This window comes from Hypanus sabinus, chromosome 32 (genome assembly GCF_030144855.1).
Source record: "Hypanus sabinus isolate sHypSab1 chromosome 32, sHypSab1.hap1, whole genome shotgun sequence".
Classification (NCBI taxonomy): domain Eukaryota; kingdom Metazoa; phylum Chordata; class Chondrichthyes; order Myliobatiformes; family Dasyatidae; genus Hypanus; species Hypanus sabinus.
The window spans coordinates 2017112-2089200 of NC_082737.1; the positions used below are offsets into that span (position 1 = coordinate 2017112).

A 72089-nucleotide genomic window follows, 5' to 3' on the forward strand; every position below is an offset into this window, starting at 1 on the left:
TATTAATCACTTAGTTATAGTAACCTTTATAAATTGTACTCATTTAATCGCTTATGGTGTACTGTCTGTTTTTTGGCAAGGCGGGGACATCAAACAGCATCCACACCAGCTGATTACCCAGTTTGGCGGGGCCAAAGGCTGCTCCCCCAGACGAGAATAAGCTGAGCGAGCCTGAGCCGACCCAGGGGGTACATAAGAATGGTGGATGAGCTTAGAGCATGGATTGATACCTGGAAATATCATGTAGCTATTAGTGAAGCATGGTTGCAGGTGTGATTGACAACTAAATATTCCTGGATTTCATTGCTTCAGGTGTGATAGAATTGGAGGGGCAAGAAAATTTGCATTGCTGCTCCGAGAAGATGTTACAACGGTGCTTTGGCAGGACAGATTAGAGGGCTCGGCCAGGGAGACTATTTGCATGGAATTGAAAAATGGGAAAGGTGTAGTAACTCTTATAGGGGTGTATTATAGACCACCTAATGGGGAGTGAGAATTGGAGGAACAAATTTGTAAGGAGATAGCAGATATTTGTAGTAAGCACAAGGTTGTGATTGTGGAAGATTTTCATTTTCCACACTTAGACTGGGAAGCCCATTCTGTAAAAGGCTAGATGGTTTGGAGATTCTAAAATGTGTGCAGGGTAGTTTTTTTCCAGCAATACATAGAGATACCAGCTAGAGAAGGGGCGGTGTTGGATTTCCTGTTAGGGAATGAGATAGGTCCGGTGACGGAGGTATGTGTTGGGGAGCACTTCGGGTCCAGTGATAACAATACCATTAGTTTCAATATAATTATGGAGAAGGATAGGACTGGACCCAGGGTTGAGATTTTTGATTGGAGAAAGGCTAACCTTGAGGAGATGTGAAAGGATTTAGAAGGAATGGATTGGGACAATTTGTTTTATGGGAAGGATGTAATAGAGAAATGGAGGTCATTTAAAGGTGAAATTTTGAGGGTACATAAACTTTATGTTCCTGTTAAGTTGAAAGGAAACTTTAAAAGTTTGAGAGAGTCATGGTTTTGAAGGGATATTGGAAACTTGGTTAGGAAAAAAAGAGGGATCTATAAATAGATATAGGCAGCATGGAGTAAATGAGGTGCTCGAGGAATATAAGGAATGTAAAAAGAATCTTAAGAAAGAATTTAGAAAAGCTAAAAGAAGATATGAGGTAGCTTTGGCAAGTAAGGTGAAAATAAATCCAGTGGGTTTCTACAGTTATATTAATAGCAAAAGGACAGTGAGGGATAAAATTGCTCCCTTGGAGAATCAGAGTGGACAGCTATGTGTGGAGCCAACAGAGATGGGGGAGATTTTGAACAATTTCTTTTCTTCGGTATTCAATAAGGAGAAGGATATTGAATTGTGTAAGGTAAGGGAAACAAGTAGGGTAGTTATGGAAACTGTGATGATTAAAGAAGAGGAAGTACTGGCGCTTTTAAGGAATATAAAAGTGGATAAGTCTCAGGGTCCTGATAGGATATTCCCTAGGACCTTGAGGGATGTTCGTGCAGAAATAGCAGGAGACGGGGATAGTGCCAGAGGATTGGTGTTTTGCTCATGTGGTTCCATTGTTTAAAAAGGGTTCTAAGAGTAAACCTAGCAATTATAAACCTGTAAGTTTGACGTCAGTAGTGGGTATATTAATGGAAAGTATTCTTAGAGATGGTCTATATAATTATCTGGATAGACAGGGTTTGATGAAGACCAGTCAACATGGATCTGTGCGTGGAAGGTCATGTTTGACAAATCTTATTGAATTTTTTGAAGAGGTTACTAGGAAGGTTGACGACAGTAAAGCAGTGCATGTTGATTATATGGACTTCAGTAATGCCTTTGACAAGGTTCCACAGGGAAGGTTAGTTAGGATGGTTCGATCATTAGGTATTGATATTGACGTAGTAAAATGGATTCAACAGTGGCTGGATGGGAGATGCAAGAGAGTAGTAGTGGATAACTGTTTGTCAGGTTGGTGTGCCTCAGGGATCTGTACTGGGTCCAATGTTGTTTGTCATATACATTTATGATCCGGATGATGGTGTGGTAAATTGGATTAGTAAGTATGCAAATGATACAAAGATAGGTGGCGTTGTGGATAATGAAGTAGGTTTTCAAAGCTTGCAGAGAGATTTAGGCCAGTTAGAAGAGTGGGCTGAAAGATGGCAGATGGAGTTTAATGCTGATAAATGTGAGGTGCTACATTTTGGTCAGACTAATCAAAATTGGACATACATAGTAAATAGTAGGGCTTTGAGGAATGCAGTAGAACAGAGTGATCTCGGAATAATGGTGCATAGTTCCCTGAAGCTGGAATCTCATGTGGATAGGGTGGTGAAGAAAGCTTTTGGTATGCTGGCCTTTATAAATCAGAGCATTGAGTATAGGTGTTGGGATGTAATGTTGAAATTGTACAAGGCATTTGCTTAATGATGATTCTGGGCTCCGATATAAAACCGAAGGGGACGTTTTTCAAACAGAGCAGAACCCCCGTTGCCGCCAGAACAACAGCGGAGGTTTTCCCGGTGCAATATTTCGCTTTCAACTTCCGGAAGCATAAGGCGAGAAAGCGGTGGAAGGTGAAGGCGACGGTGAACCAGACGGAGCAGTCCCTGGCCGCGCACATGAAGAAAAAGCGGCTGATGGGATAGGTGTCCAGGAAGGACCCGGGGAAGTAAAAGCTGACGCGCCTCTGCACGACGGTGGTGACGACAACCAATAGTTCCGCCGTTGCTATGGGCACCAGGTAGCGGGTGGTGCAGGTGAAGAGGCCGCACTTCCCCTGGGACAGGATCGTATTCGCCATTAAATTCACTGCGACGTATCAAACAAAATGAAGATGGCTAGCAGGAAGGTCTCCTTGCCTAATCTCAGAAAAGGAACGCCATGTTTTATCAACGGAAACATGTCTGGCCGCAGGGTAGCCTAGCACGATTACACTGACATCGACCCAGGTTCAATTCCACCGCTGTCTGTAGGTAGACTAAATGCACTCATCCCCCGAAATCCCCCGCACTTCAAAAATGCAGAGGAAGCAAAGCCGCTTGTCTGCTTGCGTTCGCATGTGTAACAACTGAACGGCCGTAGTCACTCACCAGGAACCCCGGTGATGGCGATGACGATGTAGAAGGCACAGCCTGCAGAGCCGCTGCCTCACAGTGCCGGGACACCAGGGTTCAGGCCTCGATTCGGACGCTTCCCTGTGGTGCTTCCAGATTCTCGGTATCCCGGTTTTCCAGCAGATCCTAAAGACGTGCAAGCTGGTCGGAAAATCAGCTGTAGTATATTGCCCCTGGAGTTAGGCGGAGTGGTAGAGACTGGGAATAGATAGAAGGATGTTCAAAGTGAATTCATTGTCAAAGTGCATATAGAACCCTCAGTCGCACTACCTTGCTGGCATGCGCAGTACAAGAAAGAATTACAATGGTATCAATGAAACTAGACGCAAAGTCTGACAAACTGTGCAAAGTCAAAATACCATGAATAATAATATGAAACAAGCGTGTCATGGTCCGGTCCGTGAAGTCTGAGTTCCTGTTTACAGTCCGGTCCGTGTACGACAGACTCCGGATCCTCCGGCTGGCCCTTGTTTCAGTTGGGCATAATCATAGGTACCTGATACTCATCTTGAGGCTGCGGATATAAGTGGCCCTGGGTTCGAGTGTGGTTGCTGGTTCGTCTTGTCAGTATCCCGTCCTCGCCTTTGTGGTTAAGTCAGGCCGTCTTTGCCGTTACACTGCGGTTGGATCTGCCCCTTCCTGTCCTTGTCTCTGCGTAAGCCAGGCGGTCTTGCCGTTACCCTGAGGCTGGACTGTTCCCTTCCCTTCCCCTTCTTTTCTGTAGCCCTTGGCTGGAGCCTCGCCTGCTACCTCTCGCCTACTCTCGCTGTCAAATTCTACCGCCGGAGCAAGACCAGAGCCTTCCTGTGTTCAGATAAGGAACCGCCTTTCGTTGTTTGGAACTCTCTCTCCGTGTCCACACCTTCGCTAGGTAGGAACGGCCGTTTGCCGCCACCTAGTGTTGGGAACTGTCTCGTCGTGTGCAGCTTCCTCTGTATGAGTCCTAGCCCTACGTCCTGTTCCAAGGAGGGGTCGCGGCTCTGTGTTCTGTGTTCCTGCTCCCTTCGACCAAGGTTCTGCGTTCCTGCTCTCCCTCGACCAAATTTGAGCTTCATGTCCCGCGTCCAGCCCAGGAACCCACGTCCTGCCCCCACGACCAGTCCTGCTGTCTTGCCATGTCTTGTCCTCGCCTAGATCTGGAGTCCAAGCCTGAGTCAAGACCAAGGTTCCGGGTCCCTGTCCAGTCTCTGGCTCAAAATCCTTGTCCAGATTCCAAGTTCCTAGTTCCTCGTCCAGGTCCCACTTTCCTACTCTATTCCTAGCCCATGTGTTGTCTCCTAGTCTTGTCCAGGGCCTGTGTCTTGTCCAGCGTCGTTTCTTCCCCTCTTCGCTTGCTCCTCTCCCTAGTCCTCTCCCTAGTACTTCAGTGTCTGTGTCTTGCATTTGGGTTAGTACCCAACGCCCACCCTATGACAAAACAAGCAAATAAACAATTCTGAGAGTAACATAAACAGGTACCGCAGATCCTGAAAATCTGGAGCAATTGGAACAATGCTGAGGAAACTCAGCAGGTCAGGCAGCAGCTGTGGAGGGGAATAAGCAACCGATTGTTAGGGGCCGAGACTCTTCACCAGTTCCAATTCTCCCCGAGAAACGATGAGGAGAGAATGAAAAGGGAAGTGGATGATCGAATTGGTGGCTTTTTTGCAAAGTTTGCAGACGATATGAAGATAGCTGGAGGGGCTGTTAGTTCTGAAGAAATAGGGAGGTTATGGGATTACTAAGACAGATGAGGAGAACGGACAAAAATGGCGGATGGAATACAATGTGGGAAAATGAATGTTCATACACTCTGGTAGAAGAAATGAAATGGTTGACAATTTTCTAAATGGAGGGAAAATACAAAGAATATTGAGGTGCAAATGGACCTGGGAGTCATTGTGCAGGATTCCGTAAGGGTTAATTTGCAGGTTGAGTCAGTGATGAAGAAGGCAAATGCAATGCGAGGATTCATTTCAAGAGGACTAGAATTTACAAGCAAGGATGTAATGTGGAGACTTTATAAAACACAGTTGAGGCCTCAATTGGAGTATTGTGAGCAGGCCTGGGTCCCTTAACTTAGAAAAGATGTGCTGAAACTGGAGGGAAGTTCATTGGAAGTCCCTCTATTCTGAGGCTGTGTCCTCTGGACCTGGACTCTCCCAACATAGGAACCATTCTCTGCACACCCACGCTACCTAAGCTTTCAGTCTTCGATGTGTTTCAGTAGATCTCCGCCATTCTTCCAAATTCAAGCAAGTAAAGGACCAGAGCAACAATCTCTCCCAATACGATAAGCTTTCTCTTTCCGAAATCATTCTCCTGAAACTTCTCTGAACTCTCTGCAAAGTCAACTCATCCTTTTTTAAATGAAAGCACAAGACCGGTCACAATACTCCACAGGAGACCTCAACAGTGCCCGATAAAGCCTCAGCATTACATCCTTGCTTTAATATCCTGGTCATCTCGAAATGAACGGTGACAGTGTATTTGCCTTCGTTACAAATGACTCAACCTGGATCAGCAACTTCTGCGCAGACATCGGGAGGAATAAGCGTAGAAGGTTGAGGCGGGATTTGATCGAGGTATTTAAAATTTTGAGAGGGATAGATAGAGTTGACGTGAATAGGCTGTTTCCATTGAGAGTAGGGGAGATTCAAACGAGAGGACATGATTTGAGAGTTAGGGGGCAAAAATCTAAGGGAAACACGAGCGGGTATTTCTTTACTCAGAGAGTGATAGCTGTGTGGAATGAGCTTCCTGTAGAAGTAGTAGAGGGCAGTTCAGTTGTGTCATTTAAGGTAAAATTGGATAGGTATATGGACAGGAAAGGAGTGGAGGGTTATGGACTGAGTGCGGGTAGGTGGGACTAGGTGAGATTAAGAGTTCGGCACGGACTAGGAGGGCCGAGATGGCCTGTTTCCGTGCTGTGATTGTTATATGGTTATATGGAACTTAACGCTAATGGCATGCTGGCCTGTTTAACAAGAGGAATTGAGTATAGGAGTTAAGAGATCCTTCTGCAGCTGTACAGGGCCCTGGTGAGACCCCACCTGGAGTATTGTGTGCAGTTTTGGTCTCCAAATTTGAGGAAGGACATTCTTGCTATTGAGGGAGTGCAGCGTAGGTTCACGAGGTTAATTCCCGGATTGGCGGGACTGTCATATGTTGAAAGGTTGGAGAGACTGGGCTTGTATACACTGGAACTTAGAAGGATGAGAGGGGATCTAATTGAAACATATAAGGTTATTAATGGGTTGGACACGCTGGAGGCAGGAAGCGTGTTCCCGCTGATTCGTGAGTCCGGAATCAGAGGCCACAGTTTAAGAATAAGGGGTAGGCCATTTAGAACAGAGATGCGGAAAAAATTTTCACCCAGAGAGTGGTGGATATGTGGAATGCTCTGCCCTAGAAGGCAGTGGAGGCCAAGTCTCTGGATACTTTCAAGAGAGAATTAGATAGAGCTTTGATAGATAGAGGGTTCAAGGGATATGGGGAGTGGGCAGAAACGGGGTACTGATTATGTACGATCAGCCATGATCACAGTGAATGGCGGTGCTGGCTAGAAGGGCCGAATGGCCTACTCCTGCACCTACTGTCTATTGTCTATTGTTCATCCAGGCGTTCCCTTTCTGCTTTATTCTAACATCTTGGCTGAAAATCAATCAATAGTCGAATCAGACAACATAAGGAATATCTAGATTCGGCATTTCAGATTCATAGCATGCAATTGCTAACAGCTTTAGGGTTTGGGGTAGTGGGATTGAGTTTAAAAGTGATTTCTGTGCACCTTTTTTTTGAACAAAGAGGGCAATTTACCTTGCCCGCGGTGTTGAATCAGCGGCATTTGAACGAAGGGGAAAGAGCTGAAGCAAATTGGTTAAAGACGTGTTAGGTATGACGCAGGCACAGGCATAGATTGGAGAGTATTGGACAGGCACGATTGGCTTCAACTTACATCAGGGGTTGCACAGACGCTGTAGGTCGAGCAACCCTGAGCGGGACTGTGTACGCTGCATTTGCTACAATGCCGTTGTCCATCGAATTTCCAATAATCCAGTATGATCGAGACATTGGTGGTGCCGGACAGGTGGTCTCCCAGACTAGTGGATGTTACTAATGCGGCAGAACACTTTAAAAAATAATCTTACCCAGTGCTGTGAAAAATTTGTCAATAAATTGAAACTGAGGGCGGGAAGCGGGTGATCCGTGTGTTTCAGAGAAACGAAGACGCATCACATGCGAGTCCGTGTCTGGGTTCCAAATAACAAGGATAGAGGTTGCCCCAGTTTCAGAAAAGACGCAATACCTCCCACCCTAATTGCGCGCGGGATAAGCTAACAACCATTGTGATTATTTGTGAAACTTTAAGCATCATCGAGACAAGTGCGTGGATAGGAAAAGTTTAGATGGGTCTTGGCCAATCGGAGGCCGATAGGAGTAGCTTGCTGGACAATGCCGTCGGCATGGTCGAATTTGTCCGAAGGACAACTTTCCACGCTATAAAATTCTATGACTGAATTAAATGTTTGTTGCAGCAAGGGACGCCAGGTGTCTGCAGTGGACCAACAAGCAACTAAGCATTTATAATACTTTAGCTGCTACGTTAATCTAGTAGGAGGCAGAAGTGAATACAATTTGGATTACTGGCAAGAAGGTGCCTGGGAAGCTGGAAGGTCAGAGAGTAGATGAGGCACCTGAACAAGATGGACTACATCCCAGGGTTCTGAAAGAGGTAACGCAACAGATTGTGCAGGCATTATTAATGATGTTTCATGAATCACTGGATTCTGGTTTATTCCTGGAGGACTAGAAAATTGTAAAGGTCGTTCTATTCTTTAAGAAAGAAAATAATAGGCAGATCAGCCTAATCTCAATAGTTAGGAAGATATTGGAGTCGGCTTTTAAAGATGAGATGTCAGAGTACGTGGAGGCAGATGAAAAAATGGGCCAACGTCGGCATGGTTTCCTTAAGGGGAAATCTGGCCTGAACATCTGCAAGAGTTCTTTAAAGATATAACAAGCCGGAGAGCCAAAGGAGAATTTGTAGATGTTGTGTGATTGGATTTTCAGAAGGCACTTGACAGTTGCCGCACATGAGGCTGCTTAGCAAAATAAGAGGCCATGGAATTACCGCGAAGTTACTAGCATGGGTGGAGCATTGGCTGGTCTGTAGAAAGCAGAAAGTGGGAATAAAGGGATCCTATTCAGCAGGCTGCCGGACACCAGCGAAGCTCTACAGGGGTCAGTGATGGAACCGCTGCTTTTTACCATGTATATCAATGACTTGAACTACGGTATGAATGGATTTGTGGCTAAATATGCCGATGATACAAAGACAGGTGCAGGGGCGGGTAGTGTTGAGGAAAACGGGAGAGTTAGATAACGTAGGGAAGGGAAAGTGTATTGTCATGCACTTTGGTGGAAGAAATAAACGCGTAGTCTATTATTTTGATAGGCAGATAATTCAAAATGCAGAGATGCAAAGGGTCTTGGGAGTCCTTGTGCAGGATACACTAAAAGTTAACCACCAGGTTGAGTCGGTGGTGAAAAGGCGAATGCAATGTTGGCATTCATTTCTAGAGGTATAGAATATAAAAACAAGGATGTGATGTTGAGGGTCTATCAGGCACTCGTGAGACCACACAGAGTTCTGGGCTCTTTAGAGAGAATAGACAATGGGTGCAGAAGTAGACAATTCGAGCCTGCACCGCCATTCTGAGATCATGGCTGATCATCTACTATCAATGCCCGGTTCCTGCTTTGTCCCCATATCCCTTGATTCCCCTATCCATAAGATCCCTATCTAGCTCCTTCTTGAAAGCATGCAGAGAATTGGCCTCCACTGCTTTCCGAGGCAGTGCATTCCAGAACCCGACAACTCTTGGGAGAAGTTTTTCCTTAACTCTGTCCTAAATGACCTACCCCTTATTCTCAAACCATGCCCTCTGGTACTGGACGCTCCCAGCATCTGGAACATATTTCCTGCCTCTATCTTGTCCAATCCCTTAATAATCTTATATGTTGCAATCTGATCCCCTCTCAATCTCCTTAATTCCAGCGTGTACAAGCCCAGTCTCTCTAACCTCTCTGCGTAAGACAGTTCAGACATCCCAGGAATTAACCTTGTGAATCTACGCTGCACCTCCTCTATAGCCAGGAAGTCCTTCCTTAACCCTGGAGACCAAAACTGTACACAATACTCCAGGTGTTGTCCCACCAGGGCCCTGTACAAATGCAAAAGGATTTCCTTGCTCTAATACTCAATTCCCTTTGTAACAAAGGGCAACATTCCATTAGCCTTCTTCACTGCCTGCTGCACTTGCTCATTCACCTTCAGTGGCTGATGAACAAGGAGTGCTAGATCTCTTTGTATTTCTTCCTTACTTAACTCTACACCGTTCACATAATAATCTGCCTTCCTGTTCTTACTCCCAAAGTGGATAACCTCACACTTATTCACATTAAACGCCATCTGCCAAGTATCTGCCCACTCACTCAGCCTATCCAAGTCACCCTGAATTCTCCGAGCATCCTCATCACATGTCACACTGCCACCCAGCTTAGTATCATCAGCAAACTTGCTGATGTTATTCTCAATGCCTTCATCTAAATCGTTGATGTAAATCGTAAACAACTGTGGTCCCAATACCGAGCACTGTGGTACCCCACTAGTCACCATCTGCCATTCTGAGAAACACCCATTCACCCTTACCCTTTGCTTTCTATCTGCCAACCAGTTTTCTATCCATGTCAATAGCTTCCCTCCAATGCCATGAGCTCTGATTTTACCCACCAATCTCCTACGTGGGACCTTATCAAATGCCTTCTGAGAATCGAGGTACACTACATCCACTGGATCTCGCCTTTCTAACTTCCTGGTTACATCCTCGAAAAACTCCAATAGATTAGTCAAACATGATTTACCCTTGGTAAATCCATGCTGGCTCGGCCCAATCCTATCACTGTTTTCTAGATATGCCATTATTTCATCTTTAAAAGTGGACTCTAGCATCTTCCCCACTACTGATGTTAGGCTGACAGGTCGATAGTTCTCTGTTTTCTCCCTCCCTTCTTTTTTAAAAAGTGGGATAACATTAGCCATTCTCCAATTCTCAGAAACTGATCGTGAATCTAAGGAACATTGGAAAATGATTACCAATGCATCCGCAATTTCCAGAGCCACCTCCCTTAGTACTCTAGGATGCAGACCATCTGGACCTGGGCATTTGTCAGCCTTCACTCCCATCAGTCTACTCATCACCGTTTCCTTCTTAATGTCAATTTGTTTAATTTCGTCTGTTACCCTATGTCCTTGTCCCATCCATACATCTGGGAGATTGCCTGTGTGTTCCCTAGTGAAGACAGATCTAAAGTAATTATTAAATTCTTCTGCCATTTCTCTGTTTCCCATAACAATTTCACCCAATTCATTCTTCAAGGGCCCAACGTTGTTCTTAACTATCTTCTTTCTATTCACATACCTAAAAAAGCTTTTGCTATCCTCCTTTATATTCCTGGCTAGCTTGCGTTCGTACCTCATTTTTTCTCCCCGTATTGCCTTTTTAGTTAAGTTCTGTAGTTCCTTAAAAATTTCCCAATCATCTGTCCTCCAACTCACCTTAGCTCTGTCATACTTCCTTTTTTTTAATGCTATGCAATCTGTGACTTCCTTTGTCAACCACTGTGGCCCCTTTCTCCCCTTTGAATCCTTCCTTCTCCGGGGGATGAACTGATTTTGCACCTTGTGCATTATTCCCAAGAATACCTGCCATTGCTGTTCCACCGTCTTTTCTTATGTTAGAAAGGATATACTGACATTGGAGAGGGTTCAGAGAAGATTCACAAAGATGATTCCAGGAATCAAAGGGTCACCGTATGAGGATTGTCTGGCATCTCTTGAGCTGAATTCCCTGGAGTTCAGGAGAATGAGGGGTGAACTCATAGAAACATTCTGAATGTTAAAAAGGCGTGAACAGATTAGATATGACAAAGTTATTTCCCATGGTAGGGGAGTCTAGGACAAGACAGCACGACTTCAGGATTGAAGGACGTCCATTTAGAGCTGAGTTGCGGAGAAACTACTTAGTCAGCGGGCGGTAAAGCTGTGGAATTTTTTTGCCAGGAGCGGCTGTGCATTTAAGCTAAGGCAAGGATAGGTTCTTGATTAGTCAGGGCATCAAAGGGTATCGGGAGAAGACAGGGGAGTGGGGATGACTGGAAAAATTAGTTCAGTCCATGATTGAATTGCAGAGCAGACTCGATGGGTTGAATGGCCTACTTCTGCTCCTCTATCTTATGGGGTTATGGGATTCGAAGTTTAAGATTCCCTAAAGGATAACGTGCAGGTTGAATCGGCGTTGAGCACGGCAAATGCAATGTAGCATTTATTTTGAGAGGACCAGAATATAAAAGTGAGGAATTAATGCTGAGGCTTTATATGCACAGGCGGGGCCTCATTATATTGTCAGACGCTTTGGGTTCCTTATGTCAGCACGGTGGTGCTGATATTGGTCAGGGTGCAGATGACGGTCACCAGAATGACTCCAGGAATGAAAGCGTTGTCCTATGAAGAGTTTTTGCTGGACCTGAGCCTGTAGCCCTGAAATTTAAACGGATGAGAGGGGATCTCTCTGAAATGTTAAAAGGCCTAGATGGAGCGGATATGGAGAGAGTTTCTTCTAGTGGTGGTGGGGTCTCGGAGCGGAGGGAACGGCCTCAGTATAGAGGGATGTCCATTTAGAACGGAGGTGAAGAGGAATTTCTTCAGCCAGAGGGTGATCAATCTGGAATTCGTTACCACGTGCGGCCGTGGAAGACAAGTCATTAGGTGCATTCAATACGCAGGCGGATAGATTTTTATTAGTCAGGGCGTGTTAGATTCCGGGAGAATTTAGGAGAATGGGGTTGAGAGGGGAACTAGATTTACCTTGAATAAACGGTGGAACAGACTCGACGGGCCGAATTACATTAGGCTGCTCCTATCACTCATGGTAACACGGTCTTATGAAATAAATATGAGGGTGGGGTGAATGGACGGCTGTAGTGCTTCTGGCGCTTGCAGAGTTAAGAACCAGGGTGGAGATTCGTGGGGAGGGACAGATGGACAAGGTAGTCACGGGGAGAGTGATCCCGTGTGGGGGGGGGGGGGGTGTGGAGGGAAGATGAGGGTGGAAGTTGCGGTGTATGGTGTGCTGGATACGGGGGCTCATGGAGTGGGAGGGGTGGAGAGGAGGAGCTTTGTCCTTGTTAAAGCGGCGGAAATGCGGCTGTGTGGGGGGGGGGGCGGGTGTGTGAAAGTGCCCTTTTCACAAATTTCAGCGGACATTTTCCAGCCGAAAGCTACATTTTGCGATATGGTGAATTGCACGGGATGATCTCAGTGATAATGGTCAATAGATCTGCCGTTGCCATGGCCATCGAGTAAGGAGTGATGCAGGAGGGTGGGGAGGGAACACATTTCCCTTGGGTTAGGATCACGGCTTCACTGGAAAACAAAGTAAAAATTATTAAACATATCTGAGATCGCTCTGATGAGGCAGGGAATTGGATTGGACATCAGCTTCAGGGGAAATGCCCGAGTGTGGTAGTGGATGGTGGCTTTTCTTCCGGGAAGCCTGAGACCAGTGTTGTAGCGCAGGGATCGGTGATGGCCCCGTTGTTATTGTCATCTTTATCAACAAACCTGATGATAATATCTTAAGATTTTTTTTATTACTCTGAGGATTTTTTTATCTGACAGTCACAATTATGTTAATAACGGAGCAAGATAGTTTGCGTTCGAGTTTATGACAAGAATAGTTTTGGCGCATTTATTTTTATTCAGTTAATTCAATAACCGTCTCCCCACCCCCACTCCCCCAATACGGACAGCACTGCGAGATATTATTTCTTAATAATTCGGAGGACGGAGTTAACCGGATACTTCACGGCGTTGACAAACTCCTGCCTGAACTTCGATTGAGTCACCCCATAAATGAAAGTGTTGGTGCACAGACTGAAGTTCTGCAGGATGTAGCCAACTTGGCCAAAGATATACTCGGAATTGTTGTACCGGCTGGGAGTTGTTCCGGCGATGTTGTAATATAAGAAGTCAAGGACAGTTGTTAACCACAGAAGGATAACGCTGCCAGATATAGTAAACAGTAAGATCATCGACCTCCTCCTGCTCTCCATCTCCGGGTCACTTTGATTCTGCCCTTTGCTCTGACCCCTCAGGGCCTTCCGCACACGACTGGCCAGTAAAATGTGTCTGACCGTCAGAACATTGAACAGCAAAATAAAAGCGAAAGGCAGCAGGGGGGTCACAACCTTATCAAACATCCTGAACCCCACCCACAGCGGGTCGGTGTAATAAACCCGCTTCCGTTCACAGAACCACGGTACTTTATCAATGATAAATCTGGGTTCGGAAGAGAAATAGAAGGGGACGTTTTTCAGACACAGCAGGACGCCGGTTATCGCCAGAACCGCAGCCGCAGTTTTCAAGGTGCAGTATTTTGTTTTCAGCTTCTGGCAACAAATGAGGACAAAGCGGTCGAAACTGAATGCGACGGTGAACCAGACGGAACAGTCCCTGGCCGCGCACATCAGGAAAAAGATCACGCTGCAGACGGGATAGATATCCAGAACGGATCCGGAGAAGTAAAAGCTGATCCGCCTCAGGATGACGGCGGTGACGACAGCCAGCAGGTCCGCCGCTGCCATGACAACCAGGTAGCGGGTGGTGCAGCTGGAGAGGCCGCACTTTCCCCGGGAGAGGATCGCGATCGCCACCAAATTCACTGTGAAGAATAAAAGAGAATGAACATTTTAATAAACTTCGTCGATTCTCTATTCGACTGTTCGGAGCACCGGGTGATTTCGAGGGTGATACCCTGCTCACCAGGTCCTGATTACCGCTATCTGTTTAAATCGACTGATTATTTGCTCTGCCTCTTTACAACAAACTTCGTTCTGTTTCTCAAGCCCTGCTTACACATAACCGGGTCCTATAATTCTTGTCCGTGTAAAACACTGTTTTCACTGGAACAATTATGTTACTGTGTAAGCAGGAGATACGAATAGAGACCGCTTCAGAGATGGATGACCGGCACCGACAGACGGTCCTGATACAGGCAACAACATGTCTGCTACCCGACCGAGAGTCCGATCGAGAACGTGGAAACTGTCATTTTTTACGATTATAATTTCATAGCTAGTCTCAATTGAAAGACCGGAATGAACAGTAAATATTATTCACAATATCTTAACAAAACACTGTTGCTGATCCTACGACGGGACGCAAAGATGCAAATTCAGAAATCAAAGGGGCAAAGCGCCTTCGTGTAGGGGCCGGTCAAAGTGAACTTATCGAGAGGAGCAGAATATAACCAGAAGAATATACTGCTGAGGTTTATAAGGCGTTAGTCAGACCCCGTTCAGAGCGGGTTTCTGCCCCATATTGACGAAAGAATGCGATGGCATTGGAGAGTGTCCGGAGGCGTTTCACGGGAATGATCCGGGAGTGAAAAGGTTAACGTATCAGGATCGGGTGATCGATGCGGGGCTTTACTCGCTGGAATTTAGAATAATAGGGTAATGGGGATCTTACCGAAAACTGTCAAATATTAAATATTCAGATAGAGTGGAGGTGTAGAGGGTGTTGCCTGTAGTGGGGGAGCCTGGGACCAGAGTGCTCAGCCTCAGAATAGAAGTCACGTTAGAATGAAGACGATGGGAGATTTGTTTCCCAGAAGGTGGTGAATCTGTGGAATTTTCTGCCACATACGGCTGTGGAGACCAGGTTATTGGGGAAATTGGGGATATTTAAAGTGTTAGGTAAAGGCGTGAAATGTTACGGGGAGAAGTCTGGAGAATGGGGTTGAGAGGGATAATAAGTTAGTCATGATTGAACAGCTGAACAGACTCAATGGACCGAGAGGCGCATTTTTGAATGGATGTCTTACGGTCTTCAGGTCTTATCTGTTTGCCACTCGTCATTGAATTAGATATTGAGCGTGGAGTTTGTCACTTTACACAATAGAATTCAGGTTTATTCTCAGTTGAAAGAATGGAATAAACAGCAAATGCTGTTCAGAATATCTTACAGAATATCACTGCTAATACAATGATGGGACATGGGATTAACCGCTGGATCAACGGGCAATAATTCCAGGTACAAAACGGAGCAAATTACTGGCCGACAACGCATCATTTCCAGTCACTTACCGGGTAAGCCAATGATGGCAATAATCAAATAGCAGATCCTTCGGACGCTGTTAAATGTTTCCAACATTTTCGGTCCGCACGCTGTTGACGGCCTTTCTGATTGAAGCTCCGGATCCGCATTCCGTCCGGGAGCATCACAGTTATAAACCCTGAGATCTCCTCCGGGAATCTTTGATTGCATCATCGTTCAATAAATTTAGCATTGAGAAATAAAGATGACGTGGCATCTTCATTGTGTTGAAATTTAATTATTTCACTGATACAAATGAGACACCAACAAACATGCGGCCGTTAACAATGAAACATAATTTAGTAGGCAGAATTGTAATTCAACAATGGGAGAATTTGTGGCCCGTCCAGAAATTGTCGCAGTGCATCAGGGAGAAATGGAGAGGGAGAGATGTTAAACCAAAGTATAATTAGAGATGTTTGGTATTTGTTACAAATGAGAGATTCCAGGCGGATTTTATGACATTTAATCCGGATTGTGGTTGGCTTCAAAGCTAAGAACGCGGATTGTGAGAGAAGTGAATCTTGATTCTGTAAAAACTGAATTTGCTTTGGATAAAGATGGAGCTACAGTGAGCACACTACTAAACTACAACTTGAAGTGGTATTCCCGGAGGACATGGGCATCAAACTCGGCTAGCCCCTATTGCCGAGCTCACGTTATTTTGGGTTTTCTGCGATGAGTTATGCCAACCCAGTCATCGGATTTAGAGTATGATATAGCTTGATCAGGTCCTATTGGTTTCGAGTGATAGTGGTTTTGATCATCGAGACTTACAGCAGAGAAACAGAACCTGTGCCCACCGAGTCAGCTCCTGCGATCATCCGCCCATTTACAACATCCCATCGTCGACCCGTTATATTTCCCCCTGCTTCTCATCAACGAGTTCCGCAGAACATTTAGCCATTTGCCTGCATGCCACCTGCAATTTCGAAGCTCAAAGTACATTTGTTATACAGCATGTCTGCAGTATTCAACCTAGGATTAAAGTTCCAAGTACGTTTATTATGAAAGTATATCTGTAGCATACAACCCTGAGGTTTGTCTTCCCGCTGTCAGTCACGAAACAAAGAAACACCATGGAACCCGGTCCAAAAAGCATCAGAAACACAACGCGCAATAATTAGCTAAAATGGCTAAATAGAATCGAATGAAAGAACACACAGAGTATAAAATATCAAACCACCGAGTCCTTGACTAGAACTCTTGAGTTCAGTTCAAGTCGTTGGCGTTGTGTCGTTAGATGACCTCAGGCCGTAGATCCCGTCCGGCCCGATCATCATCGCACAGAAATACAACAAATAAAGGCGCAACCAGAAACGAGAAACACTTTGATGTAGTGGGGAAGGGTGATTGATCTTAGGGTAGGATAAAGGGTAGGCAGAGCATTGTGGGCTGATGGGTCCCTGCCCTGCTGTAATGTTCTATGTTCTCACTAAATGCCCTTGACATAGATGTATCAATATTGAGGCACCTTTCAGGGTTACACGGCAAATAAAAATCCTTCTGTATCAGGACTTTGCAGGACATTTGAAGATGTTGAACCTCAGCGACCACACAGAAGCATACTATTTCTGAACAATGTCTATTTCATAATTACCGTCAATACCGAGGCGTCCTTTACGTTATTACGTCGTGGTGCCCAGCTGAAGTGAAAAGCCAGTTTTACCCAATCTGTGGGTGTGAAACCCAGACCTTTTCGCAGAGATGCCCCACTCTCATTTGATGTGAGGTACTGTAGACTGAGCCTAGCTATAGTCGATTTAGCTGTTTTTAAGGGTATTTTTATAGGTTGCTGCAGATGGTTTTACGTACAGAGAGGGACAATGGGGATCAAAACCACAGGGGATTTCTTGATCAGTTGGTGAATGGACCGAAGCACCACAAGTGACGTTAAGTTAAGATAAGGGTTAGCTGTTTCATTTTGGGAAAAGACATGTGTGGTGCATAACAAGTAAGAGTTACAGAGCGGAGGTAACCAAAAGCACAAGGATATAGTTGGCCTACAGTAGCTTAAAAATCAACAGAACGGTGATGAAGGCGTTCCATCAGTCAGAGTATTAAATATTAAAGTTAGGATGTTATACTGCAATTACACAAGATTTGGTGAGATCCCCATGGAACAATGTGAATGGTTGTCACTACCTCATTTTCTACACTGAGCGCTGTCACAGGAAACGAACGTGAATCATCAAGAACCCACACCACCCAGACCATGTACTCTTCCCGTTACCGCCATTGTGACTCCCACCACCCAGGCCATCTGCTTTTCCCGTTACCCCATCAGGACCCCCACCACCCAGACCATGTACTTTTCCCGTTACCTCATCAGGACACCACCACCCAGACCACGTACAGTATATTTCAAAAATCTTGTTATTATTTATTATAGAAGATTGACAGAAAATAACCGATTAACAAAGCTAAGCAATATATCAATAATAAGAGAAAATAAAGTGTTAAGAATATTTTCTTTGAAAGAAAAAAAAGAACACCTACTAACTAAAAAAAACAAAGCAAAAAAAGAATTGTGAGCACAACCCCGGAGCTATATATCATACAAGCTTCCATAAAAAAATCAATCCCCCAGCTCAAATCTACTTACAGAAAAATCGGAAGGAAACCATATTATTAAACACAAATCAGATGATAGTAGCGGGCGAATGAACCCCACCTTTTCTCAAAATCGAATCGAGGGTCAAAAGTTCGACTTCTAATTTTCACCAAACTAAGACATAATATCACCTGATAAAGCCATTATATCAAAGTAGGGCCAGAAGTATCTTTCCATTTCAACAAAATAGCCCTTCTGGCCAATAATGTAAAGAACGCAATTACATGTTGGTCTGATGGAAAAGTACCATGAATATATTGACGGATTATACCAAATAAAACCGTCAATTTATTAGGTTGTAAATTAATTTTTAAAGCTTCAGAAATTGTAGAGAAAATAGACTTCAAAAAATGTTTCAATGCGGAACACGAGCAAAACATATGTGTCAGTGTGGCTGTCTCAGTTTTACATCTGTCACACTGTCTATCAACATTAGGGAACATTGTGGACAGTCCCTCCTTTGTCAACTAGTAACGATGTACAATTTTAAATTGAATTAAAGAGTAATTGGCAAAAATCGAAGAAGAATTGACCAACTTCAAAATCCGCAACCAATCTTCTGCTATCAAGGTCAGGTTAAGCTTTCTCTCTCAATCTTGCTTAATCTGAAGTGAAGGGTAATTGAGTTGCTGTAACAATAAATTAGGAAATTTCCCAATAAAACCCTTCACGAAAGGATTCATTTTAAAAATAACATCTAACAGGCCAGAATCTTGTACATATGGAAAATTACTTAAGTATTTTTGTAAAAAGTGTCTGACCTGAAGATATTGCAAGAAATATGAATATGAGATAGAGTATAGAGTTACTAATTTCTCAAAAGACATCAGTCGGCCATCTTGGAACAAATCCGTGAAGGATTTATCCAATTATTCCTTTATTCCTCCAAAAAAGAAGAGTAGGATCACTTAATAAAGGTTTAAATAAATCATTTTGATAAATTAAACTAAAAAGTTTAAATTATTTAAGATTAAAAATTATGAAACTGGAACTAAATTTGTAATGACTGCTTAATCACAGGATATAAATTTAAATTATTAATTTTGGCAGTTGTACAGGCAAAGAAGCTCCTAATAATGAGGTTAAATGAAACTGTTTCACAGCATTCTGTTCTAAATCAGCCCAAGATGGTCGTTCGTCTCTGTCTGTCTAATATAATCAAAAATACATATAACGTATATTAACAGTATATAACAGTATATAACATTTAACTCTATCAAATGCCTTTTCAGCATCAAGAGAAACGACACATTGGCGAGCCTTAGAGAAGGATGAATATATAGCATTTAACAATCTCGGAATATTGGAAAAGGAATAAAGGCCCTTTAACAAAACTTGTTTGATCTTGAGAAATCATTTTAGCTAATTTTTTTCCAGCCTATTAGCCATTATTTTTGAGAGAATTTTAGCATCCACATTTAATAATGAAATAGGTGTACATGAAGTACAGTCAGTAGAATCTTTATCTTAATAATTAAAGAAATAGAGGCTTCATAAAATGTAGGAGCTAACTCTCTTATCAAAAAAAAAATAAGAATCTGTAAGCGTTTCCAACATATATGAAGAGAGCAATTTTTCAATTTTTAAAATAAAATCTTACAGGATAACCATCGTCTAGGAGCTTTACGAGATTGCATTGAAAAAAAGCTTTCTGAATTTCGCTTTCAGCGATAGGAGCATCAAGAGTTTGTTGATCTTCAGCAGAAACTTGAGGAAAATCAATCTTCTGTAAAAAGGCATTCCGTTTAGAAAAATCAACTGGAAACTGAAATTTATAAAGTTCAATATAAAAGTCTTGAAAAATTTTGTCAATATCTTCATAATTGCATTCTTAACTACCATCTCCCTTACGAATTTCTAAAAATTGTCTTTTAGCTCTAGCTGCTTTTAATTGAGATGCTAATAGCTTATTATTTTTATCTCAAAACACATAAGATTGACTTTTCAATTTAAGTAAATTTCTTTCAATAGGATAAGTTAATAATAAATTATACTGTGATTGGAGTTCAACTCTTTGTTTGCATAAAACAATGTTAGGAAAGACTGCATAAATATTATCCAACTCTTTAACTTGTTTAGAAATTTTAGCTAACTCTGTTTTTGTCTGTTTCTTAAGCTTAGATGAATAGGCAATTATCTGATCGCGCAAATATGATTTAAACGTGTCCCATATAATTAATTTCGATACATCTCCCGTGTTGTTCAAAAGAAGAAAATCTTTTTATCTGAGTCTCAATAAATTTGACAAAGTCCGGACTTTGTGATAAAATTTTGGAAAACGCTACAGCAAATTTGCAATAACGACATCATTCATTTCAAAAGCTAAACTTCAAGGCGCATGATCCGAAGGAACTATAGCATCATATTCACATTTCTGGACTTTGGACAAAAATCGGGGATCAACTATAAAGTAATCGATTCTCGAATAGTTTTGTGAACGTGTGAAAAAAGAATAATCTCTATCATTAGGATGTAAATGTCTCCAAATTTCAATCAGGCCAAAATCAATTAGAAAGGAGTTAATAAGTGATGCAGAACAACTCGGCAGCCGCTGGTTGGTTGAACTCTTGTCAATCAAACGGTTTAAACAACAGTTAAAATCAACCATTAACAACATATATTCATTTAAGTCCGTCAATAAAGCAATTACATTTTTTCAAAAGTTGAAGGATCTTTAGGTCCATATAGGTAACCAGAACAATTTTTCTATTACAAATGGTTCCTTTAACAATTAAAAATCTACCATTAATAACCATATAACCATATAACAATCACAGCACGGAAACAGGCCATCTCGGCCCTCCTAGTCCGTGCCGAACTCTTAATCTCACCTAGTCCCACCTACCCGCACTCAGCCCATAACCCTCCACTCCTTTCCTGTCCATATACCTATCCAATTTTACCTTAAATGACACAACTGAACTGGCCTCTACTACTTCTACAGCAAGCTCATTCCACACAGCTATCACTCTCTGAGTAAAGAAATACCCCCCCCCCCGTGTTTCCCTTAAACTTTTGCCCCCTAACTCTCAAATCATGTCCTCTCGTTTGAATCTCCCCTACCCTCAATGGAAACAGCCTATTCACATCAACTCTATCTATCCCTCTCAAAATTTTAAATACTTCGATCAAATCCCCCCTCAATCTACTACGCTCCAATGAATAGAGACCTAACTTGTTCAACCTTTCTCTGTAATTTAAGTGCTGAAACCCAGGTAACATCCTAGTAAATCGTCTCTGCACTCTCTCTAACTTATTGATATCTTTCCTATAATTCGGTGACCAGAACTGTACACAATATTCCAAATTCGGCCTTACCAATGCCTTATACAATTTTAACATTACATCTCAACTTCTGTACTCAATGTTTTGAGTTATAAAGGCCAGCGTTCCAAAAGCCTTCTTCACCACCCTATCTACATGAGACTCCACCTTCAGGGAACTATCCACTGTTATTCCTAGATCTCTCTGTTCCACTGCATTCCTCAATGCCCTACCATTTACCCTGTATGTTCTATTTGGATTATTCCTGCCAAAATGTAGAACCTCACACTTCTCAGCTTTAAACTCCATTTGCCAACGTTCAGCCCATTCTTCTAACTGGCATAAATCTCCCTGCAAGCTTTGAAAACCCACCTCATTATCCACAACACCTCCTACCTTAGTATCATCGGCATACTTACTAATCCAATTTACCACCCCATTACAAACAACATTGGGCCCAAAACAGATCCCTGAGGCACCCTTCTAGTCACTGGCCTCCATTCCGATAAACAATTATCCACCACTACTCTCTGGCATCTCCCATCTAGACACTGTTGAATCCATTTTATTACTCTAACATTAAAACCTAACGACTGAACCTTCTTAACTAACCTTCCATGTGGAACTTTGTCAAAGGGCTTGCTGAAGTCCATATAGACTACATCCACTGCCTTACCCTCGTCAACATTCCTCGTAACTTCTTCAAAAAATTCAATAAGGTTTGTCAAACCTGACCTTCCACGCACAAATCCATGCTGGCTACTCCTAATCAGATCCTGTCTATCAAGATAATTATTAATACTATCTCTAAGAATAGTTTCCATTAATTTACCCACCACTGATGTCAAACTGACAGGTCTATAATTGCTAGGCTTACTTCTGGAACCCTTTTTAAACAATGGAACCACATGAGCAATACGCCAATCCTCCGGCACAATCCCCGTTTCTAATGACATCTTAAAGATCTCCGTCAGAGCTCCTGCTATTTCTACACAAACTTCCCTCAAGGTCCTGGGGAATATTCTGTCAGGACCCGGGGATTTATCCACTTATAAATTTCTTAAAAGCGCCAGTACTTCCACCTCTTTAATTGTCATAGTTTCCATAACTTCCTTACTTGTTTCCCACACCTTACACAATTCAATATCCTTCTCCTTAGTGAATACCGAAGAGAAGAAATCGATATCAATATCTGATGCAATATCTTGTTGGATAAATAAAATATTAGATTGAATAGAAATAGATACTCCTTTTGTTTTATTTTGACAAGTAGCGTGAAATTCAAGGCCCTTCCGCATTTAAGAAATCTATTTTGATCGCCCGTTTTGATATGCATTTCTTGAACAAAAATTGTAACGGGTTGGAATCGATTAATGATTTTAAAAGTCTTCTTTCGCTTAATAGGATGATTCCAACCACGTGCATTCCAACTTATAACGTTTATCTGTTAAATTACCATAAAAATATTTTATTTAACACATAAATGAACGCATACCAGCGCAGGCTAATCAACACTGGCAGTGACAAATACAAGCATACACAAAATGGGATCTCCATAATGGGAAAAAAATACCAAAAAGAAAACTAAAATTAATCTTACAATTAATCCTGTAAATCAAAACTAACCCCAATACTCACACCACCCCAAAAACCTGAAATTTGGAAAAAAAAGCCGAAATGGCTCCCCATAGAGGGGAGGGAGAGAGGGAGAGAGAGAGAGAGAGAGAGAGAGAGAGAGAGAGAGAGAGAGAGAGAGAGAGAGAGAGAGAGAGAGAGAGAGAGAGAGAGAGAGAGAGAGAGAGAGAGAGAGAGAGAGAGAGAGAGAGAGAGAGAGAGAGAGAGAGAGAGAGAGAGAGAGAGACTGCGAGCTGCCCATTTTATAATAGTGGTTTTAAAAAGCTGTCCTTAACTCCTCCCCCAGTTACAAAAAAGACAAGATACAGCCCTAAAATATAAAAGCCCTGCAAAGGGAAAATATTTTGATAAATATAAAAAGCCTAACACAACACCATATCAAGTCATGTTAACTGGGTCTTCTGCCCATTTACAGGCCTTACGTCTAACAGATATATATATACACACAATTTAAATATCAATTTACTTTAATGCCTTCCATTATTTTACATAGTACTATTATACTGAAACAATGGCCACTAGTAAGGCTAGGTAATCATTAATCAGCTTCAGGACTATTTTAGAGAGAACTCGCGGAGTGGGGGACATTTCTGGTGTCTACTCGTTTTCCGATGAGAATCCGAGTATCCTTGCACTTTACAAAAAGCTCTGGGTGTGTGGATAAACAGGTAACTATAAAGTATTGTACAAATGTGTGGCAGAGATGTTCGAGTGGAGTATAGTTGATTTGAGTGCAGAGCATGATTGCTACGAAGCCCGCCATTAATGTGATGAGCAGTATTATTTAATGTAATGACTGAGGACAGTACCGTTTCAAATATCTACATCGCCATGTATTAAAATGGTTGATGTGATTTAAGGCATTGTATTAATAGGTGTTTTATTATTTTAACTAAGCAAACCACTTTGAAGATTACATTCTTAGAAGTGTCTTTCAGAACTAAGTTGACGTGTTGTATTATTGTGCGGCTTTAAAATAAATTTTATTTGAAGTTTATATCGGAAGTTAGATACTGGAATAAATTAATGACAATTTTTTTAAACAATTGAAACATTATTAACCGTGTAACTCCAGTAAAATTGACGACATCTATTAATATTTCAAGCTATGGCCAATATAGTTTCATGTTGGCGATCAAATTACGTTTTTAATTGGAAATCTTTCAGTTAAAGAGGGTCAATCGTCACATTCGGTATAAGAGATGACTGTACCAAATAGTATTAAATATCGGCTGCAACTCAGCAAAAGCCCGCAGTGAAATAATATGGTCTCTGTTGATTAGCAGCAGCCTGCCTTAATGAAGAGCCTCATTCTTGATTGAAAGCAATTCGCCTTTTCATTTAGCATTGTCGGTACTCTGGGGCATTCATCACTAAGTACATGCAAGCAGTTTCGAACATTATTGACGCACAATTTAATTAAAACAATTCTGAATGTGAATGATGTTGTAACCTGACTGTCCCTGTGGGGATGTGGAGGGGTTTATACTAAAGACAGCAGGAACAAATATATCAGCGTAGTTACTTGTAAGTAGACGGATCGAATCCTTCACACAGAAAATGCTGGAGACGTTCCACAGTATCAGGAAAATATATTATATCATAATTGCAATTATTGGTGTCCCTGGCAAGCAACTATAATTTTATTTTGTTAATTTTGTAACTTTACGCTCGAGATTGTCTCCCGGTTTGATCTATAGTTGAAAATGTTTGCCTGCTGATCCAATGGTTTTGCTTGAACCAAGAGTGTAACAGTAGTATCGTTTCTATGATCCAGCATCCTCAATGTATGGCACTAGTAATTATGATTATACTAGTTCCAATGGTAATAGTAATAAATACTAATAGGAAATAATAATATTATTCATAATGACAATTATTATTATAATATTGATAATAACAACAGCAATATTATCATAAGGACTATTTGTCTTTCCGAGCGTTTAAAGTTCAATGAAAGGTCAGATTGTGCAACCACAGAGAGGTATTCAGCGAAGAAGTTGAGAAGCAGCCTGGTTATTCCCTGATAATAAATAGTGTAAGTCCGAGGTAAAATCGGTGTTGTTGAATTTCTGGCCACCCTATTGAAGGGAAGAAACAAATACTTTAAAATCGTTGCGTTATAAGAATGGTCTAAGTAATCCCTATTTTATTTGAATTTTTCTGGTGTTACTTCTTCCTGTTCCACCACTTGATGTTGGTTAAATAACCCTTTTTAACTGGTGAAGCCCTCTTCTCTTTGAAATCCACAGAATCGATCGCTCTGGAATTTCTGAAAGCGATCGGTTGCTCATGTTCACAACAGGGCAATTGTTTTTTATTCTGCCAAAAGTTAATTTAATTGCCCCAGCAACTTTTACTCACAGTCATGCCATTGAGACTATGAGTGGAGAAATTCTCATGAACACATGCATATAAATTTTACCTTACCCATTCAGGCCAAGGAGATATTTGAGGATAGACATCTACACTTACATAACTGAGGTGGGCTAAAAAGTCCGAGTTTTCTGCATTTCGATATTCCGATTGTAGGAATAGAATGGAAATCTCATGCTGTCCCATCCGTTCCACCCAGACCAGAATAACTTATTTCCCTCTTGTCACTTCCTACTGCCCAAGCAGTACCACCCGGACCAGAATAACTTATTCCACCTTGTCACCTCCTACTGTCCCAGCAGTCCCAACAAGGCCAAAATAGCTTATGACACAATTGTCACTTCCTACTGTACCAGCAGTCCCATCCACCCCTCCCGAATAACTTATTTCCCTCCTGTCACTTCCTACTGTCTCAGCAATCCCACCCACCCCAGAATAACTTATTTCGCTCTTGTGACTTCCTACCGTCCCAGCAGTCCCATCCAGACCAGAATAATTTGTTTCCCTCTTTTCACATCAGCTTTGCTTTGCCGGTCCTGTCTGTATTCTGGGTCTTGGTTCGTGACGTTCCTGCCATTGGTAAATTTCCCTTGTGTATATTTTTTTCGGTCAATGGATCCCTTCAAACCAACTCTATTGTGCGGGTCCCTCCACGGCTTTCCAGGGTCTCAGCACAACCCATCACCTTCTCGGGGATCATTCCATTCGAGTTCTTTCGTACATTTCTGAGATTTTGTGGCGACCCATTTCCTGGCACATCCGAACCCGCTCACAATTAGATAGCCTACGGGGTTTTGAGAGCACAGAGCTTTGGAGCCTCTGCGCCACGGGGGGCAGGTTGAGGGAGGCTTAAAAGTGAGGCTGAGGATTTCGAATAAAATTGTTTCCTTCGACTGCAGTTACCGACTCCGTGTCGTAATTTTAGCGCTGCGTGTAGCACACCGCTACAATTGGTGACCCCGACGGTCCAAACGATTTTTGGACCAGAAATGACCGACGCCGCCTCTGTTCATGCGGTTTCGTTGAAACTGCCGGGTTTCTGGACACAGCGCCCGAACCTATGGTTCCAGCAAGCCGAAGCCCAATTCCACGTTCGCCAGATCACCTCAGAAGACACCCGCTACTACTACGTGGTGAGCTCCCTCGACCAGGACACAGCGGCCCAGGTCGCGGAGTTCGTACAGTCGCCCCCGGCAGATGGCAAGTACACGGAATTCAAAGCCCTGCTTCTCAGGACTTTCGGACTCTCACGGCGCGAGCGAGCTGCCCGTTTACTGCACCTGGATGGCTTGGGCGACAGACCTCCATCGGCTTTAATGAATGAGATGTTGTCTTTGGCCGACGGACACTCACCCTGCCTCATGTTTGAGCAGGCATTCCTGGAGCAGCTGCCCGAGGACATACGCCTGCTGCTGTCCGACGCGGATTTCAGTGACCCCCGGAAGGTGGCAGCCCGGGCGGACTTGCTGTGGAACGCCAAAAAGGTGAGCGGGGCGTCCATCGCACAGATCTCCCAGCCACGCTCCCAGCAGCAAACCAGTCCAGGCCCGGCCGCAGAGCCCGCCAACCCCCGGCCAATGAACACTGGTGCTTCTACCACCAGCGGTGGGGCGCAGAAGCCCGCCGTTGTCGCCCGCCCTGCAAGTTCCCGGGAAACGCCAGGGCCAGCCGCCGCTGATGGCTACGGCGGCTGGCCATCGGGATAGCCTCCTGTATGTGTGGGATAGAAGGTCGGGACGCCGGTTTTTGGTCGATACTGGTGCCGAGATCAGCGTTTTACCTCCGACGAGTTACGACACCCGCAGCAGGGCACCTGGTCCCCCCCGAGGGCCGTGAACGGCAGCACAGTTAGGACCTATAGCACCCGTCAGGTGCAGCTATAGTTCGGCTCCAGCCAGTTCACGTGGGACTTTACACTGGCCGCTGTAGCCCAACCGCTTCTGGGTGCGGAATTTTTTGCGGGCTCACAGCCTACTGGTCGACCAGCCTAGGAAGAGACTGGTCCACGCCGAGACCTTTCAGACGTTCTCCCTGGGTGCAGCCCAGTTGCCAACCCCTCCCTCGGCTCCATCACGCTGTCCGACAACGACTTCACCAGGGTCCTGGCGGATTTCCCATCGGTTCTGGCACCGAAGTTCACAGCGGCCATGCCCCGACACGGCGTACAGCACCACATCCCGACCCAGGGACCACCCCTCCACGCCCGCTCTCGGCGGCTTCCCCCGGACAAGCTCCGACTGGCGAAGGAGGAGTTCAAGAGGATGGAGGAATTGGGGATAATCCGGCGGTCCGACAGCCCGTGGGCCTCCCCCCTGCACATGGTGCCCAAAGCGACGGGAGGCTGGAGACCGTGCGGCGACTACCGCAGGCTGAACGAGGCCACCACACCGGACCGCTACCCTGTGCCGCACATTCAGGACTTTGCAGCAAACCTGCACGGCGCACGGATCTTCTCCAAGGTAGACCTCGTCCGAGGGTAACATCAAATCCCGATGCATCCTGACGACGTCCCCAAAACGGCTCTCATCACCCCGTTTGGCCTTTTCGAGTTCCTCCGCATGCCGTTCGGCCTGAAGAATGCCGCACAGACGTTCCAGCGGTTAATGGACGCGGTGGGACGGGACCTGGACTTCGCGTTCATCTATTTGGACGACATCCTCATAGCCAGCAGCAGTCGTCAGGAGCATCTGTCCCACCTCCTTCAACTCTGCGCCCGACTGAGTGAGTACGGTCTTACAATCAACCCCGCCAAATGCCAGTTCGGGCTCGATACCATTGACTTCATGGGTCACAGGATTACTAAAGACGGGGCAACCCCTCAGCCCGCTAAGCTAGATGCGGTCCGCCACTTTCCCCGGCCCATCACGATCAAAGGGCTTCAGGAATTCGTAGGTATGGTCAATTTCTACCACCGCTTCCTCCCTTCAGCTGCCCGGATCATGCGCCCCCTGTTCGCCCTGATGTCGGGTCCGAGCAAGGACATTACCTGGGACGAGGGGCCGCTTTCGTTCAAACGAAGGAAGCTTTGGCGGACGCCGCAATGCTAGTACATCCCAGAATGGACGTCCCTACCGCCCTCACAGTGGACGCATCTAACACGGCAGTCGGTGGGGTACTGGAGCAACTCATCGCAGGTCGCTGGCAACCCCTGGCGGTTTTCAGCAAACACCTGCGGCCACCCGAGCTCAAGTACAGTGCTTTCGACTGGGAACTGTTGGCGCTCTACCTGGCAATCCGGCATTTCAGGTACTTCCTAGAAGGTCGGCCCTTCACCGCGTTCACGGACCACGAACCGCTTACCTTTGCGTTTACGAAAGCGTCCGACCCCTGGTCGTCCAGCCAGCAACGCCACCTGTCCTACATCTCGGAATACACGACGGATGTCCGGCACGTCTCGGGTAAGGACAATGTCGTGGCGGACGCGCTCTCTCGCCCTACCGTTCATGCCCTTTCCCAAGGGGTAGACTTTGAGGCACTGGCAGAGGCACAGCAGGCAGATGAGGAGATTCCGAGTTACAGAACCGCAGTCTCCGGTTTGCAGCTCCAGGACCTCCCCGTAGGCCCGGGTGAGAGGACCCTATTCTGTGACATCGCCACCGGCCAACCCCGCCCCTTCGTCCCGACAGCCTGGCGGCGCCGTGTGTTCGACTCCATTCATAACTTGGCGCATCCCTCCATCCGGACGACTGGTCCAGCAGGTTCGTTCGGCACGGACTCCGCAAACAGGTCAGTGAATGGGCCAAAACGTGCATGCACTGCCAGACGGCCAAGGTGCAGCGGCACACCAAAGCCCCACCGCAGCAGTTCCATCCCGCCCACCGGCGTTTCGATCACATTCATGTGGATATCGTGGGCCCCCTGCCAGTGTTGCGCGGAGCGCGGCACCTCCTGACTATCGTGGACCGGTTCACAAGATGGCCAGAGGCGGTCCCGCTCACCGACACCACCTCCGACTCTTGCGCCCGAGCCCTGATCACCACCTGGATATCTCGCTTTGGTGTACCACATTACCTCCGACAGAGGCGCCCAGTTCACCTCCAGCCTGTGGTCAGCTATGGCCAGCCTTTTGGGGACTCAGCTGCACCACACAACTGCCTACCACCCACAGTCGAACGGGCTAGTGGAGCGTTTCCACCGTCACCTGAAGTCGGTCCTCATGGCCCGCCTGCGAGGAGCCAAGTGGGCGGACGAGCTTCCCTGGGACCTACTCGGCATCCGCACAGCGCCCAAGGACGACCTGCACGCCTCGTCGGCCGAGTTGGTATACGGCGCGCCCCTGGTCGTCCCCGGGGAGTTCCTACCAGTCCTGGGCAGACTACGCGAGAAGCTCGGTAACCTGGCCCCCATACCCACTTCACAGCACGGGCGGAACCCGACCTGCGTACCCAAAGACCTGCAGAACTGTAAGCTTGTGTTTGTACGAAGGGGCGGGCATCGGCCACCGCTGCTGCGGCCATACGAGGGGCCGTTTATGGTGCTCCGGAACAACGGGTCCACGTTCGTGCTGGACGTTGGGGGGAGAGAGGAGGTTTTCACGGTGGACCGCCTCAAACCGGCCCATGGGGACCTGGCGCAACCGGCCGAGTTTCCGGCACCTCGGCGCAGAGGCCGACCTCCCAAGCAGGTTTCGGCCCAGACTGTGGACATTGGGGGGTGTATCGCCGGTTCTGGGTTGGGGGGGGGGGGTTATGTGGCGACCCATTTCCTGGCACATCCGAACCGGCTCACAATTAGATAGCCTACGTGGGTTTGCGAGCACAGAGCTTTGGAGCCTCTGCGCCACGGGGGGCAGGTTGAGGGAGGCTTAAAAGTTAGGCTGAGGATTTCGAATAAAGTTTTTTCCTTCGACTGCAGTTACCGACTCGGTGTCGTAATTTTAGCGCTGCGTGTAGCACACCGCTACAATATCCTCGTTTTTGTTTTTGGAGAGTGGAGCTTGAAACCTGACATTAGATATTGCAGATCGATAAATGAAATTTTCGCCATCACTTCCTCATAACTCAGCCACTGAGTTACCGAGATTTGTGGCACGGAAGGAAGCACTTCAGACTACCGAGTCCCCAGCGACTATCAGACTCCCATTTATACTAACAAAGTTTCACTTTCTGATACTCTCCACATTTATTGAGTCCCGTGCAAATTCGACCACTCACATGCACAATAAAATCAGTTTGCAGCGGCTTATTGACCAACCAGCACAAATGACTTTATGATGTGGGATCAAACCGGGGACCCAGGATGTCCCCGTGCGGCCTGTGTTAGAATGCGCAAACTCCACACAGACCCCGAGGTTAGTATTGAATCTTGTTCGCTGTCAGGCAAACGTACTAAAATCAGTGCTAAAATTTCCCAATCACTTACAGTGAATTTGTGATTTAGATAATGTTGAGATGGCTCTTTAACAGTTTTCTCCATCATTCCTGACAATTATCTGTGTTTATAGTGTTACGAACCCGAGGGGATCTTGTAACTGTCACGTGACTGTGATGTAATTGAAACTCTGCTGGATATGAGGTAATGGTCTTGTGATGTGGAAGTGACGTCATTTTCCCCGACAGTGAGAGGTCACGTGATTGTTTTTTCAACGGGTTATAAAAGGAGAACCCCACCCTGTGACGTGGGCAGTTCGTGGCTGAATTCACCTCTAATTCAATGTCGCTGCGTATTCCGATATTAGGACGCAGTTTCGTTTAATAGTGGAATTTTACTTTCTGTTTTCATTCTCAAAGGTTATTACCGGCAGCTTCGCTATAATACTGCCAGTTTAGTCTGTGGAGCATGAAGATTTTAAAGGGGTTCGGAAAACCCAAAGGATTGGGAAAGTTAATGTCGACGGTGAAACAGATTCGACCTTTGTTTAATCTTCGCACAGGGGATTAATAACCCGTTTCCATGTTAACTTCTGCTTTGGCAGAAGAGTAGAGTGTTGGATACAAAGTTTTGTCAAGGAAAGGTCAATACCTTTAAGTCGTTTAATTTCCGTCAATCATAAATCCTCCGGGGAATAACATACTTTGGCTGGGATCAGCAGTAACTCCACGAAAGAGAATTTGAATCATTTTCAAGAAGTCTCTCCTTTAATGCACTATGTAAACATTTGGACTTTTGCATTACTACTTCTAACAACATTATCGCTTTATCGCTTCAAGAACTGTTTTTGCATTCTCGTTTTAGGAACTGTTCGAGCTGCCGTATCGCAGCTGACTTCCGGTTAAGTTAATTGTTTGTCCACTTTGGGTTTTTTAGCTGTGTTTAATATATGTTTCATCTGTTATAAAAAACCTGTCTCAAATATATATTCATTGTTGCTGATTTGTAACAAATTGGGGCTTCTGCGATCTGAATCCATTTTTGAGTTTAAACGCTTGTTTCATTTTTGGTCGGTGTTTTGGAAAAGGGAAATACTCGATTCTTTTGCTTGATTGACATGTGAGTGGTATTCGGCATCAATGAATATTGATGACTTTCTGGCTTCGCCAAATGCAGAGTTATTAGCGATGGCGAAAAAAAAATGTTGTATTTGAGATACCTAGTAGGTTGGAACTTAAAGGTATTTCGAAGTCTACATCAAAGGCTCTAATTTAGAGAAAAGTCGCGTCACACTAGGTAGATTTGGGCGATTTTGATGAATCGGTTTTAGATTCATTTCCAATAAGTACTCTAGAGAAGCAGTTACAAATTTAACAAATGAAGTTGGAACAAAGTAAAGCAGACTCGGAGCATTGTAGGTTAGAAGCTGAAAATAAAAAGAGGGATTTTGAATTTGCAATGGCGGTATTAGGTTCTGAGAATTAGTCTCCTGGTTCTAGAAAAACTTTTTTGTTAGTCTGGAAATTAAATTAGCCCCTCCATTTAAATGAAACAGAAGTAGAAAAATATTTTCAACATTTTGAAACTATTGCTTTGATTTCAGAGTGGCCGAAAGAGAAATGTTCAGTGTTGTTGCAGAGTGTAATTAAAGGCAAAGCACAACAGGTTTATACAGCTTTAACTGCTGAGGAAGCACTTGATTATCATATTGTGAAAATGCACATATTGAAGGCCTATCAGTTGGGCCCAGAAGCTTATAGAGAAAGATACAGAAATTTGAAGAAATCTGTGGAGAAAACGGATGTGGAATTTGCCTACGATAAAGCTGTCTGTTTCCTCTGAAAATTGCAAATGGGGACTATTATAAATTGAAAGAGCTGATTTTAATGGAGGAAATTAAAAGAAGCATTCCGGTTGAAGTAAGGACAGACTTAAATGAAAGGGACACAGCTACATTGCAGGACTCCGCTAAATTAGCTGATGAGTATGCTTTAATTCATAAGAGTAAATTTTCTCAGGGTAGGACTTATAAAAGGCAAAATAACACATAGAATCAAAGTAAACCAGAAATTAAATCAGAAGTTAATGAGAAAGGTAAATAGGAATGAAAACCTGTGAAGGAAAAAGACAGTTTGGTCCCATTTGTAATTATTGTAAGAAACCTGATCACGTAATAGCTAACTATTTCTAATTGAAAAAGAAAGAGAAGGAAGCAGTCCTAGATGCTTGTGTGCAACACATTGAAACACCTGTAAATCCACAGGGTTTGATAAGCACAAATGAAGTTTTGTTAGGGTCTGACCGTTAAAAGGGAATATTGTAGCGGTGTGCTGCACGCAGCGCTGAAATAATGACTCGTAGTCGATGAGCTGCAGTTGCAAAAGAGATTTATTTGAACTTCGCTGCCTCGCTTTAAAGTGTTCCTGATCCCGCCCTCCCCGGGCGGGAATGCTATGGGGGGCGCTTATTCACAGTCCCGTCCCGCGCGCGGGCTTTTCCCCTTGCTGGTGAAGCAGACTTAGCGCCCTTTTGGGGACTGGCCTCAATGCCAGCGCGCGCCAGTTCGCGTGCTTTGGGAGGTGGGTCGCCACAATATGATCATTTTACAACTGAAGGGTTTGTATCCTTGAAAGAAGGATCTTCTCCGTTGCCAATAAAAATCCTTAGGGATAATGGAGCTTCTCAATCACTGATGTTAGACAGTGTGTTAAAGTTTAATGAAGAGTCTGATACTGGTCAGTAAATTATATACAAGGTGTTGGGAGTGCCCTTATGCCTGTACATCTGCATAAAGAGTATTTAAAGTCGGGGTTAGTTACACGACTTGTTAAAGTAGGATTACAGCCTAGCTTACCTGTGAATGATATTTCTTTATTGTTAGGTAGTGATTTGGCAGGTGGACAAGTTTTTCCTGAAGAGTATTTGACAATAAAGTTAGAGGAACCACAGATGGATTCTAACAGATTCTTCCTGTGAGATAACGCGAGCTATGGATAAAAGGATTGATGTGGAGAATGAGGTTGTTACCCATGGCTTCAACTCAGGATTCGAGTTTTGAGGATGTGTCAGAAACTTTCTTACCTTCATTGTTTGAACAAGATTCTTGAAGTTAGTCTGACCATGAAGATTTGTCTCTATCTAGGAAGGAGATGACAACAGAGCAGAGTACAGACCCTGAGATTATAAAATTAAAATAACAAGCTCTACCATCTATTGAAATTGAGAAGGTGCCAGTAGGATATTATTTTGAAAAAGGAGTCTTGATGAGGAAGTGGAGATCGTCTACAATTCCTGCAAATGATGAATGGAATATTGTTTAACAAGTAGTTGTTACTAATGTTAATCTAAATGAGATTTTGACTTTAGCTCATACTGTGCCCTTTAGTGGACATCAAGGGGTAAGGAAAGCTGTGGACAAGATTTTAAAACATTTTTACTGGCCTGGTTTAAGAAAAGATGTGGTGATGTTTTGTAAAACGTGCCATACTTGTCAAATTGTGGGTAAACCAAATCAGGTTACACCAGTGGTAAACCAAATCAGGTACACCAGTTACAATCTATTCCAGCATTTGGTGAACAGTTTTCTAAAATTATTAGAGATTGTGTAGGTCCTTTACCAAAAACCAAAACTGGTTATCAGCACTTGTTGACTATCATGTGCACTGCATCTAGGTTTCCAGAGGCAGTACCACTTAGGAATATAACAGCTAAAACTGTGACAAAGGCTCTTATGAAATTCTTTACATATTTTGTGTTGCCTAAGGAAATAAAATCTGATCAAGGCAGTAATTTTATGACTGGATTGTTTCAACAGATATCTTATAAATTGGGAGCTATGCAAATCACTTCGTCTGCATACCATCTGGAATCGCAAGGTGCCTTGGAGAGGTTTCATTCTACCTTCAAGACTATGATTAGGACGTATTGTGTGGAAAATTAAAGTGTTTGGGATGAGGGTATATAATTGCTTCTATTAGCAGTAAGGGAATCGGTACAAGAATCCTTAGGTTTCAGTCGATTTGAACTTATATTTGGACATAAAGTTAGAGGACATTTAGCCTTATTGAAAGAACAATGGACTAATAAAGAGGTACACACTAATTTGTTGGACTCTGTTTTGAAATTTAAGGACGGATTACATAAAGCTTGTAGCTTAGCTCGGGAAAATTTAAAATTTGCTCAGGAGAAAATGAAAACTTGGTATGATAAAGAAGCTAGGATGAGGACGTTTAAACTTGGAGATAAGGTGCTGATTCTTTACCCAGTGCAAACGAATACTTTACAAGCTAGATTTCATGGTCCTTATGAAATTGTGTCTAAAATCAATTATGTGGATTATGTGATAAAAACTCCAGATCGTAGAAGGCCAACACAACTTTGCCATATATATATGATAAAGCCATATTATGAAAACCAGTCTGCTACTATGACTGTTGTGGTCAATGATAATGAGTCTGATCTCACTAGGGACATAATGGCTGATACATCTGAAACTCATTCTAAACCCAACATTGTTTCTGTCAGGTTACCAAACTGAACCATCCTGGGAAATATTGATGAGAAATGAGCACATTCAGAGCCAGAGTAGAAACAGCAATTATGGCGATTGATCTCTTGCGCTGCTATCGACACTGCCAGTTTATTGGCCTTTCCAAATAAATTGTGACTTCTTGCCCAATTCCCTCATAACCCTGTCATTTTGACACATAAAATGCTGGTGGAACACAGCAGGCCAGGCAGCATCTGTAGGAAGAAGCTCTGTCGAAGCACTGTTGCTTGAATTTCCAGCATCTGCACATTTCCTCGTGTTTCCTGTTATTTTGATCCTGAGTTCCCTGCATATTCCTTGTTACCAGTGCAAAGCGTGGACCGTATCAAGGTTCTCACATAACAAGCTGTGTTTCACTTTCAGTCGATGTAAACGCACAAAACCCTGCCAACCTTGTAGATTCAAGGAATTTTCCTAATTGTCACCATGATTTCTTCTTTATAGACATTTCTCTGACATAATTCTCTTTCCTCCCACAACAGGAAGCAATGCTTGGTAATGCCCTGTAGTTTTCACATTGAAATAAATTGCCTACTTTTCCAGCTTTGAACTCCCGATTCGCCTGTCTACCAGCGTTTGATACTGGAAATTAGGTGGACCTCTTCTGCAGATTCACCCGTTTCTAATCCAACGTGATTGTTGGTCACAGAACAGAGAGCATTAGAGCACAGACACGTCCTTCCATCCACGATATTGTGCCGACGGATTAACCTATTCTATGGTCAATATAATCCTGCCTTCCCTCATCCATGTACTGTTACAAACTGTAACGTTTTAGAAACAAATCAGCAGCTTTCGATGTATTTTATGGATTTTGAGCTGCTGACATTGGAAATCACCAGAGAAGTTTCCTATTACACACCATTTAAAACGCTCACCCGTTTTGTGATTTTAATGCAGAATTAAACTCAAATCAACTGATGCCAAGATTAAGGAAAGCATTTATGCTGTCTTACAAATCAAACAGGTTATCAATGACAGGCAATTCGAACAACTGAAAGTTAGACTGGAGAGAATCGCGTGGAAAGCTTTCAGGGTTGTTGCTGAAAAGTTTCTTGTCAACTACAGAAAACAAAACTATGTGAAGCTGGTAGATTTCATGCTATAAAGATACAAATCCATAAAAAATAAATGTCAGTGACATTTATTTTCTGCGGTCCCATGTGGACAACATCCCTGAAAATTTTGCGCTGTCAGTGTCGAGCATCTTGAAAGGTTTCACAGTGGACTGCGGTCATGGATAAAAGTTATCAGGGAAACGCCGGCAGGTTACCGTGGAATACTTAAGCGAGATGCCGCAGACACTGAGTACAAAAGAAATTCGACAATAAACATGTTCAGCTTATTTGAAATATACATTTAAACGACCTTGGTTCAATAAAAGTCAATGTCTTATTTTTGAATTATATTTGTGTTCAGTTCAGAGTGGCCGATCATAACCCCAAAAAATCTCATATGGATGAAATGCCTTAACTGGCCGCGCTGAACGGAAACATTTCAGAGATACTTTGACAGCGAAGTTCGGAAGAGCCGCCCAGATGAACAAAGCAACAGCAGCTGTAGTTAGATGGAGATACAGTAGGTGCAAGGTACTACGTTTGAAGAGGTGAAACTATGACATGACATAAAGAGAAAATGGCATATTTCTTCAGAGAACTGATGGTCAGCGAGTTGATGTTAAGAGGGTGCTGACGACGAATTTGGAACGTTAGCTGAAAGTGGATACCAAGATCATTAAGGCCGCGAACGAGGCACTGTGTGTACTTGACGTCGTATGCAGAGGGTATAAAAGGAAGATTTGGGAACCTATGTATAATCTGAACAAAATATAGCCTTGAAATGCATTTATACTTAGTGCACCCTTCAAGCCATACAGTGTGGTTCACATATCGCTATTATGGCACAATTACCGTTCAGTTTCTGCTACTGTCTGCAAACAGTCTGTACGTACTCTCTGTGCTGCGTGGGTTTCCTCCGCATGCTATGATTTCCTCCCACATTTCAAAGGTTAGTTGGTTAATTGGACACAATTGTTTAATTGGGTGGCGCGTGCTATTTAGGACCGCACTGCACGTTAATATGCTGCACTTCGTCAAGTATAAATAAACAAGTCATTTAATTAATTAATGCATAAATAAAAACACTTTAAACACAGAAATAGATCTGGACTGTGGTGCATATTTCTCGTCATGACATTTTAGACTTTGAGACTCCTTTGAGACTGACAAGCAGGCCTCCCGTTACCGTCTAGACGGGGGGGGGTTGTCTTTTTAGCTGCAGATTTCAGTTATTCCTGGTCTTATCTAGTACAACTTGTGGCTGGTTTTAAAAGGGTGTCGCGTGCCCTGCGGAGCTTGGACAATGAATTTCGCTGAGGTGGCGCCTGCTACACCTCCTTCAACGGGGGACGATATTGGCCTGCTACTCTACGCTCCAGGCCGCTGAAGACCAGATAACCTCTGAGCCAGCGGGTGAAGTCATTCCACAAGCTTCGCAGAGCTGCAGTCAGAAGTATATTTACATTAAATCAATCAAATTTCTGTAGAATTTTTGATGAAGTATGTTTAATTTCAAGTGTCCTATTGCTTAAGACCGACGCCGAGGCGTTTCGTGAGAGTACCCAAACAAAGCAAACCGATATCACTGAAGAAAATGATTAAGTAAATTGCTGCGCTCATTCACCCGGAACTTAACTGAGGTCAGTGATCAGTTAGAATAATTTCTTTTTCTGGACGTAATTTTGGTTTCCTGAAAGGAAAATCCTGTCTGACTAACCTCCGGCAATTTTTGGAGGAAATTACAAGCAGGGTAGACAAAGCAGATGCAGTAGATGTTGTGTACTTGGATTTTCAGAAGACCATTGACAAGACATGCGGCTGCTTAGCAAGACATGGAATTACAACGATGTTACTGGCACGGTTGGAGCACTGGCAATCGGCATAAACACAGAGACTGGGAAAAAAGGGACCCTATTCTGGCTGGCTGCCGAAGAGCAGTGGAGCTCCACAGGGCTCGGTGCACGTTAAGATACGTTTAGATTTGAAGCAGTTCGGTTTAGGGAAGTAAGAGTGAGGAGTCCAGGGATAACCACTGCGCCGTGGGTGACACAATAACAAAACATCTGTAACACGCTGTTCACTGCTAATGCAATGGTTTCTCTGACGCAGTAGTGTATGACTAGCCCTAATGAGGCCTTAGTACAGCAATGAGCGCCATCCAATGAGAGGCGTGTTGTTTCTTTCTTGTGTGTCTGAGAGAAGGTACTCGCGGTCTTTTGTTGGGAAGAGATCAAGAGAGAAGACACATTGGAGAGAGTTGGTATACCGCAGGAAGGATGGGACGTGGAGTAAGGGTCCAGGGGTCGACAGCGCTCGGGAGAGGTCGATAGGGAACAATTGGATGGAAAATCGTGGGCTATAACGTACACTTTTGACTGTTTCATTAACATTTGTCCTTTGTTTTGCTTTCTTTACTCACCCTATTGTCAAATTAAGAATTATAAAGCCGATTAGTTTATTTACACATGGTTTACTGTCTGATATTTTGCGGAACGGATTTATAACCGGGCAACACACCACACAAACGAGATCTCTCAAGTATGGTCGGGGCGGAGTCTGTCTACAGGAATCAAACTACCGCCGGGCAGATTCCGGATTAATCCATAATACAGGAGAGGTTTTGGGCCCACTTGAAATGTTGAAATGACAAATCACACTCCCGTACTACTCGTGACCTGCTTCTCTTAACGCCACATATCCCTCCTTCCACTGCTGACTATTTTCGCCAGTATGCAATAGGTTGGACGTTGGCGTTACGCCTTCACTAATTGCAATGACTTGCGTGTTCAGTGTATATATTCATCCCTCTGATCCTGTATTGGCACTCAGATTATACTCAGATCGTTTCGCTTTCTCCAGTAAATTTCCTTGCAGTGGGAAATCTACCTCGCAGAAAGTGCGGCCTGTCCACCTGCACCAATCGCTAACCTGGTGGCCATGGCATTGGCGGATCTGTACGTTATTATTACTGACGGCATTTTGCTCCAGGTCAATTATCATCATTTTCCATTGAGTCCCGCCGGAACAGGTCCCAGCTTCCCTGGAAATCTGCTCAATTATCTTTAAATTTGAAGCCCTCCCTCTTGCACCATGTTTTCAGCCACGTGTTGATCTGCGGTATCTTACTATTTCTAAACACGCCTGCACGTTGCACTGGTAGCAATCCTGAGATTGCTATGCTGGAGGTCCCGTCCTTTATCTTGGCGCCGAACTCCCTAAGCTCAACTTTCAGGACATTCTCACTGTTCCTACCCACATCATTGGTCCCTACATGGACCACGACATCCGGTTGCTCACCCTCCCTCTTGAAAATTCTGAGAACTCTATCCGAGATATCGCGGACCCTGGCACCAGGGAGGCAACATACTATCCGGGATTCTCGACTCTTCCACAGAACCTTATATCTGTCCCCCTAACTATCGAATCCCCTATCACTACTGCTCTCCTCTTTTCCCTCCTTCCTTTCTGAGCTGAGGGTCCAGTCTCGGTGCCAGAGACGCAACCACTACAACTTGTCCCTGGTAGTTCGTCCCCACCAACAGTATCCAAAATGATGTACTCATTATTGGGGGGAACGGTCCTCTGTTCATTCTGTCTATTTCCCTTCCCTCTCCTGACAGTCACCCAACTACCTGTCTCCTGACTCTTAGGGGTGACTATCTCCCTGTAACTCCTGTTTATTTCTGCCTCTGTCTCCCAAATGATCCGAAATCATCCAACTCCGGCTCCAGTTCCCTAACTCCGTTTGTCAGGAGCTGCAGCTGGATGCACCCTTTACGGGTGTAGTCATCAGGGACAATTGTGCTCGCCCTGACTTCCCACATACTGCAAATGGAGCACTCAACTTCCCCTAACTGCTGCCTCCATTACCTGCTCTTAAAGTAATTAAATTAATTAAAGTAACCTACCCGGCCTTACCTCAATGGGAGCAAGCTCGTCCTCAGCCGTTGCTCGCCGAAGCCTCTGGATCCAAAGCCTTCCTACTCTGTCACCCACTACCCTGTCTCTCGCTACTACATAACCTGCTCCGTTAATCAGCTCGCTTTTTAAATCTCCCTCTGCCTGACGGTCCGACTTTCACGCGTTTGCGCAGTCGTGCCCTATTCAACTGCCGAAGAAATGAGTAGAAAACTATTTTTAAAAACTTCCCTATCGTCCGACTACTTTTTGCTTTGTTGATTGTCCTCGGTTCTGTTTTTACATTGGCTTTGACTTCGTTTATCAGCCATGGCTGGGCTACTTTGATATTTCAGTGTTTCTTCAGATTTGGAATATACATGCCCTGACCCTTCCTCGTTTATTTCCAAGAAACCCATTCTATTGCTGCTCTGCTGACCTTCCTGCTAGCAGATCCTTCCAATCTAATTTGGCCATTTCATCTCTCGTACCAATGAAATTTCCCTTACTCCGCTGAAATACTGTTACTTCAGACTTCACTTTCTTTCTATCAAATTTCAAGTTGAACTCAATCATATAGTGATCGCAGGTTCCAAAGGGTTCTCTCACTTTAAGCTCCTTAATCGCTTCCGGTTCATTACATAACACCCAATCCAGTATAGCTGATTCCCTAGTAGGCCCAACGACAAACTGCTCAGAAAAGCCATCTTTGATGGATTCAACAAACTCACTGTCTTGTGATCCATTACCAACCTCATTTTTCCAATGTTAAAATCTCCCATGACCGTCATAACATTGCCCTTTTGACAAGCCTTTTCTATTTCCTGCTGTAATCTTGGATCCACATCCCAGGCACTGTTGGGAGGCACTTGCAGATTTCAGCAGGTACATCATTGGAGGAATTACGTGAATCTGAAAAGATATATCCTTGTCCATTGTCGTAGGCGCAGCACTTTGAAAATCTGACGTTTTGAGCAAGATTGTTATATTTATGCACATTATCTGCAGAACGTAAATGTGTTTGAGTTACGTTTGTTTTTGTTATCAACCTCTGAAAGATTTTTCTTTAACTTTGAGGAGAACATCAGGTTTTGACTGCGGTTCTCCGGCTCACTGGGACAATGTTGGCACATTTTTCTCACGGAGCCCATAAAACAGGATTATATTTTATCGAACTTTGAGTTGGGTATTTTGACTCTGATTGTGTTTTATAAAGTGCAGCATAATTTTACCGATCTTCATCCATAAGACGACAAGGCCATAAGATATAGGAGTAGAAGGAGGCTACTCGGCCCATCGAGTCTGCTCCACTATTTAATCAAGGCTGATCCAATTCTTCCAGTCATCCCCAGTCTCCTGCCTTCAACCCATACCCATTGATGTCCTGACTAATCAAGAACATATCTATCTTCTCCTTAAATGCACCAGTGACTTGGACTCCACAGCCGCTCGTGGCAGCAAATTCCATAGATTTACCACTCTCTGACTAAAGTAATTTCTCCGCATCTCTGCGGAGATTGACGTCCTCTGCGGAGATTGAAATCTTGAAGTAGTGCCCTCTTGTCCCGCACTCTCCTCCATGGGAAATGAGTTTGCCATATCCAATCTGTTCTGGCCTATTAACATTCGGAACATTTCTATGAGATTCGCCCTGATTCTTCTGACCTCCAGGGAATGCAGCCCAAAAGCTGCCAGACGTTCCTATAACGGTAACCATTTCATTCCTAGACTCATTCTCGTGAATCTTTTCTGAAGCCTCTCCAACGTCAGTATATTCTTTCTAAAATATGGAGCCCATAACTGCAAACAATAGTCCAAGTGTTCTCAGGAGTGCCTCATAGACCCTCAGCATCACATCCCTGCTCTTATATTCCATACCTCCGGAAATGAGTCGCCTTCTTCATCACCGAGTCAACCTGGAGGTTAACCTTCAGGATATCCCGCACAAGGACTCCCACGTCCTTTTGCATTTCGCATTTTGAATTCTCTCCCCATCTAAATAATGTCTGCTTGTTGATTTCTTCCACCAAAGTGCATGACCATACACTTTCCAACATTGTATTTCATTTGCAACTTCTTTGCCCATTCTTTTAAACTGTGCAAGTCTCGCTGCAGGCTTTCTGTTTTCTAAACACTGCACGTTCCTCCACCTATCTTTGTAGCATCAGGAAATTTAGCCACAAATCCATTAATATTATAGTCCAAATCATTGACATACATCGTAAAAAGCAGCTGGTCCAACACCGAACCCTGCGGAACTCCACTTGTATCAGGCAGCCAGCCAGAATAGAGTCCCTTTATTCCCACTCTCTTTTTCTGCCGATCAGTCAATGCATCACGTATGCTAGTAACTCCCCTCTTATTCAAAGTGATCTTATCTTGCTAAGCACCCTCATGATCGGCACCTTGTCAAAGACCTTCGGAAAATCCATGCACACCACATCTACTGCATCTACTTTCTTTACCCTACTTGTAATTTCCTCAAAAATTTTGAAGTAGGTTAGTCAGGCAGGATTTTTCTTTCAGGAAACCATGCTCGGTTTGGCCTATCTTGTCCTGTGCCTCCAGCTATTCCATAATCTCATTCCTAGCAATCGACTCTATCAGCTTCCGAACCACTGATGTGAGTGTAACAGTTCTATAGCTTGCTTTCTGTTGCCCACCACCCTTCTTAAATAGCGGAAAAACATTTTCAGTTTTCCAGTCATCCGCAAGAATGCCAGAATCTATCGATCCTTGAAAGATCATTGTTAAAACCCCCACAATCTGTCCAGCTACTTCCTTCAGAACCAGAGGGTGTGTTCCATCAGCCCCGGGAGATTTATCCACACTCTTACCACTAGGCTTCCTAAGCACATTCTCAGTCGTAATTTTCACGGCACATACTTAAATTCCCTGACACTCTTGTATGTCCGGTATACTGCAGATATCGTCTGCTGTGAAGGCTGATGCAAAATATGCCGTCATCTGTGCGTCATTTTCTGTAGGTCTTATATCTGCTCTCAACTCCTTTTACCTTTTCAACAGTTAAACAATCTTTTACTATCTTTTTTGACATTAGTCGACAGCTTCATTTCATAATTCATCTTTTCCTACCTAATGTCCTTTTCAATTTCGTTCTGCAAGTTTTTCAGAGCTTCCCAATCCTCCATCTTCTCACTACCTTTGGCTTCCTTGTATGCCCTCTCTCTTGCTTTTATTTTGGCTCTGATTTCACTTGTCAGCCACGGTAGAGTCCTTCTTCCATCCTATTTTTTTTGTCTTATTTGGAATATATCTGTCTTGCACTTCCCTCATTTTTCGCAGAAGCGCCAGCCATTGCTACAATGCTGCCCGTCCTGCAAGTGTCCCTTTCCAGTCGACCTTGGCCAGTTCCCCTCTCATGTCATTGTAATTTCCTTTATTCTACTGAAGTACCGACACGTTGGAATTTATTTTCTCCTTCTCAAATTTCAAAGTGAACTCGATCATATAGTGATCACTGAGGGTTCCTTAACCTTAAGCTCTCTTTCCGCCTCCGGATCATTGCACAACACCCGGTCCAGCAGAGCTGATCCACTAGTGGGCTTGAGAAGAAGCTGTTTTAAAGAGCCATCTGCAAATTCTCACACTTGCGGTCCAGAACTGGCCTGGTTTTCCAAATCCACTTTCATGTTAAAATCCCCAACGATTATCTGGACATTGTCCTTCTGACAGGCTTTTACTCTCTCCTGCTGTAATTTGTAAACCGCATCCTGGATGCTGTTTGGAGGCCTGTATACAACTGCCATTAGGGTCCTTTTACTCTTGCCATTTCGTAACTCAACTCATAGAGAGTCAAAAACCTTCCGATGCTATGCCATCCCTTTCTAATGATTTGATATTATTTCTTATACATCAGGCCACGTCACCTCCTCTACCTGCTAATCTATCTTTTTGATACACCGTATATCCTTCCACATTCAACTCCCAATGACAGTCATTCTTTAGTCAAGTTTCAGAGATGGCCACAACGTCATACTTGCCCATCTGCAGCTGAATTTCAACAGAGTCATTTTAATTCCTTATGCTGCATGCATTCAAATACAGTACAACATTCCCAGTCCAGTATTTGTTGCTTTCTGTTTTAACTGAACCACGCCTGTATTGCCCTGAAACTCATCCCACTGGCTGTGATTAAGCTTCATCTTCCGCCTGTCCTTTCTATCATCTCTGTTGCACGCTATCTTTGAGTCATTTCTTTTTTCCACTTCCTCAGCCCTATCACTCCGGTTCCCATCCCACTGCCATATTAGTTTAAACCCTCCCTAACTTAACAAGAAGTGGGGTGGGAACTGAAGTGATAGGGCTGAGGGAGGTGAGAACAGAAATAAATCAAATATATTTTCTGATGAAGCTTTAAATCTCCTTGGGACACCTTCCGTTGAATCTTTGGAAAGGTCAATCCAGATTGAGAGATTTTCCAGGATTATATGGGAGTTGAGGTTAAAGTGGTTCCGTGTTCTTGATCAGTGTGACAATTCAGCAATAATCTGAAGTTTCCAAACTCACTGTCACCTAAATAGCTCTGTTCTGTTAGTCCGACATCCGGCCCTTTCCGAGGACGTCACCAGTCCGCATCGCTGTCCTTACAACACAAAACGCAGTGAGACACCGATCTCTCCTCTAGTTCACAGACATCTCTGTTTTTAAACCCCTAACGACCCATAACTCCCCTCGTTAGGCTGACGACCATCTACATGAACCTCCCAAAACTTATTAAATAAACACAAAAAGTTCCAGAAAAATAAAAACAAAACAAATAACTTCACTCCCATGCCATGTGGCCAGCTTTGCAAAAATGGAAAGAAATAAAAAGAAGCTCCAGGATGAGTAATGAGATGGAAGGGTAGTTCTGATGCATAAATACTCCCATTGCTGAAGGGACTCTGTTTCTAATTCCCATTGATCAATGTGGTGACGTTATTATTTTCCAAATATGCCTGCGCGGTGAACATAATTATCTGTAAGTAAGATTCAACTAGGTTGTGTTTTATTTTCTTCTACACGTGGCATTTGTGAATGTGTTGCAATATTAATGTCCCCGTGGAGATCAAAACAGTACAAAAGCTCTGCGATTGTGTCAGATATGTAATAACAATTCATGAAACTGAAGAGTTTGCATAAGGCGTAAAGTAGCGAATTTCTGCACGGATGGAAAATGCTGCACACCTATTTCGAAGTGGAGAGAGTTTTGTACGAATTCATTGCCATCATTGGAATTCCTGGTAAGTTAGGGCAGCAATTTAACAAGTGATAATTCAGTTGTTCTATGAGAGAATCTCTGTCGCTTTGATCATGAATCAGTATGCCTCGGTGAAGGCTTGATCAACGGGACGCCTTCAGAAAGTAAATAATCTTCAGCAAATTGACATTTACATTCCATTCAGTGAAAAGAATTACACTGTATCTCCCGGGAACTTAGGAAACATCGTCATGGTGGTGGAAAGTTCCGACAATTTACTTGGTTGAAATATACCAACATGGAGGCTTACAGCCGATATTTGGTTTTAATTAATACACTGTCCTGAATCCTTTGTTTACGTTTCACACGAATAACCTTCACGTGGATTATTTTCCGAAATTTCCTCTCTGTCAACAACGGAGAGGAGGCCATGATTACTGGCCCTGTTGTTCCAGGCATTTCCAGTTGGATTCTACAGCCAGGCAGATTCTCTGATGAATCTCTCTCGAGATCACTTTAGTTCCTAAACTTCCAGATATGGCTGACCCGGGTTAATCCATAATACCGATAACAGGACATAGTTGAAATGTTCAGAAGGTAAATTATTCTCTAGTGTTGCTCGTTCCATCCTACGGTTTATTGGACGTTGTCGTTACCTGCAATTTATTTATAACATTTGCATGTTTGATGTATTCACTCATCACCCTGGCTTGCACTAGTATTGAGATTGCAGCTGCAGTGTGTGTCTAATATTTGTCCGTTTCACTTTCTCCAGTGAATTTATTGGCGATGGTAATCCTCTCTCGAGGGAAGTGCGGCCTCTCCACCTGCACCACGCGCTACCTTGTGGCCATGGCAGCGGCTGATCTGTTGGTACTTATTACACAACTCGTTTTGTTTCAAATCATTACTCACTATTTTCCATTGTGTTTTCTGAATATTACCACTGTGTGCCGTGTGATCAACGTGCTCACTCGTGCATCCGTAGAATGTTCGGTTTGGTTCACCGTCACCTTCACTTTCGATCGATATGTTGCCATTTGTTGTCAAAATTTCCGGGCAAGTTACTGTACCGGGAAAACTGCCGTGACGGTTCTAACCACGACCGGTATTCTTCTCTGCCTGAAAGATGTAGCCCTCTATTTTGCATATGAACCTGGAAAACTTATTGACGGTGTAGAGTGGTTCTGCTACACTAAAGATAGCTTCTATACAGATCCATTGTGGGTGGCATTTGATTGGTTCGATTCCATTTTAACTCCACTACTTCCGTTTGTGGTAATTTTGCTGCTAAACGGTCTGACAGTCAGACACATTTTAGGAGCAAGTCGTGTTCGAAAGCGACTGAGGGGTGAAAGAAATGCGGAGAATCGCAGTGATCCTGAGATGGAGAGTAGGAGGAGGTCAGTGATTTTACTTTTCATCATCTCCGGTAGCTTTATCCTCCTCTGGCTGACGTACGTTTCAGACTTTTTCTATTACAACTTTAGTGGATACATTCGAAATTATTCGGAATATATATTTCAGCAAGTCGGGTATTTACTGCAGAATTTCAGTTGCTGCACGAATGCATTTATTTACGGTGTGACGCAATCCAAGTTCCGGGAGCAGCTCAAGAATGCTGCGAAGTATCCTGCCACATCAATAATTAAAACTTTTAAATCTGGAATTCTGCGAGCGCGGTGTTGCTTGTTATTCTCCCGTTCTTGAACAACGGCATCTTCCTCGCCTTCTAAGCTTCCCAACACTATATCTGTTTGCTGTCCTTATCGACGGAATGTATATATGCATTATTTTACCTTTCCTGGTGGAATCTTTGTTGCTGTCCAATTCAGTGTTGTAGGGAAACCGCAAAAAAATCGATTACTATATATAATGACATCGACACTCCAGGCATTGCTTCCCTAAATTACACTAATCCACGCAAGCTTTGAACAGTGCCGACAGTTGCTGGAGACTGTTTCTACATCCTCCTTCCAGTGGAAATCTGATTCCTATCACGCTCAGGCTCAGCAACACTGAAATTGAGACTGGTGTTTTAACGACTCTATGTCAGTATCTTCTGCATCCACACAAGCAACGCATAGGTCCGATATCAACTTCCGCCAACACGATCGATGCAGAAACAGAGTTCCGATGTTTGCTTCTGTCATCCTATGTTTATTGTAAATTTATTTGCTTTTGTATCCTCATTAACAGCAACCCTCTCACTGTATCCCTCTTCCTGCGTCCACAATGTCATAGTCATAGAACCTGTAATTCACGGTAACAGTGGAAGTTTAGAGTTTATGTTTGCAATACTGAGGGCATGGAATCATGCAATCACCATCTCAAGGTTGAATAAAAAATACCTGGCGCAATTGATGCGGTAGTAATTTTCAAGGATCCGCACTCACGTTGCCCGTAATTCTGCGATCTTGTACGTTGAACGTTCATGGATATGCTCAGCCTTCCTCATTAGTTAATCCAAAAGAAATTGGTACTGGTGACTATTTATGCACATAACTTAGTTTTGATTATATTTAAAGCGCTACAGAGTTATTGGTATATAGATTGTTGTTAACTTGCGTTTATGCTTTCATATCGCGACCTGCAGTGGTGATATGTGCGGGCCCCTATGAGACTGGTTATCAATTAACCAAATATCCCGGAAAACAGTCACGGCATTCAGCTGCAATAAACTGCTATTCACATATCCCGACACCGGTGATAGAGCATCACTAACATAAGACCATATCATCATGAGACATAGTAGCAGAATAAGGCCACTCAGCCGAAAAACTCTGCTCTTCCATTCCGTCATGGATCATCTCGGTTCCCACTCAAACCATACACCTGCCTTCTCGACATATCCATTGATGCCATCACCGATGAAGAAAAGATCGTTTTCACCTTAAATATACCCACTGAGCCAGTCTGTAGCAGAGCATTCCACAGATTCACTGCACACTGGGAAAAATAATTAAATAAATAAATATATTTATAAATACATTATTCCTCTTTACATCTGTTCTAAAAGTTTACCCCTCACTTTTGACTGTGCCCTCTAGTTCTGGATACCCACACCATAGAAAACATTCTCGACACATCCACCTGATTCAGTCATTTCCACATTCGGTAGGTTATAATGAGCTGCGCCCGCGCCCCCCTCCGCATCATTTCTTCAAAATTCCACTGAGTACAGGCACAAAAGTGCCAAACGCTCCTCATTTGTGAACCATTTCAGTTCCGGAATCATATTCGTGAACCTTCTCTGTACTCTCCAATGACAACACATCCTCTCTGAGATATGTGTCCCAAAGCTTTTGACAATTGCCCGTGTGTAACGGGTCAGCATTACCTCCTTCCTTTAATGTTCCTTCCCCCTTGAAATAAATGCCGGCACAATCTGTAATTAACTCTCTGGGTGTCTTGTCCGAATCCCTCTGCACCTCTGATCTCTGAACCTTCTCCCCATTTAGATAATAGTCCGCACGATTATTCATTTCAGCAGAATGAATTATCATCAATTTCCATCTACCACTTTTTTGCCCATTCTTGCAATTTGTCTCACTCTCGCTGCAATCACGCTGCGTTCTCTGCACTACTTACCCCTCCAACTATCTCGTATCATATGAAAACCTTGCTTCAAAGGCATCCATTCCATTATCAAAATTATTAACAAACAACGGTGAAATGTAGGAATCTTGATACTGACCCCTGAGGAACATTGCTTGTCACTGGCAGCCAACCAGAAAACGCCGCTTTCATTCGCACTCGCTGCTTCCTGCCTGTCAGCCATGTCCTTATCTATGACAGTATCTATCCTGTTACCCCATAGGATTTTATCGTGTTAACCCTCACATACAGTTCATATTCTATACCTTCACAGTATGGTCCGGGTCAATTTTGACGTGGGCCAAGAATCCCCTCATAACAAGTGTCGAAACCACATTTTGAACCACAGAATGCATCAATAGCCCATCTGACATAACCAAATGGTGATTAATCCTTAACTAATGTTGCGGGGATGTAAAATCCATTTCAATAAATACTAGTCAAATTTGACATTTAACATTTAAAATTTATCATTTGAAATATTTTCATTTTTGTGCATTTTGGGTCAGTTTAGGAAAGGTCATCAAATTACGGCTAAAATGCCGGTTTGGGTGTTTATACTGCTGTTAGATGTCAAAACGGATCAAATTTGACCAGAACGGTATGCAAGGGGTTAAGCAGCCTTATCTGTGGCCCATTATCAATTGCCGTCTGATAATCCAAGTAAATTACATCCACTGCCTCTCCTTTGTCTATCATGCTTGTTATTTCTTCGAAGAACTCTAACATATTTGTCAGGAAAGATTTCCTATCACATAAATCATGTTGACTTTGACTTATTTTATCAATAGTCTCCAAGTATTCCGAAGTCTCACCTTAATTATAGAGTCCAACATCTTCCCAACACTGAGGTTAGGGTAACTGGCCTATAATTTCTTTCGTTTTACCCTCCTCCCTTCTTAAGGAGTGGGATGACTTTTGCTATCTTCCGCTCCTCCGGTCTCTTGCCGGAATCAAGTGAGTCTTGAAACATCATGACCAATGCATTCGTTTTCTCGTCAGTGATCTTTCTCAGGAATCTGGGATGTAGTCCATCTGGTACAGGTGACTTATCCACTTTAACGCCTTTCAGTTTTCCTGTCAGCTTTTTTTCCTCCTTTGTAATAGCAACGACAATCATCCCTGCTCCCTAACACTCACGGACCTCAGTCACACCACCAGTGTGACTGAGGTGAAATCTGATGCACAGTGAAACCTGATGCAAATTACACATTGAGTTGACCTGCCATTTCTTTGTCCCCCATTACTACCGCAGCAGCATCATGTTCCAGTAGTCCAATATTAACTCTCACCACCCTTTAACACTTCTACACTTTATATAACTGATAAATAATAGCTTGTAGTAGCATGCTTTATTTTATTAGTTAGTTTGCCTTCATATTTCGTTTTTTCCCCTTCTTATAGTTTCTGTTGTTGTCTTTTGTTGGATTTTATAAGCTTCTCAAACATCCAACTTCCCAGTAATTTATGCTACCTGATATGCCAGTTCCTTGCCTATTATGCAGACCTTAATTCCCCTTGACAGCTACGGTTGCCGACCCATGCCATCTGAGAACTCTTTCGTCTGTGGTACATATCTATCCTACGCTCTGTGACACATTGCCAGACAGTTCAGCCATATCGGCTCTGCCGTCATCACCTTCAGGATCCTCAATCAATCCACCTGGCAAAGCTCCTCTCACGTGCATCTATAATCCGCTTTATTCCATTGCGGTGCTAATACTGCTGACGTACGCACCTCCATCCTGCCTCTCAAATTGAAGAATGAATTCAAGCATGTCATGATCATTGTATCCAAAGTGTTCTTTACAGTACGCTCCCTCAGAAGATATGGGTGATTACTCAACACCAAATCTAAGAAAGCCTTTCCCCGAGTAGGCGCAACCACACGCTGCTCTAAAAAGCCATCTCGTCGGCATTCAACAGATTCCCTCTCTTGCGATCCGACACCTCCCTGACTTCCCCAATTTCAATTAAAATTGCATCATTAACCTCAGTGCCTGTCTTTTCCAGCTCCTTTTGTAATCTCAACCCCACATATTGGCTTCTGTTTGGAGATCTACATATGATTCCCAGAATGGTCTTATCTCCGGCAAATGAAGGCAAATTCGTACCATGCTTCATCAGCAAACAAACCACATCTGATTCTTGTTATCGTGCATGTAGAATCTGCGTAGGAAGTAAGAGAATATCCACATTAACAATAGCAAAACTTTTTGCAATAAAGTCTGGCATTCTATATAATTGCATTGTCTGTTTGGTTTTATTAGTTTTTGCCCTAACCTTTTCAAGTATGTTATCGCTTCATTTAACCAATAGCGATTTGTTTTTCCTATCGCCTTTTAGACCGCTTGTTGATATCGATTACTTTGATATTCATTCGGCATCATCTGCCTTGATAGAGGCAAACGCGTGGATGTCAGCCAGGTAGAAACGCCGGAAGTGTTTAAAAGCGAGAAAGCTTTACACAGCGGGCGCCAGAGTAGCGGGCGACAGGACAGAGGTAAACTGAGCAACCCGGCTTTGACTCAATGGGGGTTCAGGCGATAACGGGTCGAGGTGAGGTAGATTGCCTGTGTAAAATAGAGACGGGAAGAGTCTGTGTGAGGCTGTTGGTTAGAGCTGGGTGTCAGATGAGGGACGGCTCCTGAGGGAGCGCATCAGGGAACTGGAGATGCAGCTCGATGACCTTCGCCTCTTCAGGCAGAGCGAAGAGTTGATAGATAGGATAGATTGGCAGGTAGTCACAGTGGGTCTCGCGAGAGAATTATGTGGGTAATAAGTACTGATTATGTGGGTATTAACAATAAGTGCTTACGCTTGACTACTGGTGGTGGTGACGAACGACCTGGAGAAAGCAACAGTGACTGCGTCTCTGGCACAGAGTCAGGCCCTGTGGCTCAGAAAGGTAGAGAAGGGAAAAGGTTGGCAGCAAAGATAGGGGACTAAATAGTTAGGGTTTCAGACAGAAGATTCTGTGGACGCAGGAAATAAACATGGTTGGCAGTTTGCCTCCCAGGTGCCAGGGTCCGGGATGTTTCTGATCGCGTCCACGATATCCTGAAATGGGAAAGAGAACAGCCAGATATTGGTAAATATTTGTACCAACGACACAGGTAGGACAGGGGAGGAGGTCCTGAAAAGAGACTATACGGATTTAGGAAGCAAGTTGAGAAGCAGGATCTCATATAGTAATCTCTGGATTACTGCCTGTGGCAGGTGACAGTGAGACTAGGAATAGCATTAGGTGGAGGATAAATGCGTGGCAGAAGGATTGGAACAGAGGCCAGGGGATCAGATATCTGCACCATTAGTGCCTCTTTTGGGGCAGGTGTGACTTGTACAAAAAGAACGAGTTGCACTTGAATCCCAGGGGAATCAATATCCCTGCGGGGAGTTTTGCTAAGGCTATTGGGGAGGGATTGAACTAGAATTGCTGCGGGTGGGAACCGACTGAAGACTGAGGAAGAGGCGGTTGATTCACAAAAAGAAAAAGCATGTAGACAGTGCGAGAAGGAGGATAGGCAGGTGATAGAGAAGGGACGCGCGCAGACCGATGGTTGTAGATGTGTCTATTCTAATCCAAGGAGTATTATGGACAAGGCGGATGAGCTTGGAGCGTGGATCAGTACTTGGGTCTGTGATGTTGTGGTCATTGTAGAGAATTGGATGGCTTAGGGGCAGGAATGGTTACCTCGAGTGCCAGGCTTTAGATGTTTCAGAAGAGTCAGTGAGGGTGGCAAACGAGATGCGGCGTGGTACGGCTGCAGAAAAGGAGGACGGCATGGAGGGATTGTCTACGGAGTCTCTGCGGCTGGAAGTTACGAGCAGGTAGGGGTCACTAACTCTATATGTGTTTTTTTACACCACCAAATAATAACATTGACATCTAGTAGCAAATGGGAGACAGACTGAAGAGGTGTAATAATAACGGAGTTGTCGTGATGGGAGATTGCAATTTCCCTAATACAGATGGTCAACTCCCTAGAGTAAGGCGTTTAGATGGAGTGGAGTTTTATTAGGGGTGTTCAGGAAGGTTTCTTGACACAATATGCAGATAGGCCTACAAGAGGAGAGGCTGTAATAGATCTCGTATTGGGAAATGAACCTGGTCAGGTGTCAGATCTCTCAGAGAGAGAACATTTTGGCAATAGTGATCACAATTCTATCTCCTTTACCATAGCATAGGAGAGAGGTAGGAGCAGATAAGTTACGAAAGGGTTTAATTGGAGTGAGGGGAAAGATGAGGCAATCAGGCAGGAACTTGGAAGCATAAAATGGGAAGAGATGTTCCCAGGGAAATGTACGGCAGAAATGTGGCAAATGTACAGGGAATATTTGCATGGAGTTCTGCAAAGGTACGTTCCAATGAGACAGGGAAAGGGTCGTAGGGTACAGGAATCGTGGTGTACAAAGGCTGCTATAAATCTAGTCAAGAAGAAAAGAAAATCTTACCAAAAGTTCAAAATACTAGGTAATGTTAGAGATCTAGAAAATTATAAGGCTAGCAGAAAGGAGCTTAAGAAGGAATTTGTAGAGTGCTTACGGAATGCATTCTTAGAACAGCTTGTACGAGAGCCGACCAGGGACAAGACTATTCTGGATTTAGTCTTGTATAATGAACAGGATTTGAAAAGCGATCTTGAAGTAAAGGAGCCATTAAGAGGTAGTGACCATAATATGATAAGCTTTTATCTGTACTTTGAGAAGGATAAGGGCAGATCGCAGGTGTCAGTGTTGCTGTTGAACAGGGGGAACTATGGAGCCATGAGGGAGGAGCTGGCCAAAGATAACTGGACGGATATCCTAGCAGAAAAGACAGTGGAACAGCAATGGCAGATATTCTTGGGAATAATGCAAAAGGTGCAAAATCAGTTCATCCCTCGGAGAAGGAAGGATTCAAAGGGGGGAAAAGGGGTCACAGTGGTTGACAAAGGGAGTCAGAGATTGCATAGCATTAAAAAAAAGGAAATATGATAGAGCTAAGGTGAGTGGGAGGACAGATGATTGGGAAATTTTTAAGGAACAACAGAACTTAACTAAAAAGGCTATACGGGGAGAAAAAGCGAGGTACGAACGCAAGCTAGCCAGGAAAATAAAGGAGGATAGCAAAAGCTTTTTTAGGTATGTGAAGAGAAAGAAGATAGTTAAGAACAATGTTGTGCCCTTGAAGAATGAATTGGGTGAAAGTGTTATGGGAAACTGAGAATTGGCAGAAGAATTTAATAAGTACTTTAGATCTGTCTTCACTGGGGAAGACACAAGCAATCTCACAGATGTATGGATGGGCCAAGGACATAGGGTAACAGAGGAAATGAAACAGATTGACATTAGGAAGGAAACGTCCTAATGTTTCCTTAGGACGTAGACTGATGGGACTGAAGGCTGACAAATCCCCAGGTCCAGATGGTCTGCATCTTAGGGAACTAAAGAGGGTGGCCCCTGAAATTGCGGATGCATTGGTAATTATTTTTCAATGTTCCTGAGATTCAGGATCAGTTCCTGAGGATTGGAGAATGGCTAATGTTATCCCACTTTTTAAGAAAGGAGGGAGGGAGAAAACAGAGAACTATCGTCCTGTCAGCCTAACATCAGTAGTAGGGAAGATGCTAGAGTCCATTATTAAAGATGAAATAGTGGCATTTCTAGACAACAGTGATAGAATTGGGCCGAGCCAGCGTGGAGTCACCAAGGGCAAATCATGCTTGACTAATCTATTGGAGTTTTTCGAGTATGTAATCAAGAAGTTAGACAAGGGAGATCCAATGGATGTAGTGTACCTCGATTTTCAGAAGGCATTTGATAAGGTTCCACATAGGAGATTGGTGGGTAAAATCAGAGCTCATGGCATTGCGGGGAAGATATTGACATGGATAGAAAACTGGTTGGCAGATAGAAAGCAAAGGGTAACTGTGAATGGGTGTTTCTCAGAATGGCAGATGGTGACTAGTGGGGTGCCACAGGGCTCGGTATTGGGACCACAGCTGTTTACGATTTACATCAACGATTTAGATGAAAGCATTGAGAATAACATCAGCAAGTTTGTGACATGGTAGTAGTGTGACATGTGATGAGGATGTTAGGAGAATTCAGGGTGACTTGGATAGGCTGAGTGAGTGGGCAGATACTTGGCAGATGGTGTTAAATGTGAATAAGTGTGAGGTTATCCACTTTGGGAGTAAGAACAGGAAGGCAGATTATTATCTGAATGGTGTAGAGTTGGGTAAGGGAGAAATACAAAGAGATCTCGGAGTCCTTGTACATCAGTCACTGGAGGTGAATGAGCAAGTGCAGCAGACAGTGAAGAAGGCTAATGGAATGTTGGCCTTTATTACAAAGGGAATTGAGTACAAGAGCAAGGAAATCCTCTTGCATTTGTACAGAGCCCTGGTGAGACCACACCTGGAGTATTGTGTACAGTTTTGGTCTCCAGGGTTAAGGAAGGACATCCTGGCTGTAGAGGCAGTGCAGCGTAGATTCACGAGGTTAATTCCTGGGATGTCCGTATTGTGAAACGCAGAGACGTTAGAGGGACTGGGCTTGTACACGCTGAAATTAAGGAGATTGAGAGGGGATCAGATTGCAACATATAAGATTATTAAGGGATTGGACAAGATATAGGCAGGAAATATGTTCCAGATGCTGGGAGAATCCAGTACCAGGGGGCATGGTTTGAGAATAAGGGGTAGGTCATTTAGGACAGAGTTAAGGAAAATCTTCTTCTCCCAGCAAGTTGTGGGGATCTGGAATGCACTGCCTAGGAAGGCAGTGCAGGCCAATTCTCTGATTGCTTTCAATAAGGAGCTAGATGAGTATCTTATGGATAGTGGAATCAAGGGATATGGGGACAATGTAGGAACCGGGTATTGATAGTAGATGATCAGCCATGATCTCAGAATGGCGGTGCAGCCTCGAAGGGCCGAATGGTCTACTTCTGCACCTATTGTCTATTGTCTATTTAAATTAGAAGAGCCAGAAGGGGCCATGAGAAGGCCTTGGCGGACAGGATTAAGGAACACCCCAAGGCTTTCTACTAGTATGTGAAGTGTACCAGGATAAGGCGTGAGAGAACAGGAGCAATCATTTGTGACAGTGGAAAAAGTGTGTATGGAACCGGAGGAGATAGCAGAGTACTTAATGAATACTTTGCTTCAGTATTCGCTACGGAGAAGGATCTTGCCGATTGCATGCATGACTTGCAACTGACTGAAAAGCTTGAACATATAAATATAAGAAACAGGCTGTGCTGGAGATTTTGAAAGCATCAAGCTGGATAAGTCACCGGGACCCGACGTGATGTACCCCAGGCTATTGTGGGAGGCGAGGGAAGAGATTGCTGAGCCTCTGGCCATGATCAATGGGGACGGGAGAGATTCCGGAGGATTTTAGGGTTGCGGATGTTGTTCACTTCTTCAATAAAGGGAGTGGAGATACCTCAGCATGGCTTTGTCAACGATAGATCGCGCCTTACGAGCCTGTTTGAATTTTTTGAGGGTATGATTAAACACATTGATGAAGATAGAGCAGTAGATGTATGTATATGGATTTCAGCAAGGCACTTGATAAGGAACCCAATGCAAGGCTTATGGAGAAGGTAAGGAGGCATGGAATCCAGGAGAACATTGTTTTCTGTATCCAGAATTGGCTTGCCCACAGAAGGCAAAGAGTGGCTGTAGACGATTGCCTGGAGGTCAGTGACCAGTGCTGTGTCTCATCGTGATATTTATATATGACCTGGATGAGGAAGTGGAGGGATGAGTTAGTACATTCGCGGATGACACGAAGGTTGGGGGATTTGTGGATAGTGTGTAAGGCTGCCAGAGGTTACAGCGGGACATTGATTGGATGCAAAACTGGGCTGAGAATTGGCAGATGGAGTTCAACCCAGATAAGGGTGAGGTGGATCTTTGTGGCAGATATAAATTTGATGGCAGAATATAGTATTAATGGTAAGGCTCTCGGCAGTGTGGAGGATCAGAGTGATCTTCGGCTCCGGGTCCACAGTACACTCAAAGCTTCTGCGCAGGATGACTGTGTGGTTCTGAGGTCATACGGTGCATTGGCCTTTATCAATCGTGGGACTGAGTTTAGGAGCCGAGAGGCAATGTTGCTGCTATATAGGACCCTGGTCAGACACCACTTGGAGTACCGTGCTCAGTTCTGGTCGCCTCACTACAGGAAGAATGTCGAAACCATAGAAATGGTGCAGAGGAGATTTACAATGATGTGCCTGGATTGTAAAGCATGCCTTATGAAAATAGGTTGAGTGAACTGCGCCCCCAGCCTGATGAATTCTTCTAAATTCCACTGAGTACAGGCACAAAAGTGCCAAGCGCCTCTTATGTTAACTATTTCATTTCCGGAATCATCTTCATGAACCTTCTCTGGACTCTCCAATGACAAGACATCCTTTCTGAGATATGTGGCCCAAAGCTTTTGACAACACCCCATGTGCGGACTGTCTGGTCAACATTCTTTAATATTCCTCCTTTAATATCCTTTAACCAACCTCCTTCCTTTAATATTCCATTCCCCTTGAAATAAATGCCGGCATTGAATTTGCCTCCGTTACCAAAGACTCAACCTGTAATTAACTCTCTGGGTGTCTTGTCCGAAGACTCCTAGATCCCTCTGCACCTCTGATCTCTGAACCTTCTCCCCATTTAGATAATAGACCGCACGATTATTCATTTCAGCAGAATGAATTATCATCAATTTCCATCTACCACTTTTTTGCCCATTCTTGCAATTTGTCTCACTCTCGCTGCAATCACGCTGCTTTCTCTGCACTACTTACCCCTCCAACTATCTCTTATCGTGTGAAAACTTTGCTTCAAAGGCATCCATTCTATTATCAAAATTCGCAACAAACAACGGTGAGAAGTAGCAATCTTGATACTGACCCCTGAGGAACATTGCTTGTCACTGGCAGCCAACCAGAAAAAGCCGTTTTTATTCCCACTCGCTGCCTCCCGCCTGTCAGCAATGCCTCTATCTATGACAGTATCTATCCTGATACGCCATAGGATTCTATCTTGTTAACCCTCACATACAGTTCATATTCTATACCTTCACACTATGGTCCGGCTCAATTTTGACGTGCAATTTTGACGTGGGCCACGTTCCCCTCATAATAAGTGTCTATACCACATTTGAAGCACAGATCTATTTACAATGCATCAATAGCCTATTTGACATAACCAAATGGTGATTAATCCTTAACTAACGTTGCGGGGATGTAAAATCCATTTCAATATATGCAGGACAAATTTGACCTGGAGTAGTCTCAATGTAGAAAAAAATGTAGCACCTGTTCAAAAGTATAAATTTTTATTTTATTTTTTTTCATTTTTGTGCATTTGAGTCAGTTTAGGACAGGTCATAAAAGTTCGGCTAAAATGGCGTTTAGGATGTTTGTACTGCTTTTAAATGTCAAAACGGGTCAAATTTGACCCCAACCGTATGTAAGGGTTAAGCAGCCTTATGTGTGGCACATTATCAATTGCCTTCTTATAATCTAAGTGAACTACATCCACTGCCTCTCCTTTGCTCATCCTGCTTGATATTTCCCCGAAGAACTCTAATATATTTATCAGGAAAGATTTCCTCTGACATAAATCATGTTGACTTTGACTTACTTTATCAATGGTCTCCAAGTATTCCGAAGCCTCACCTTAATTATAGAGTCCGACATTTTCGCAACCACTGAGGTTAGGGGAAGTGGCCTGTAATTTCTTTCGTTTTACCCTCCTCCCTTCTTAAGGAGTGGGATGACATTTGCAATCTTCCACTCTACCGGACTCTTGCCAGAATCAAGTGAGTCTTGAAAGATCATGACCAATGCATTTGTTATTACGGCAGTGATCTTCCTCAGGAATCTAGGATGTAGTCCATCTGGTTCTGGTAACTTATCCACCTCAACACCTTTCAGTTTTCCTGGAAGTGTTTTTTTTCTCCTTTGTAATAGCAACGCCAATCATCCCTGCTCCCTAACACTCACGGACCTCAGTCACACTACTAATGTGTTGCACAGTGAAACCTGATGCAAATCATCCATTGAGTTGATCTCCCATTTCTTTGGTCCCCATTACTACCGCAGCAGCATAATTCTCCAGTAATCCAATATTAACTCTCACCACTCTTGAACACTTTTACACTTTATATAACTAAAAAATAGATTTTAGTATCATGCTTTATATTACTAGCTAGTTTGCCTTCATATTTCATTTTTTCCCTTCTTATAGTTTTTGTAGTTGTCTTTTGTCGGATTTTATAAGCTTCTCAAGCATCCAATTTCCCACTAATTTGTGCTACCTTATATGCCATGTCCTTGGATTGTATGCAGTCCTTAATTCCCCTTGACAGCTATGGTTGCCGACCCATGCCATCTGAGAACTTCTTCCTCACATATCTATCCTACCCTCTGTGACACATTGCCAGACAGTTCAGCCATATCTGCTCTGCCGTCATCACCTTCAGGATCCTCAACCAATCCACCTGGGAAAGCTCCTCTCACGTGCATCTTTAATTCCCTTTATTCCATTGCGGCATTAATACATTTGACGTATGCACGTCGCTCCTCCCTCTCAAATTGCAGTATGAATTAAAGCATGTTATGATCATTGTATCCAAAGTGTTCTTTGTATTATGCCCCCTAAGAAGATTTGGGTGATTACACAACACCCAATCTAAGATAGCCTTTCCCCGAGTAGGCGCAACCACACGCTGCTCTAAAATGTAATCTCTTCGGCATTTAACAGATTCCCTCTCTTGCGATCCGGCACGACCCTGACTTCCCCAATTTCCATTTCAATTGCATTTTTGCCCTTAGTGCCTGTCTTTTCCAGCTCCCTTTGCAATCTGAACTCCACATATTGTCGTCTGTTTGGAGGCCTATATATAAATATTTCTAGAATGGTTTTATATCCTGGAAATGAAAGCAAATTCGTATCATGCAAGATCAGCGAACAAACCACACTTGATTCTTGTTATCTTGCATCTTGCATCTACGTGGGACGTTAGAGAATATCCATATTAACAAGTTATCCATAATAGCAACACATTTTGTAATAAAGTCCGGCATTCTATATCATTGTATTGTCTGTTTGGTTTTATTAACGTTTGCCCTGACCTTTCTATGTATGTTATCACTTCATCTAACCAACAGCGATTAGTCTTTCCTATCGCCTTTCAGTCCGCTTTCTGATATCGACTACTTCAGTGTTCACTCGGCTCCAACTGCCTTGATCGAGGCACGATTGCGCAAACGCGTGGATGTCAGCCAGGTAGAACAGCCAGAAGAGTTTAAAAGCGAGAAAGCTTCACAGAGCGGGAGTCAGAGGAGCGGGCGACAGAGAAGTGGTAGACAGAGTAGCAGGACTGACTCAACGGGGTTCAGGCGATAACGTGTCGAGGCGAGCTGCGCTGACTGTGTGAAAAAAAAGACAAGATTTATGTGTGTGAGGCTGTTGGCCCGAACTGGGTGTCACAGCTCATTCGGCACACAATGTTGTCCACCTAAAATTCCTCCACATACATGTAGTCTCTCAAATTTCACTCGTGTATCTGCTTCCATCTCTGACTCGGGCAGTGCATCCCACGCGCCAACGACTCTCTGAGTACAAAACCTTCCTCTAATATCCCCCTTGAATTTTCCACTCCTTACCTTAAAGCTATATCCTCTTGTATTGAGCAGTGGTGCCTTGCGAAGAGGCAATGACTGTCCACTTTGTCTATTTCTCTTAATATCTTGTATACCTCTATAATGTCTCTTCTCATCCTCCTTCTCTTCAGAGAGTAAGACACCAGCTCCCTTAATCTCTGATCATAATTCTAAACCAGGCAGCATCCTGGTACGTCCCCACTGTACCCTTTCCAATGCTTCCACATCCTTCTTATTGTGAGGCGACTAGAACTGGACACAGTGCTCCAAGTGTGGCCTAACCAGAGATTTATGGAGCTGCATCATTACCCCACGACTCTTAAACTGCATTCCTCGACTTATGAAAGCTAAGACTCCATAAGCTTTCTTAACTAAACTATCTACATGTGAGGCAACCATCAGAGATCTGTACCCCCAAATCCCTCTGCTCCTCCACACTACCAAGTATCCTGTCATTTACTTTGTACTCTGCCTTGGAGTTGGTCCTAGAGTCACCCAGCCCTCCCGGACGGCCACATCTGCGCCAGGTTCCTTGAGCTGTAGCTCGTTAGGGAGCGCGTCAGGGAACTGGAGATGCAGCTCGATGGCCTTCGCCTGGTCAGGGGGAGAGAGGAGCTGCCTGATAGGAGCTATCGGCGGGTAGTCACACTGGGTTCTCGGGAGAAAGATATACCGGTAACAGTCAGAAGAGAGAAAGGCAAGAGTCAGTGACTGGAGAGTACTCCACTGGCAGTCCCCCTTAAGAATATGCACTTCTGTTTGAGTACCGTTGAAGAGGACGAACATTCTGGGAGAAGGAACAAGTGTTCGCGCCTCTGGCACAGAGTCTTGCCCTGTGGTTCAGAAGGGTAGGGAAAAGAAGAGGATGTGATTAGTGAAGGGCGTCTCAATAGTTAGGGGGTCACACAGGCGATTCTGTGGACGCATGAAAGAAAGTCGGAAGGTAGTTTGCCTTCCAGATGCCAGGGTCCGGGATGTTTCTGATCACGTCCACGATATCCCGAAGTAGGAAAGAGAACAGCCAGAATCGTGGTACGTATTTCTACCAACGAAAATGGAGGAGGTCATGAAAACAGACCGCAAGGAGGTTGAGAAGAAGGACCTCGAAGATAGTAATCTCGGGATTAACAGCCTGTGCCAAGCGACAGTGAGAATAGGAATACAATGAGGTGGAGGATAAATGCGAGGCTGAGTGACAGGGCACTGGGAAGAGATTCAGATTTCTGGATCATTGCGACCACATTTGGGGCAAGTGTGACCCATAGAAAAAGGATTGGTTGCACTTGAATCCCAGGGGGACCAATATCCTGGCGGGAGTATTGCTAAGGGTAAACCGAACTGAAGAGACTGAGGAAGAGGTGAGCTCTGTTTTGGCTCACAAATAGAGAGCGCTTGTAGACTGTGCGAGAGGGAGCACAGGCAGGTGATAGAGACGGAACACGCTCAGACCGAAGGATTGAGACGTGTCTATTTCAATGCAAGGAGTATTATGAACGAAGCGGATGGGCTTGGAGGGTGGACCGGTACTTGGGGCTATGATGTTGTGGCCAATAGAGAGAATGTGATGGCTCAAGGGCAGGAATGGTTACTTCGAGTGCCTGGCTTTAGATGTTTCTGGAAGATCAGGGAGGGTGGCAAAAGTGGTAGGGTGGCACTGTTCATTAGAGATATTGTCATGTCTGCAGAAATGGAGGAAGTCACGGAGGTATTGTCTACGGAGTCTCTGCACTGTAATTTAAGAACAGGAAGGGGTCAGTAACTCTACCTGGTTTTCCAGACCACCCAATAATAATAATAGGGACATCGAGGTGCAGATAGAGAGACAGATACTGAAAAGTTCTAATAATAACGGTTGTCGTGATGGGAGATTTCAATTTCCCAAATACTGATTGGCATTTACTAGAGCAAGGGGTTTATATGGGGTGGAGTTTGTTAGGTGTCTTCAGGAAGGTTTCTTGACACAATATCTAGATAAGCCTAAAAGAGGAGAAGCTGTACTTGATCTCGTATTGGGAAATGAACCTGGTCAGGTGTTAGATCTCTCAGAGGGAGAGCAGTCTGGTGATAGTGATCACAAATCTATCTCCTTTACTAATGAATTGGAGAAGGATGGGAACAGAGAAGTTAGGAAAGCGTTTATTTGGAGTAAGGGGAAATACGAGGCTATCAGGCATGACCTTGGAGGCACAAACTGAGAAAACAAGTTCTCAGGAAAACGTGCGGCAGAAATGTGGCGAATAATCAGCGGAAATTTGCGTGGAGTTCTGCACAGGTATGTTTCAATAAGACAGGGAAAGGATGTTAGGCTACTGGAACCGCGGTGTACAAAGGCTGTTGTAAATCTAGTCAAGAGGAAAGGAGAAGGTTACCAAAGTTTCAAAATACTAGGCAATATTAGAGATCTAGAAGATTATTAGGCTCGAAGGAAGGAGCTTAAGAAGGAAATGAGAACAGCCAGAAGGGGCCACGAGAAGGCCTTAGCGGACAGGATTAAGGAAAAGCTCAAGGCATTGTACTAGCATGTGAAGAGCAACAGGATAAGACGTGAGAGAATAGGACGAATCAAGTGTGACAGTGCAAAAGTGTCTGTGGAACCGAAGGAGATAGCAGAGAACTTAATGAATACTTTGCTTCAGTATTCGCTACGGAGAAGGATCTTGGCCTTTGTATGGATGACTTGTAGCTGACTGAAAATCATGTGCATGCAAATATTAAAAAAAAACAGGATGTGCTGGTGCTTCTGGAAAGCATCAAGTTGGATAAGTCACCGGGACCCGATGGGATGTATCCCAGGCTACTGTGGGAGGCAAGGGAAGAGATTACTGAGCCTCTGGCAATGATCTCTACATCATCAGTGGGGACGGGAGAGGTTCCGGAGGATTGGAGGGTTGCAGACGTTGTTCTTTTATTCAAGAAAAGAAGTAGAGATAGCCCAGGAAATTATAGACCAGTGAGTCTTACCTCAGTGGTTGGTAGCTGATGGAAGAGATCCTGAGAGGTAGGATTTATGAAAATTTGGAGAGACATAATATGCTTAAGAACAGTCTGCATGGCTTTTTCAGAGGCAGGTTGTGCCCTACGAGCCCGACTGAATTTCTTGAGGGTCTGACTAAACACATTGCTGAAGATAGAACAGTAGATGTAGTGTATATGGATTTCAGCAAGGCATTTGATAAGGTATCTGCTGCAAGGCTTATTGAGAAAGGAAGGACGCATGGATTCCAGTGGGACATTGCTTTGTGGATTCAGAATTGGTTGCTGACAGAAGGCAAAGTGTAGATGCAGACTGAGGTCAGTGACAAGTGCCGTGCCTCTTCGTGGCTTTTATAAATGACCTGAATGTGGAAGTAGAGGGACGGGTTAGTAAATTTGTTGCAGCCTTGACGACACATTGGTTAGGGCTGTTGTGGTTAGTCTGGAGGGCCGTCACAGGTTACAGCGGGACATTGATAGGATTTAAAACTGGCCTGAGAAGTGGCAGATGGAGTTCAACCATCTGCCATATGAGGTGGTTCAATTTGGCAGATCAAATATGATGGGAGAATTTCAAGGGTAAGACACTTGGCAGTGTGGAGGATTGGATGGTCTTGGGGTCGGAGTCCATAGTACATTCAAAGCTGCTGCGCAGGATGACTATGTGATTCAGAAGGCACACGGTGCATTGGCTTTCATTAATACTGAGATTGAGTTTAGGAGCCGAGAGGAAATGTTGCAGATATATAGGATCCTGGTGAGACCCCACGGAATACCGTGCTCAGTTCAGGTCGCCTCGCTACAGGAAGGATATCGATACCATGGAATGGGTACAAAGGAGAATTACAATGATGATGCCTGGATTGGGAGCATGCCTTATGAAAATAGGTTGAGTGAACTTGGCATTTTCTCCTAGGAGCGACGGAAAGTGAGAGGTGGCTTTTACCCTCGGGTGAAATGGCTAACACGAGCGAGGACAATTTTAAGGTGCTTGGAAGTAGGTACAGAAGAGACGTCAGGGTTAAGATTTTTTTCTCCAGAATGGTGAGGGTTCGAATGCCAGCTACGGTGGTAGAGGCGAACACTTTTAAGAGACTCCTGGACTGGTGCATGAAGCTTAGAAAAATAGAGGGCTATGGTAAGCCAAGGTAAGTTCCAAGGTAAAGACATGTTCGACACAGCTTCGTGGGCACAGTTTATAGGTAAATGGACATTCGACGCTTTGAGAGACATGGACTTGGCACTGAAAACATGAACAGAGGCATTAACAGTTTCGGTGCAAAGACTTCATTTGCGCTGTATTTCCCCGGAACTCTGTCGTAGTACTTTTTGGAAAAGAACTCCCCATTGCAGAGAATTATTATACAGATGTTTCGTTGCATAAAAGTCTAAAACCATTTTTTAACTGAACTTGCCGGCTGTTGAGATCAGTACCCTGAATAATAAATGTCACTGGTCTGCACTTTTTGGGATCCTATCAACCCGGACAGCAGAGATCCATCAATTCTTTAACGCGGTGAAGTATCTTTAACAATGCTTATTCATTTCTATGTTTCATAATATAATTACATGCAATAGATGTTCTAATTGCGGCATAGCGTTTGCAAAGGATCTCCATCCTCAGTAAGAACGGTGCAACACTGCCCTTTATCTTCCATGGGCAGATAGATTTTGGATCCAGTCGGCCTGGTGCTCGTCGATCCCATGCATTCTACTTTGTTGTATGAGGCTGCCAAACGGGAGTCGAAGAGTGATTTAGGTAACAACCACTCGCTCGTCTGCTTTCATCCAAAACCTTTATCAACTTGAGAAAAAGTCAAACAGATTAATTAACTGAGACCTGTCGCGCACCATGTCTCATTAGACATTGCAATCCTAAATGCTTATAACTCATATCTCAAATAATCTCCTCCGTTATTTCACTGAAACGGACCAGACTTTCGCCAGAACTACCTGCATTTCTCCACTTGAAGAAGAGACCAACTTTAGGCTCCGGCTAACCGCTTGAAAGAGAGGAAATACGAAGTTATTTGTCAAGGCTGCAACAACAACCTCTTTTCCCGCATTTCTCAGTAAACGCATAATACGCTCTGAACATATTCAGCTTATTGCTTAAGAGGCAACCTCTCTCCGAATCTCGGAAATCGCTGAGATCTTTGCATGATCCATTCTGAATAAAACCGCCCACTACGTCCTCCTGCACGGTACCTAACAACGCATAGTGCTAGTTTCGGATGCTCCACACATCCTTCGCCTCTGCTGAACTGTAGACAATGCTGCTCATCGACTATAGCTCAGCAATAAACACCATCATTTCCACAATCCTGATTGATAAGTTACCTGTACTTCCCTCTGCAATTGGATCCTCGACTTCCTAACCGGAAAACCACAATCTGTGCATGTTGGTGACAACTCATCCTCGCTGACGATCATCACTGGTGCACCTCAGGGGTGTGTACCTAAGACCACTGCTCTACTCTCTCTATATCCATGATTGTGTGGCTAGGCATAGCTCAAATACCATCTTTAATTTTTCTGACGATACAACCATTATTGGTAGAATCAATGTTAGTGACGAGAGGGGGTACAGGAGCGACATATGTCATCTAGTGGAGTGGTGTCGCAAAACAACCTGATGCTCAACATCAGTAAGACAAAAGAGCTAATTGTGGCCTTCAGGAAAGTTAAGACCAATGAACACTTACCAATCCTCATAGAGAGATCAGAAATGGGAAGAGTGATTAGTTTCAAGTTCCTGGGTCTCAAGACCCCTGAGAAATTAACCTGATCCCAACGTATCGATGCAGTTATGAAGAAGGCAAGACAGCGACTATACTTCATTAGGAGTTTGAAAGTTCAGGTATGCCAACAAATACATTCAAAACAGCTATAGATGTACCGCGCAGAGCATTTTCACAGGGTTCATCACTGACGATATGGTGGGGGGTGGGGGGGGGGAGGGGAATGGAGGGGCGCTACTGCACCGGACCGAAAGCACCTGCAGAGAGTTGCAAATGTAGTCGGCTCTATCTTGGGTACTACCTTGGAAACTACCCAGGGATTCTTCAAGGTGACTCAAAAAGGCAGCGTCCATTATTAAGGACCTTCAGCACTCAGGGCACGCCGTTTTTTCACTGTTACCATCGGGAAGGAGGCACGGAAGCCTGAAGGCACAAACTCAGCGATTCTGGAATATCTATTTTCCCTCTGCCCTCCGATTCCTTAATAGACATTAACATCTTGACACTACCTCACTTTATTAATGCATATAATTTCTGTTTTTGCACGATTTTTAATCTAATTAATACACGTATAATGTAATCTATTAATTAATTCATTTTTATTATTTTATTTTGTTTTTCGATATTACGTATTGCATTGAACTGCTGCTGCTAAATTTACAAATTTCACAGCACATGCCAGTGATAATAAACCTGATTCTAATTCTAATTCTGAAAGGTATATAACTAACTTTCTTCATGCAGAGTCCAACTTTCTCCTTGGTTTTCCTCTTTCTCCTTCATTGTCAGCAGGTTACATTGTGATTCTTTATTTAAATCCTTCTCGCCAGGTTCAGTAGATTCAATGATAATTATTGCTTTCCTAGTTTCCTTGTTTATTTCGGACCGATTATAGTTGTCAGAGCCAATCTATCCCAACCTTTAAACATTAACAAATGTTTCCTTCCTTTTAAATATGTTAATAATCACTCCAGTTCAATGCCGGTGTCCACTGATTTCAAAAGTGCCCCTGGACGTTTCCTAAGTAAGAGAAACTCTGCAGATGCCGGAATTCCAAGCAACACACAGAAAATGCTGGAGGAACTCAGCAGGCCTGGAGCAGCGACTTGTTCCGAAACGTTGACATTACTTTTTCCATAGACGCTGCCTGGCTTGTTCAGTTCCTCCAGCAGTTTTTGTCTGTTGCCTGTTGCCTGGACTTTCCTACTGTTTTTGCTAGAATACAGACGAACGTGCGTTAGAGCACAGATTGGTTCCTTTTATCCACAATGTCCGTGCAGACCATGATAACAAAGCAATTAATACCGACTGTTTGCAAATGATCCATAACGCCACAGCCCCGTCACCCACATTCTCTGTCGATTATTGTTGCTCTCGTACGTCGATCCAACACCATCCCGGCAAAACCTTGCGGGCACCCAACCAAAACGTGTTGAAAATTTAGAGCCTATTCCTTGTAAGCACAGCCCGTCTCACTGTAAATCTAGTTTGTTTTCCGAATTACTATCGGAGTAACAGATTCAGGCAGTGAACCACCTGTGTCTTCCCGTGACATGTTTTACTTCCATCGTCTTTCTCTCATTCTCATTCTCATTCTCTAAATCTAATTTCTCTCATTCTCATTCTTTCTCTCTCTCTCTCTCTCTCTCTCTCTCACACACACACACACACACACACACACACACACACACACACACACACACACACACACACACACACACACAGAAACACACACAACCCCTGCCACACCAACCAGCTCCAACGACCGGAAAATAAACCAACAAACCATCTGCCATTTCTCCAACGACATTTGCGATCCATCTGCAACCCGTTGCAGCGGGTGGACTTTAAGAATCTGCTCTGGCAGTGCCGAACATATCGAGAATATTAGGGGAATACATACGATGTGCTGGAGGAACTCAGCAAGTCAGGCAGCATCTGTGGATAGGAATTAACTGCCAACGTTTCGGGTCGAGTTCTGAAAGGAATGACTTCTGGTAAACCCAGCTGCCTATCACCTCCTTCTACTACCCATAGTGCTTTCCCCTTACATTCCTTCTTCACCTTTCCTGCCTATCCCCTCCCTGCTTCCCCTCCCCCACCCCTTGATCTTTCCCCTTACTGGTTTCTCACCTAGCACCTACCAGCCTTCTCATTCCCACCCTCCCCCCACCTTCTTTATGGGGTCCCTGCCTCTCCTTCTTTAATCTTGACGAAGGGTCTCGGCCCGAAACGTTGACTGCTCGCTTCCACGGATGCTGCCCGACTTGCTGAATTTCTCCCGCTTGTTGTACGTCTTGATATCGAGAATATTGCGGTTGATATTATCATATTATGATGTTCACCGAGATTATGCAGTATTTTCTTTTATATATGATAATGATAGTGATAAGTATTCGCAAAGGCTGTCCCACCTATGATAACATCAGCGATATTGAAAACACTACCGTTAAGAGGGAACGATATGAGGACTGTGCAACACATCGGTTATACTAAAGGTTTGTAAATTCTATTGGAATACAATACTCACACTGTAGTTTATTTATCACATGTTTGGAACATGTTCGCAAAACCAACAAGGTTGCAAAAAATTTGTATGTTATTTGCAGAGCCGTCCATTGAGTGTGAAAAGATACTTCGCTCCATTCTTCAGCTCCTCCCTGAATTTCCTCTGTGTCAGTCCGTAGATACACGTGTTGGTGCAGATACTGAGTTGTCGCAATAGAAACGCAAATTGCTGCCCGATATATCTCGGGGTATTCAAGTATTTGTCTGTGTAAAAATAATTTACCATTTGAAAGGTCATCGAGTACACTAGGTAAGGCATCCAGAGAATTATGAAATTGGCCGATAGAGCAAACAGCAACACAATTGACTTTCTCCGGTTCTCCAACTCTGAATCCTTCTCGTTGCTGCTGCTGTTCCGCAGACCCCGGCGGACTCTATTTGCCGCTATTATGTTTCTAATAGTGAAAGCATTGAACATCATTATTGAAAACATGGGTAATAAGGGAGACACAATGCTGTCTATTACCTCGACAGATTTCCAGAAAGTCGATGTAAAATATTCGGGTATTGCTGCGCAACGCCACGGCACTTTATTGATAACTTCGTAAGGTTCCATCACGAAAATATGTGGAATACACCTCAAACAAGATCCCACTGCCACCGATACTAAAACAATCAGCGCAGTTCTCTCTGTACAATATCGTCTCCGTATATTTTCACAGCAAATGGCGATGTACCGATCGAACGTGAAAACGACCGTGAACCACACTGAACAGTCCATAGCTGCAAGCATTGTATAATGTGTGAAAGTGCAGACCGGAGTGATGAACAAGAAATAAGAATACAAATAGATGTTATTGATCTGCTCCATTATAACAGCAACGATCACCACAATCAGATCCGCTGTTGCCATGGCAATCAGATAGCGAGTCATGCATTCGGTGAGGTCACATTTTCTGCGGGCCAAGATCACAATGGCGATGAGATTTACTGTTACAATTAGGAAATACAGAGTTAGATATATAAAAACGATCACCGATTTACCTTATTAATACTGGTTCAGCGGCATCTTATACCATCCAACATTCTACATAACGACCTTCACCACTTGCAGCTGGCACTACCTACACTGAAGCTGACTTGTAAGACCTTTAAACAAACATTCCTGGAAGACAGTGAATGATCAAAGCAGAATTCTGCTTTGAAAACAAATGTAAGGAAATATAGTTTAAATACACGTACAGCTATTTCAGCTCTAAATACACAAGTAAACAATTATCGCCCTAATCTCCAGATGTGGAGACAAACTGAGTGAATAGTGGAAACGACCCGCCGTCATGTTTGGCTGATGAACAAAGTGGATAGCTCGCCAAGGTGACCAGGTATAAATTCTGACGGGATAGTTATTGTACTGCAAAGACGATAAAATTGCCTTTGACTGTACACATTCTGTGCAGATAAGATATTCTGATAATACTTATCAAACGAGGCACATAAAATCTTACAAGTGTGAAGTGGAAAAAAACGCAAGTTGCTAAGGAAATGACAGCATATATATGACGACGGAGGTTCTGAAGAAAGAAGAAACAAATGAAACATTAACACATTACAACGTTTATAACAAATAAAAATCGATTTGAATTATGGCAGTCAATTCCTGTAGCTTACCGGGAATACCAAATATTGCAAGCAAAGGAAAGTAAACGGCTGCTACGTAGAAAATTACTGGATATCCCATGTTCTGTACGTAGACGCAATGGAAATAAATCACCCAATATAGTATTCAGCATTTACGTCCTAAAGAGTGGTTTAAGAATTTTTATATAGCAGAGGATTGCGTACTGAACGAATTAGTGAGACCTCCTACATTACGTCACCAATCTATTGCAAAATATATTTTCACACAAGCTGTCTCTGCGGTACAGACTTCACTCCACGGGAAATAAAGTAACAAATGTGCATTCTGATTTTCATTATAATGGTATTTTTTCTGTCTGAAATAAATATAGGATCATATCTATACACAGCAGCGGAGTAAATGATCCTTCAGTGCAATATCTTTGATGTTTCTAATTTCTCTGAGGTCGGACAATAGATATTGAAACAATTCATTGAAGTTATTGACAATTTCTCTGTCCGAAAATATGATTATTGTCATGAAAGCAAGTTATTATTGTCCGTTGTTTTTTTTTCCTCTGATTTATTTTATTCTGTTTCCTGGAGTGAATGAAAAATGGACGATGGAGTTCAACCCAGATAAGTGTGAGGTGGTTCATTTGGTAGGTCAAATGGTGTGGCAGAATATAATATTAATGGTAAGAATCTTCGCAGTGTGGAGGATCAGAGGGATCTTGGGGTCCCAGTCCAAAGGACGGTCAAAGCTGTCGCTCACTTTGACTCTGTGGTTAAGAAGGCATACGATGCATTGGCCTTCATTAATCGTGGGATTGAGTTTAGCAGCCGGGAGGTAATGTTGCAGCTCTATAGGACCCTAGTCAGACCCCACTTGGAGTAAAGTGCTCAGATCTGGTCGCCTCACTACAGGAAGGGTGCTGAGGGGACTAGCAAAGATGTTGCCTGGATTGGAGAGCATGCCTTATGAGAATATATTGAGCGAACTCGGCCTTTTCTCCTTGGAGTGACGGGGGATGAGAGGTGATCTGATAGAGGTGTCTAAGATGATGATAGGCATTGATCGTATGGATAGTCAGAGTCATTTTCCCAACGCTGGAATGGCTAGCACGAGAGGGCACAGTTTCAAGGTACTTGGAAATAGGTACAGAGGAGATGTCAGGGGTCATGTTTTACGCAGAGTACACTGCCGATGCTGTGGTCAAATCATTTTGTACAAACAAGCTGGATCAACTCAGTAGGTCGGGCAGCATCCGTTGAAATAAGCAGTAAATAAGCAGTCTTGATTTACGCAAGAGAGTGTGTGCGTGGAATAGGATAGCGGAGAAGGTGTTGAGGGTGGATATGATAGGGTCTTTTAAGAGACTCCTGGATAGATACATGGAGCTTAGAAAAAAATAGAGGGCTCTGTTTAACCCTCGGTAAATTTCTAATGTAAGGACATTTTCAGCACAGCATTGTGGGCGGAAGGGCCGGTATTGTGCTGTAGCACTTCTATGTTTCTATGTTCTGTTTTTTTTGGATTCAAGCTCATGTATATGCCCGGTATGTCGACGCTGGACCAAGAAGCAAACTAGCGCCGGCAGATTTCCTGCTCAATGTCCCTGTTCCTCACTTCTACTCCTGAATTTCCAGACGCATGGATAGCATGTCTGATTCCGGATCAATCCATAATACCGATGAGGAGAGATTATCAGCATTTTTGAAACTTTGATTTGGAAAATCTTCCTCTCATGGTGCTCATTCCCTCCTGC

General features: G+C 43.8%; 1 protein-coding gene across 1 annotated transcript; it reads right to left on the minus strand.

The window, feature by feature from the left end:
* Positions 1-12981: 12981 nt before the first annotated feature.
* LOC132384375 (probable G-protein coupled receptor 139) lies at positions 12982-15490 on the minus strand. The gene is made up of 2 exons (XM_059955480.1): positions 15307-15490; positions 12982-13880 (listed from the first exon to the last, which is right to left on the minus strand). Exons 1-2 carry the CDS (start codon positions 15488-15490, stop codon positions 12982-12984), a joined length of 1083 nt encoding a protein of 360 aa, XP_059811463.1.
* Positions 15491-72089: the final 56599 nt, after the last annotated feature.

Excerpts from the sequence above, each read along its gene's own strand:
- LOC132384375 (XM_059955480.1), bottom strand. The coding sequence starts at position 15,490 with ATGATGCAATCAAAGATTCCCGGAGGAGATCTCAGGGTTTATAACTGT. Across the intron at positions 13,881-15,306 it reads TGCCATCATTGGCTTACCCG|TGAATTTGGTGGCGATCGCG; the intron begins GTAAGTGACTGG and ends TATTCTTCACAG.